The sequence below is a fragment of the Beta vulgaris genome, chromosome 9 (assembly GCF_026745355.1).
Source record: "Beta vulgaris subsp. vulgaris cultivar EL10 chromosome 9, EL10.2, whole genome shotgun sequence".
Classification (NCBI taxonomy): Eukaryota; Viridiplantae; Streptophyta; class Magnoliopsida; order Caryophyllales; family Amaranthaceae; genus Beta; species Beta vulgaris.
In genome coordinates this window covers 1,707,598-1,777,759 of record NC_079210.1, presented here as the reverse complement: position 1 = coordinate 1,777,759, position 70,162 = coordinate 1,707,598, and the positions used below count along the sequence as shown (strand labels likewise).

Here is a 70,162-nt window from a genome sequence, read left to right as displayed (position 1 = left end):
CCGATATATTATTATATGTACCTTTAAAAATCAATATATTTAGTAATCTTAATCTTAATACTATTTACTAGAATTGTTTTGTGGTGACGAAGGGAGAATGAGAGTCACTTGTGGCCTTGTGGGCACCTTGCTATTCACCATAGAACAATTCTCTACATGTATGCAGCAAGTAGGACTCTTAGGCCTTCCCTTGGAGGTTTACATGTATACATCTAAAGAGCTCACTTGTTGAAAGGCTCTAGACTTCTAGTGGCTCTTTGTACATTCTTAGGCTAGACTGCTGGAGTCTAAAATTGTTGCATAGCCAGCACCGACAAACTCCCCAATGCCTAGCGACGCTTGTGGGGACTTCGAGATGAGTCGTGACTCGTAGTGAGTCTTCTTGTCATGAATATATGAAGCCAATGGCTTTGTCCCCTCTTTGCCCACTTGCAAAATGCAACATGCATCAGAAGCCTACAACTTACACCATAGATATTTAGTCATAATGTGACTAGCAATATAAAAGGAAACAGATCTTCCAAAACTTGTAATTTCATACAATTCAGAACACAAAAATGAGATTGTAGGCATTAACCAGACACAGCCTGATGAACATCATCTATCCTCTCATCCATGCTCAGTCCCTACGTCTGCTGAGAAAGGAGTACAAGAAGCCCTTGTGGTCCAACTAAAATCTCATTTAAGAAACTAAGTAATCCAAACCAAACCACAGGTGTTACATCCACTCCCCCAAGAGGTGGAATGACTTTTCGCGTTGGAACAAGAATTGGTTCCGTGGGTGCATAAGCAACAACATACGGGAATTTGCCCACCGGAAGCTTTGGATACCATGACATCACTATCCTAACAATAAAAAGGAAGGAAAAACCCGAAAGGAAAGGTCCGATAAATGCAATGGCAACCTTTGCTGTGGCCGAGTCTAGATCCATCAACACTAGACTCTCATTCAACTCCTTGAAGATATGTGATGATGTTTCAATTATACTGGAACTTGGTTGAAAGTTGGTTAGTCCGTGATGCAGGCTTTCAGTTCCTGTATGAACAGTTACTCCCAAGACACATCGAGGACTACATTGTATCATTCGCGGGCCACGAGCTATGTTTCTTCTCACGGGACTCCAACATCTTTTCTGCAAGGACACAAGTATTTGGGTAATGAACAATTACCAAAAGTACAAGATTGTGGACAAAGAACAAATTCCAAGCAATTCTTCATTTGTTTGAGATTCAAAATTAGTCAAAGCATGGATAGCAGATGATTATCAATTCAACAAGTATTCATGTTAGAGTTTACACAAGTACGTATCCAAGAGTCATATGCAGGTTATTTTCTGCAAATGTTTCATGCTTTTGGTCTATAATGAAGTGTCCACATTCCATATCCATGTCCTGATGTTGAGGATCTAACATGGGTACTTGAGGCAAAGCGAAGAGTTCAAGCAACATAAGTGGACTGACCTACCTAATTTCGAGAAACAATGAAAATACTAGTACTATCTAGCCTTGACAGGCAGCTTCCCAAGATTTTACCAGTCATCTCTAGTGGACTCCTAACAGTCCATCCAGGGGCTACTTCTTTACATCCTGAATTGATCAGTCATCATCTTATAAAGAAAGATAAGTTTCTGAATGTAAGTGAAGTATAGCTAATAACCAAGATGTTCAAATGCAGTTTACAAATATAACTTGAAATTCAGTAGGCCGATCATTATGACTATAGCTTGCGTAGGACAGGAAGCTGAACCAGTTCTATTGCACCAAGTTGCAACGCTACAAGGGGCTTTAACTAAATCTACAAAAACTAAGTGCTGATCTAAATCAAATTGGACCACCAAGAGATATATTAGCCACCCAAAACAAACCAAACCAAACTCTGGACCGGCTTTAAGTAACCTTGCTGCACCAAAAAAAACCGCAATCTTATGTCTAAGCTGCAGGTATTCTTTTAACTTTGTCTCAGGCTATGTTTAGTCGGAAGGAAAATCAATTTTCAAAAGAACTAGTTTTCTCATCTTACTTTGTTCAATTTCTAAAGTAGGTGAAAGTAATTTTATTAGGATTTATAGGAGCTTTACATGTTGCTAGACCACGCCTTCTTCAGTCTCATCTTCAGTTCTAAGGTCTTTAATAAGTGTTCTGTTGACAATGCTACTTGTAATCAGAATAAACCACACAGTTTGTATGAAAGTCTATGGATTAAAGAGCAGCAGCAGCAAAATTATAGGTGGTTAGCATAATGCACACTAATCCAATTGAAACTTGCTAATGATTTCTAGGAAAGTGGAAGCTACTCTAGGAAGATTAGATTTAGAAGATAGCATTAAAGAGTTTGGTGGACATAGCAGTTCAGGACCTGGTGATCATTTTAAAGTACTACTTCCTCCGTCCCCATAATAACTCGACACTTTTCTTTGTCGAATGGCGATCATTTTTTTTTTGTCATCCGACTCAGAATATCCTTCACCCATTTGTCTTTGTCGACGATTCCATCATCATTATAATCCCTCTCTCTAGCTAGTCTCTTCCCTCCTTTGGCTCACCGTCAGGGAAGGCCAAAGTACACAGTGCCCCTAAAATATAAGGTCTCGATTCTATTAGTTGTTCGCCCAAATAAAAATAAATTTAACTATAAGTGTTTATTTCCAATTTATCGAGGGTAATATTGGATGCAGGTTCAAAGAGGTTAATTTCTATATGATGTTTTGCTTCATTCTTCTTATCCTCCAAAAGAAACCCATTAATGACTCTCTGTCTCTTCCTATTCACACAAAATTTTTAATCCTTATCATTAAATTTAGCATAGGGACGCTAAATTGTATGAGACGGTCCTGCTCACCATTAACAATTTATTACCACTCACTTTCCTACAATCATGAAGAATGCCAGGTTAAGACCAAGCTTTCTTAATAGAGCTTCTCCACAAACTATCCATATTACCCTAGTAATTTTTACATTCTTCTTAATACCCCCCTTAGTTTTTCCCTTTGGTCCCCAATAGGGATGGCAAATGGGCGGGGCGGATGCTGATACCCCTAAATCCACACCCACCTCCACCTAAAATTTTCATATCCACCACCTACCCGTCAACCATGGCGGGTACAAGTTTCCATATCCACTTCCGCCCACGTGGGTATAAAGTTATACCCACATCCGCTCCACCACCCAAGTGGATATCCATTACCCACCTATACCCGCCCATCACCTACGTGGATTTTTCACCCGCCCACCTGATTTATTTTCTATATATAACCTATTATATAAATTAATTATTGGAAACACCCATTTCAAAGAAAAAAAAGTACACATTCTTAGTATTCATATTTCTTAATTATTTTTTACAATTTTTTAGATTTATGAACATAATTCTTTATTTTATAAAGGGTAAATTAGTAAATATTATACGGGACGGATGGATATGGGGCGGGGCGGGCGGATATGGGGCGGGGCGGGTGGATTTGGGGCGGATGTGACCTCATATCAACCACCTACCCACCACCCATGGCGGATTTGACTTTTCGTATCCATACCCACCCACTACCCACCAAAGTCATATCCATACCCGCCCCAACTGGGGCGGATGCGGTGCGAAACCCGCCAAATTATACCCACCTGCCATCCCTAGTCCCCAATGGGCAACTATGTAGCATGGGTACGTTTTATAGGTCACATATTCGTACCCGGCTACCTGCACCCGTACCCGATACGATAGGAGCCACAATTTGTTCGAAACTGTTATGAGCTCGACAAAGCTCCTCTTATCATATCTACTTTTTCAATAAAATAAGACGGTAATTACACTAAAACTTATCACCTCAAACTACGTGTTACGGCTCATGTCAAGAGTCAACACTATCTGATAAGTAATTCTAATGATTGCTTATAGATTAATCCTGCCACCACAAAAATAATATTCAGAAAAGATAATGCCACTTACAATTGATAGAGGATAAGGCTTGCAAAGGGTTGCCATCAAACACTGCAATAAACCCAATAAGCTGAAAATCAAAATAAATACTCAGACGATTTTTAATAGTAAGTGTTGCATGAATTATGAGATGAATTTAGTGTTACTATTGTGCTGGAAATATAGACATATAAAAGTTGGTTAAGCAGAAACCAACTACTCTCAAAGTAATAAAAAGCAGATTTTGTGAACCTGAAACTAGAGGAGAGAGAGTGTGTGTTTGGGATAATAATTTGATAGGATCATCATGACCGTTGGAATGTGTGGAAACTTGACAGCCATGGCTTCAACAAGAGAGATAGAGAATGACAACTTGACAAGTGTAATATAAGTAGTTGGGCTAGAAACTAGGAAGTAGGAAGTGGGTGTAAAAGCCTAAAAGGGATAATAAGGTGCTTGGGCTTACAACAACAACATTGAACAACCACAATAAGAGGTTTGGACCCTAAATATAATATAATATATTCGACTCGACTCGACTCGACTCTAAATAATACTATCTCTCTCTACATATATATAATCACAAAATTTTTGGAAAAGTGAAGAGTCGAGAGAAAGAAGCAATATACAGTCATAATCTTTCTGCTGATGAATAGGTATAGTGTGAAATTAAGTTTCTCTTTATTTATCTTTTTTTATCTTAATAAACAATTTTGATAACGAGTTTCGAATTTATACGACAAAAATTAAATAGATTTCTTTTTTTCTTATAAATTAATGTCAAAATACTATCAAGTTTCAGTCAAACCAACAAACCAGATCAAATCAGAAGAATTTACACAAAACTGACTTAAATCTCGATAAATTCAAACTATTCACATAATTTCATTGGACGAGAACATAACCTTTTTCAACCCAAATTTTTTGTTTAAAAAAAAAAAAAGACAAACGAACATGTAAATATATGAAATATTATTCAAATATATTACTCCATTCTATAGGTGGTTTGACTCTGCGTAAGGACTTTGTCTCTTAATTCTCGAGGATGCTTTGTCTCTTAGTAAGTACTTTGTTTCCGTTCGATGGTCTCATATATTCAGGAATGACAACTCTGTAGTCCATCATCTAGTTAGATACATTCCATTTGCGGCTCGTTTGGTAAAAGATCATAGATGGCGGGAATAGTAACGCATTATAGTGTAAATTTATACTAGAAATTCAATGTCATTACATGTGGTAATGCTACTCCATCCCAAAATATCCATTCTCTTCCTAAGATCTCGTTATTATCCACTACCACTTAAAAAGGTAGTATTGGGTGGTAATGGAAATTTATAAAGGAAAACCCATTTTTTATGTAAATTTACATTCCCATGATCATTGATATCAAAATTTCTTTACAAATTTATACTAAATTTCATTACTATTATTACTAATATAACCACTAATTAAACATGCCGTTAGTGTCGAACAACGCTCGGAGTGTCATTATCTTGAGATGTTTGACTTGTAAAATTAGTGAAGACGACCCAATCAATGGTATGATGATTAGTCTAATCAATATAACAATCAATTTGTGATGTTGTTGCTTAAAAACTTCCCTTATTTTAAGGACACCTTGACCTTCGTCGTACAAGCAGTTACATAACAATGGCTGCCGTGGAAATGGTGGTTGTCTTAATCTAAACTTCCTTAATCTCCGCCGCCATGGCCGCCTTTCGTAAGCTCATTTTCTCTCTCCTCCATTTCTTTCTCTCTCTCTTCAAATAAACTTACAATTTTCACTTTTTTTTTTTTTTTTTTTTTTTTTTTTTTTGCAGCGGAGAGTTTACCTCTTCTTGAAGAATCCAGCAATGGCTTCTTACACTCTCAGTCACTTGAAATTTCAGCTCCTTCTTCCTCTTCTCAAACTGCAGTGAGTTTTTTCTTCTTTTGATTGATGTTGATTGATTTGTTTTTTGATTTTGAAGAATTGAATCGAGTTTTTTTGACTTTTGATTCATGAGTTTCTGAGCAAGTTTTTGGATGATGTTATGGTTCTTTTTTTGTTTAAGTTGACCTAATTCAAGTTGAGACTAAACTAAACTAAATCAAGAATGGAATTGAGATTGTTTTTATTTATTATTACTAAGAAGTTTGAAATCTTCCATTGTACTTCATAATTGGTACATATTTGCAATGGTGTGGTTCTTTTGAAATTGGATGTGATGACTATCCTATGAAATTGGATCATTGATGCTATAAAAACTCGAATATCCGGCTGTTCCGGTTTGTTTGATGTTTAGCATGGTGCACTTAGAGCCTTAGAGGTTTAATATGTTTCAGAATGACTTGATCATGTATAATCCTAATAGTTTCTGCATTTGTGTTCAATAGTCGATGTGGCGATGTCCTCTCAGGGTATTAGTACTCTATGTATACTCCTAAATTATTAAGCTTAGGGTACATCCATCTTACTATCAGTATAGAAGTCTGGGGGATTTTGCTACTCCTAATTGTTCATGCATTTGTGTTCAATAGCCGATAATGTTAGTCGTGCATTTCTGAGGACCGGGCTTTAGGATGGTCCTGAATTAGTGCCCTAATCTGTAAAAGAGCAAACAGAAAAAGAAATTTTTTGGTCATGTCTGTAGTTTTTTGTTTTGTTTTTGCTTCATGGGTGTGGGGTTTGTAAATCATGCTAATTATGCCAGAATGAGTAGGATAAGTTACATTAAGAGCTCTTTATATTTTTCTGACCAGAATATTTAAGTAGGCAACACTTGGAAAAACCTAGAAGAGTTGCTACAAGTGCATCCATTGGGTACATTCTGCAATTTATTCGGCCCACATACGCATAGTTCTCTTTCATGATGTCAACTCAATCTCTTTGGACTCATCTGTTCTATAGAAATAACATCATCCTTGTTTTGAGTATGCTTATTTATTAATTAAAAAAAGGAAAGGACGTAGTTTGCAACCTTGCTCTCCAACTAGCGCACACTTCTTGTTTGGTATCTTTTGTAGAACATTTGTTTGAACCCTATGAATAGTCTATCCAATGTCCAAGGTAATTGCACTATGTACTTGGATAGTATTCTTCATTTCCGAAATTCTCTATGAATAGCTTCTACTTTTGGGTGTCTTGTCACAAAACAGAATTGGTTTTCAGGCTCATTTGGAGTTACTCGTTTTCATATTTAAATTATTGGATGACCTTTAGAGTTGATAGTCTAGCTTCATATAGTGTTAGATAAGATGTGTTGAAATTAGTGCTAAGTGAAAGTGAATCTGTGTTGCTACAATGGTATAGCTGGGAGAGTGATTGGAAATGTGCAGGGATCCAGGAAAAAGGTGTTTTATTTAGTGAAATGCTGCTTTAGTAATACTGTAATAGCCCCTTCTTGAATTGACCTGCATCATGTGCAGCACTTGTTCTTCATCTAAGCATATCGGAAAGAATTACTTTTCATACAGACTAAAAATAAATAATTGCTGCTAGATTGTAGTAATAGGGCCTTGTCTTAAATTAATCATCTGCATCATGTGCAGCACATGCTGTTCATGAATGCATATCGGAATGAACTATTTTACATGCAGACTAAAATTGATTATTATTGTACAACAGTTGAACACATTCTACTAGATGAATTCTTCCTCCTGTCTGCTGATCTCTGTAAGCAAAATTAGGAAGCACTATGGCCTTTGTCGATTGTTATCTAAACTTGCAATTGGCTGGTCAATTTCCAAGATATAACATAACATGCTAATTGGCATTGCTTGTTTTATCTCTGTGTCATGTTGTTCATAGGTAATATAACTCAAAATTTGAATTGAGGTCCCTGTTAAATTATCTTGTATTGCCTGAACTTTTCAGGAACATCACCCATCTTCTGTGGAACACGAATTTCAATCAATTTGCTGGGGTTGTGGATTACGACTTATACTTCCATCAAATGCACCAGTTTTTAAGTGCGGTTGGTGTGGGGCGATAACCAAGCAAAATGAACGCAAACATGACAGCAAAAAATTGTGGTGGAGACGTTTAAGAGATCGCTGCTTTGTTTTTGTCCTCCTCGTATTTGTGGTCTTCATTATATGTATGCCTCATACTCCTGTTTTTTCTAAAATCTATTTTCTTCCTTGATAGTTTGATCACTCATGCCCTTTGTAGTGTCATAATCTAGCTTATCAAACCTAAAACAAGAAGGGGGATAATGGTAAGAACTGTTTCCCAGTGGTGAAGTTTGTGTCAAAAGGGATTCACTTGATCACCTCTTAGGAAGGACTGGGTTGCATACATGACTTCTCCAGCTCTCAGTTTGGTATTATGCTATGTAGTACTCTTTCCCTCTGTTTCGAACAGTTTCTTACATATTTTTTTGGCATGGTGACACCATTTTTTAGATTTATCCCTTACCTCTTTCTTTGGATCCACAACCTCAGTTACATTCACCTTTCCATTAAAAGAAATACCCCACTAATTCCTATCACATCTATTTTTTCAATCAAAATAATGATAAACCTCATATCAACTTGTCTTATAAATCTGAGGGAGGACTGAGGGGGAGTATATCCCATGCTATAACCTCATCGTCAAACTGGCAGTTCAGATAAAGAGGCAAAATGGGACTCGCACATATTAAGGCACATATCACAAGAAAAAAAAATGTCAATAGACATAGTCCTCTATGTCCCCCCTTTCTGTATTTATTTATCTTCCTGCAGTGATATTTGCTGCTTTGTGAATGCATATGACCTGTTTGCTATCTCCTTGAGAGTAATTTTTCCCATGCAATGTTATTCTGGTAGCTTGAATATCATTCACCTTAAGTTTCTTGGTTCTTCATCTACTATATTGTTCGCTTATCGGCAGTCCCTGGGTTTATCTTCTACAATTTCAGCTTAATATAATGCCTTCAAACTTTTACCTTTTGGTACTTTTTCATGCAAATGTGTCCTATCAATTGTATTCAAAGGTGACATAGACCAGCTGATGCATTTTATGCTTTCTGATCTATCCTTAACACTGATCATTTTGTTTCATTGTCCTCTATGGATATGCAGGTGGGGGTGTGTGGGCAGTATACCCAGTTGTGTTTTCAGTAGGCTCTCTGTTTGGCGTGTTCCACTGTATAGTCACTTTCCTATTGTCTGTGTCTACGGTTTCTATGTTCAGCTTTGCGGCCTTCAGTGATGCCGGCACACCCCCGCCGGTAGTTTGGGGTAGCTATCCAGCTGTGAGGAAAGATGAATTACAGGACTATACTTTCTGTCAGTACTGTTCCAAGCCAAAATCATCTAGAGCTCATCATTGCAGTTCGTGTGGGACGTGTGTGCTGGACATGGATCATCACTGCCCTTTTGTAAGTTGATAAGGTCTAAATTTTTTTATTAGAAAGTTGGTTCTTATTCTTGAATTGTTCAAATGATTTCTATCATGTCAATGTGTACTACAGTACTACTTGCTAGTTATAGGCTAAGTTAATCGTCTGATTAGAGCTATCATACTCCATTTCAAGGCTAAAATGCTCTATTCTATGCTGTTGGAGCCTTATCAGTTTGATTGCAGCTCTGTAATTTGTTAGTTTATAAATCGTAGATACTACAGTAAGTTTCTTCGACACTGTCTCTTGTATCTCTCAAGGACTGTAGACTAAAGTGCAGGTCATTTACAAGCAATGGCGCAAGTTTGTTGAAATTTCTGTAATGCCTGTAATTCTACAGTCTTGGTAAAACAAATATTATGTGTAATGTGCAGCATGCTTAATTTTTGGCTATTTTTACAAGTATATGTATAAATTCTTTTCTTTCCTTTGGGGGTGGGGGGGGGGGGGGGGGGGAGGGTTTCATAATTAGACCTTCCAGTATGCATGCTCCGGATGACATGATCAATTTCATTTTATTTTGCAGATTGGCAACTGTGTTGGTGCAGCAAACCATCGGTATTTCATTGGCTTCCTAATCGCAGCTGTTACTAGTGTGGCATATGCTGCCATCATGTCTGCATATACAGTCCTTCATATACTACCATCTTTGGGTGAGAGATCTGTTCAGCAAATGCATAGAATTGACAGCAACCGCAACATTGCACTTGTGGGCATCCTGAAGGATGTATTAACCGCATTCGTGACTTCTGCTGTGTTCTTTTCTCCAAGAGGGCTTGTTCTTCTTTATCTCTTTGTTGCTAGTATATCTGTGGGGATAGGGTTAACTGTACTTTTGTGGCAACAACTTTATTTCATCTACGAGGGAAGAACATACCTATCTAGCTTGACCTCACAAGCTGAAACAGAACGTGACTGCAGAAACCTATACCGATTTTTTGGGTTCCCATATATTTGTTACTTGCGTGGTGGTTCTGGTTCTAAGAAAATCCATAGTAAGTAGAGATTTCTCCTCAATTTTATCCCACTGAAGGGTTTCGACGAGTAGATTCGCCACATGATTTTTGAACTGTCAGATAGGAAACAATCTTTGTGCTATTGCTAGGGTAAGGCTGCGTACATCTGACCTCCCCTACGCTGCCTAAGGCAGGAGCTTCTCTGGAGGCATTGGGGTAATACCTTTTGTTAATGATGCTGGAGTGTTGTGGTAATATTACTGTTGATGTTGTAATGTTGTACAATAGCAATTCATATTTTTACATAATTTCACGTCAACGCCAGTGTTATTGTACCTCTACTATTGTACTACTATTCATCTTCTATCAGGTATCAATATGGGGTTATTATAGTGCCTCATGTTGTACCAACACCTTGTATATGGTTGGTCAGCCACACCTCCTCTTGCATTTTCGCACTCCACCGCCTTCTCAGTCTATACTTGAGGCATCCACCTAACATGTCTGTTCATGCTACCACCCCCTCTTCGTGGTTCTCGTGGTTGTGGTTGTAGCACACCATATCGTCCCCAACCACCCAGTGTTGGCCAGTCACCTCCCGGTTTTTTTTTTCCTTTTACGATTCCACGTTCTTGCCATTACTAGACTCAAGTATTGTCGCTGATCAGATGAATGTACCGAGCCTTCATTAGATACTATCAGAGATTGATGAGTCACAACTTGGTTCATTGGTACATCATCAAAAGCAAAAGAAACATAGAGGCTAGATTTTTAATTTTCGTTTTTAAGAGTAGATTATTTTTTTTTTTTTGTAAATTTATGGAGCTTAGACTTGCTAATTTATCTAATTTGTTTCATGAATTACCTATTTTATTGTTGAATAAAATGGATTTTGATTCATTGATTTTTTTTTTTGGGTATATGATTGGGGCTTGGAGCTTCTGTGACGTAGTTGGAGCTTGGAGGAGTTGGATGTTTTTTTCCCCATGTGTAGAGACTGTTGTGGGGTTATTTGCTAATTTTCATGTCAGCAATATTTACAATTTTCTATGAAAAATATAATAGTTAACATAGCGACTTTTAATAAAACCGCTATTTCTTATAGCGACTTTGTTCATATAAATCGCTAATTGAGGTAGTGATTTAATTGTTTTACCCAAATCTATGTGGACGATATGTACGTAAATAAATTTTGGTCCGATCAATTATTATTATTATTAGTAGTACTCTATCCGGCCTTTATTAGTTTACCCGTATTCCTTTTTGGGATGTCCCTTATTAGCTTATCCTTTTTTGTTTTTATTTTTGGAATGGGACCATTAACTTTTTATCACATATACATTCAACTTTAATATAAAATAATAGTTTATCTTCCTTTCTATGACCTACAACATTATTTCTCCTAGAGTTTGTCTTGTAAGAGTTCGCCTACTTTTAAATTAAAATGAGGCAATGGGAAGCCCAATATTAAAAAGAGAATTAGCCCAATAGTGACTAACATAACTTTTTTAGTTCACTAGTTTAATCCATTTAGTGACTAGGTCTACTTTTATATTAAAATTAGACCGTCTCTTTTAATAATTTTTGTTTCTCCTAAAATTCTGTGCAAAAGAGAGGGGATAAACTAATAAAGAACGGAGGGAATATTATGCAAGAACATTGTTGATAAAAAGAGGGCATAAGCCCTTGCACATGAAAAGCACGTGAGAGGATGAGAAAATACATAAGCTAGCAACTTTCTTGGATAAGATAACAAGTGAGAGTGCCTTTGTATCAGCTGTGACCTCAAAATTTTTGGTGGAGGGACACAGAAATGGCAAATGCCACCCATCTAAGCTCATCTAAAAACATAAAACCATTGCAAACCTCAATACACCCACCAAAAACCAAACACACTTTTCCTCAAATCATCAAAATCACAGCTTCAAGAAAAGATGAACTACCACTGGTATAACATGATCACAAGCTAACTTATATTATTTTTCCTAGCTAAAAGTTTTTGAATCTCATCATATATTTTTGCTAAGTGTTTCCATGTTGCATATTAGATCACAAATAATGCTTCAAAGACTCGTCGTCGTGTGATCACAATACCTGCATCCACTGGAAGATGGCATGGGAAATGGAGTTGTGAATACATAATCTCTCTTAAGGATCTTCAGTTGGATGATTTAGCTGAGGATGGTCGAAAACATACCGAGGTTTTTGTAACTCTTTCCCTGCAGAAGGTTATCTCTTCTCTCGTCTCATTTTAAGTGTGTGTAAAGTTTAATACTTCTACTCCCTGTCTGAAGTTAGTTGTTCCATCTGTTTATTGGCTTTTGTCAATTTGAAGACATATGTTTTGACTGTTAATGTAAACAGTTAATATTTGAAATTGTGTAATGAAATGAATATAACAAGATCTTACATGATTATTTTTATCTTATGTACTTTTGGTGGCTGCATTTAAGGATGTTATTGGAAGTTGGGAAACCTTAGAAAAATCATGGGGTGTTTATTGTACGAGCCTTCTTATACTTCATTGCAACTTCAGATAGGAGTGTCTTCTGGTTAATTATCACTAACAGCTGCAGCGTGCAATCGTTTCGTGCACCAGCACACAGGCTTTGGGCTATCTGTAGATGGTAGGGTGGTCACTTCCATTGCTAGGATATGCAGCAGTTGCTCTTCACCTTACTGCAGAAAGGTACAGTCTTTTCTTATACATTAGTGAAACAATTGTGATAAAAGTTAATTAACTTTGAGTGTAGATAGGCAAATGTTAACATGAAAATAAAGAAGTGGAGAGAGTACTACCAGTTACTTGCAAAGTATGATAAAACTAACAATAACAACACTTGTGTGGAATTAATTCTTACAAGCTAACTATAATGTATTTCCAGATTGACACAGGCATATGTGTCTGGGTTCTGCCTGATGGCAGAGATGATGCATCCTCAGATATGCCTGAGATTGGCAGTGATGATCCATCGGTAAGATAGACAATCCTCTCGACTTCCATGCGTTACACAAGATCAGACATAAGATTGCATCAGCACAGAATGATAATAACAACATAGATGTTGAGACCGTGAATATGCATAATGTATGCAGGTTATCTATGTGAAACCAGGGTGTGAAGCAGAGTTGGACTCACTTATAAAAGACACTATAAGACTTCAAACAGCGGTGAAGGTATTGTTGTAGGCAGCATCAGTCGTATATGAATCTAAAAGACCCAAGCTAAATGACTAATTGTTATCCACCCAACACTCAGTGAGAAGATCAATCTATACTTCACATGTTTAGGAACGAAATTTTTGTCATTGTGGCAGTCAGTTAGGCAGCTAACATGTTACTCATTTACGATATGTTGAGTAGTAATATATGAGGGTAATAAAATTTAGTGTAATTTTGTAAGAATAACCCTCTGCCAATGTCAATTGCAATGAAACTCTATACATAAACACATGTTTTTCTTCATAGGTGGTAATTTATTGTAATGAAATTTATGAAGAAGAATGAGATGCTTAAAGGTGGACAAGCATTACAATGGACATTGACATGAGGTTTCGCGTATAAAATTATATTAAAATTGATTACCATTATCACCAGTTATTATTGACTACCAAATAGATCGTTCATTGGATGGATTCAAGTGCCCTTTTAAACTTGGTTCATCAATTTTTTTCTATGATCAGGAGACTTGTTCAGAGTCATGTGAGAAATCTGAACCAAAACTTCACTGTAAGCTTTTTTTACTATCATATCATGTCGCAAACTTAATTATAAGTTTTCATTAATATTTGCCTAGAATTAATCTGATTCTCAAGTATATTTCCAGATATAGGTGATCAAAGGACAGCTTCTTTAGACAGAAGGTGGTCTGGACTCTTACAGCTTAGAAAAAACATTCGTTGATGCGCAAAAATTCGATCATTATGATCATGTCACTCAAGTTGATAATGCCTATAATCTACTTGTGTATAATGGTAGAATGAGTCAAAACTATCTGATTCTCTTTCTTGTTTCCTCTTATTGTAAAAAATATATATTGATTTAGTTGTCATATACTTCATATCTCATGTAATTAGAAGTAATCTGATCTCTATTATAAGTAGTTTCCTACTCCATATAGTACTCTCTTATACCTTATTATGAATATTTGATGAGTGGAGTCGGCAACATGGATATTATGCCTTATGGTTTTGACTATGGAATGAACAAACGACATTTTTGTTATATGTGAAGATTGAGGAGTTATAAGTCTTAAGCAGTCAATACTTTGGATGATTTTTCGGTGATTAGGAGCTTCTATATTGATTCAAAATGGCTACACCAATTTTTTTATGTGTCGCGATGATATGAATAATATGAATCAAATTAAAAGTAGGCGGTCCAACTCATTTTAGAAATAGTGGGAGACATTGAAGAGCCTTCTAAAAAGCATGTGAAATGGGAAGATTGTGGATACTCAACATAGGATCCGAGTTTGTGACTACCCAAAGACTGTATTGGGATATCACAATCTGTGGAGTGGAATGAAAAGGAGATTCACCATAAGGCTGCTGGTATAAAGCTGCACTTGAGGTGCACTAAACCCTAAACAGCATTGTCCTAAATGTTCTGCATCTTAACCTTGCCAACTGAAGGACTAGAACTCTGTTGTCATTCGTTCGTATGATAGGAAAATGTGTTAGTTCTTCCAGTTTTGTAATAGAAGATAATCTATCTTTCTCTTTTTTGGATGTTGTTTAACATGACTGTAATTTATGACATTGTATTGATTGTAACATCCACTGCTGGTGTTATTTGCTTAAGTTGATAATTTATTACAGTGGAACAGTAGTTAGTTCTTCGTTGTTATCATGTTACTTGATAATGTTGATTCTGAGCTTCAAGGCAAGGGTATGTAATTATGTATATGCAACTCATCAGCTTTTAAGGGCATATACCTCTGTTGTGGAGTGTGATGATGCTGAGAGGATCTAAATACTCGTCGAAGATCTTTAAGTGAAACTCGTTCTACTTTTCTGTTGAACTTAATGCCTCAACGATAAGAAGACAGAATTGGAGGAACAAAAGATTTCACTTTGAAGCTTTGTGGTTATAATTGGAGAATGCAGAGAAGTCATTAGAGAGGTGTGGAAAGAAATTGGAAATAGGCCATTCTGCGAGCGAACGAAGGAGCTGCGGAGCATCAACTTTTGGTAAAAATTAAGAAGAAAATTCAAGAGACAGGAGTTACAAAACTGGCAAAAGCATGTACATGATGCTCTTATGTTTGAAAAGTGTAATAAACTTATGGCTTCTTTGGATGATCTGCATAAACAAGAAGAGACCTATTAGCATGCCTGTGCCTGAGGCAATGAACTTTGCGACGGTGACAAAAATACAACATACTTCCATCATAAAGCGAGCGCCAAAGGAAAAGAAGTTCGATTAAGAAATTGAAGGATGACCATGGCTAGTGGCAAGAATGTGTTGAAGCTTTTGGCAAAGTCACTTTTTATTATTTTGACAAACTATTCACATCTTGCGAACCCTCTAGCTTCACTGATGCACTTGCAGATATCAAAAACAAAGTGACTAATACAATAAACCAAGCTCTTGATGTTGTTACATCCGTGGAAGAAGTGTGGTAAGCTCTAATCCAAATGCACCCAAATAAGGCTCCTAGTATTGAAGCTATACACACTTTGTTCTATAAAAAATGATGGGATATTGTTGGCCCAAAAGTGATTAACCAAGTTTAGAAATGATGGAATGGGCTGGCTGATTTGACAGAGGCGAACAAAACTGTTGTCGTCCTTATTCCAAAATGCTATGATCCTATGCACATGGGTGATTTCAGGCCCATAAGAGCACCCACATTGGTGGGAACAATGTTCTCCATTTCGAAAAAAGGCAAAAAGAACCCCCTCAACATTGTTAGATGGCAACTTTATAGCCCATCACTTAGCTAAGCTAGTGCTTTTGGTGTGGAACAAATTTGGGAAAATCACTATCTTCTGGACTGGAAGTGGCTCCCTATGTACTCATGGACGATTTGTCCTTACCTTAATGTTAGCTTTTGCTTTTCCCTTCAAGAAAAAGAAAAAAAAGTGGAGCACCAACAAATAAGGAGGCTTCTGATAGTGGCAACGAACGAAAACGCGGCACGTGGCTAAGTAAATGGCCCCCCCTTCTCTCCTTCTCTCACGCATGCTTCTAATGTCTTGTCCTCACAGCTCAACTATGTTCCTTTCATCTCGGTTTTTATTTTGCTCAATTATAAAGTGGTATACAAGACCCGCCGGAGTTGGTCGTCGTTGAAGTTTAGAGGTGGTTTTTAGTAGTTTGTTGTTATTTTTCTTGGTTTTTTTTTTTTGTTTTTCAATAATTCTCTTCATTAGTTTGATGGCTTTCTTCCCTCATCTTTTGTGGGTCTTTTCTCCCATCGTGTATGGGTTTATTTCTCCCATCTTTGGTGGGTTATCTTCTTCCATTTGTTGTTGGGTTGTCTTCTCTCATTCCAGTGGAAAGTTCAAATGGCTGATTGGATTGAATATCTAGGGCTTGGAAATTATTTTTTCTCCTTCGAGGCTATACACGAGGTGGCTGCAGTTGGGAAAGATGCATGTACAATTAAAAAAATCACGAGTGGTTTTGCAGCCGGGCTTAAGCGATGCAAACATGCAATTAGTGAAGTAGGAGCCAAAATTTTTATTCATGATTTAAATATGATATCTTGTTTATGTAAGTATCGTTTGGCTTATTATCAACGTTAACTCTTGCCTGTTGGCCATAAAAAAAAAAGTGGTATACAATAAAATCTCTAAATTATTTTGCTTTCATCTTGGTTTTTATTGTATTTTGTTCTTTTATTCTTTATTTTAATTTTAGTTTTGTTGTAATGTACATTTTTCCTTCACTGTAATTTAGTTTTGCAAGTTTATTAAATTCCAAAATTTCAATTTCAAAGCTTTGAGTATTTGTACCTTTTAACGTCTTGTCCTCACAACTCAATTATGAAGAAAATTTTAAGTGAATAAAATTTTGTAACTATGTTGTAATTGATTGAACTTTAATTATTTGAATAGTTAGAATTTACGATTTTTTCACCATATATCTCTGATAATTTTTTTTGGCAACATGTACCCTTTCGACTTTTGAAATTCACCATATACTCCCCACTTTTTAAAAAATCCACAACATACCCTGTTTGACTAATTGACGTTAACTCCATTAGTCATTAACCCTAATCCCCCTTCTAATCCTAATTAATTATTCTAAACCCTAACCCCCTCTAGCCCTAACCCCCTCTAGCCCTAACCCCTAATTAACCCTAACCACCCAACCACCATTCCTCCCCACCCCTACCCCTCCCCCCGCATCCTCGCACCCTCCCTCCCCTCCCCCATATCCTCTTCCTCCCAGATTTTCGAACCCCCATATGTTTTCATTTTACGTATGAGATTCTCAACTCATCGAAATCGAAAGAACGAATCGAAGAAACAAAAATCCGACAACGGGGGGGGGGGGGGTTCGAAAATCAAGGTGTAAGAGGAAGAGGATGTGGGGGAGGGAAGGGGGTTCGAAAATTCGACAATTTATTTGGAGAACAAGAACAGAGGGGGGGGGGGTTCGAAAATCAAGGTGTAAGAGGAAGAGGATGTGGGGGAGGGAAGGGGGGTTCGGGGATGGGGTTGCAGGGGAGGAAGGCTTCGAGGGTAGGGCTGTCGGGCTGCAGGGGAGGGCCGGGGGAGGTGGGGGAAGGGGGGTTGTGGGGGTGGTGGGGGGTAGGGGTGGGGTGGGGTGGGGTGGGGCAAGGGGTGGTTCGTGGGTGGTTAGGGTTAGTGATAGAGGGGGTTAGGGTTTAGGGTAGTTAATTAAGGTTAGAGGGGGGATTAGGTGTTAATTAATAACTAACGGACGTTGACAACGTTAGTCATTAAGGACAAGTGAATGAATTTTTTTTAAAAGTGGAGGGTATATGGTGAATTTGGAAACTCGAAAGATTATATGGTGCAAAAAAAATTTGTCACGAGTATATGGTGAAAAAAAATCGTGGAATCGACTTCTAAATTTTGTACGATGTGATTTTGGAATTTGAAGTCATAAATGTCAATTTGGATTCTGATCTCACTGGTTTTTTTCTGTAGCATTTCACAATATGTAATTGATTTCTATATATGCATCAATTGCAGCATTCTAAAAAAAATCATGTTACCAAATACCTAACTTATAAATAATTACAAATTTAGTGTAGTAATAAACTTATAATATAACATGTATAAATAATAGTCACAAAAAGTATAATTGAAATTAAGTTCAATTCTGATCTAGTCATTATCAGTTTTGGTTTAAATCAGTTTAAGTACAGTTCAGTTCAGTTCATCAATCAACTTTTCACTTTATGACCGTTATTTTCAGTGTCAGTTCACTTTCAGTTCAGTTGCATTTCAATTTTGGTTTCTCATTTTTAATTTGTAGTTCAATTTTTTCAGTTGATTTCAATTAAATATCACTTCATTTCAGTTCAATTCAACCAGCACTTCATCAACGAAACTAAGACCACACTCAGCCGTTGCCCTTTCATGTATTTATGAGGAGAGAGGTAGGAAAAGTAATATTATAATAATAGGAGAGAAAAAATTATGGGCTGAAAATACTATGCACAACTCTTCCCCTAATAGAAGGTCTTTTTTTTTTTACCTCCAGTAATTTCTGAATAGTAATTTTCGAATAGTAATTTCTTATATTTGGTGCCTTTTGTTTAGAGGGATAAGGGGAGGGGATAGGGACTATTAAGGACTTATTTGTTTAAAAGCCTTTTAATCCCTACAATAATATATACAGGGGTCAGGGGTTAAACCATTAAATTCTATCTCCCACTTTTATAGCATAATTTTCCTTTCTGCAGTCTCCTAGTCACTGCCCGCAACAACAACTTGTCTTCCTCGTCAAATCACCCTTCTGTGTGAGTTAAATTTTCATTTTCATTCATTACGTTCGTAAAAAAAGAAAAGCTCCATTATACCATTAAATTCTATCTCCCACTTTTATTAGCATTACCTTAATTTCAATTTCTGCAGTCTCCTTTTCGTCATTGCTCGCAACAACAGCTTGTCTTCCCCAGTCAAATATATCCATCCTGTGTGAGTCAATTTTTTTATTTTCCTTAATTACGTTCATTTTAGCCGCCATTTCCGTTCTCACAACAACATCACAAAAGGAAGCACATTTTATAAAGAAACGTAAAAATTTGTGATAAGGAATTAGTTGTCTGCTTATCTCTATTCTATATGGAAAGAGGGGTAGGACACCAAAATATTAGAAACCCCATTTTACCCTCATAATATCTCTATTATAACTACTTCCTTTAATGAAAAAATAAAAAAGAAAACTACCTAATTAATTTTAAAAATAAAAAATATTACAAAAAGAAAACCATCAAGAATTCAAATATTACTAATTTATTCGAAATAATTAATAATTAATTTAATTTTTTTCATCTCCTAAAAAAATTATTTTGTACATATGTTTGCACGCATCGCGTGCATATAAAAACTAGTTTGATAAGTAGAAAGTGGCAATCTTTATCACCGTTTGATCTCCTAGCTTGTGTCCTCTCGTATGGTTTTCTTGTATTCCCTTCCCCATGGTGGCAATGATTTGTTTACTCATATGCATTCTTTTTAAATAGCAAAGTGGGGACTGGGAAATCTTTATCACCGTTTGATCTATTACTTTGTGTCTTCTACTCTTCTTGTGGTTTTCTTGTTAAGTATCTGCAATGTTTGTATTAGGAATATGGAAGATGACGAATTTAGTTCCTGGTTGACGAGAATGGACAATATAATCCAGAATCGAGGTATGCATTTCTTTGGTTAATACTTAATAGTGGGGCATTTTCTTGATGATATTAGAAAGTTCTTTGGTTCTATTTGGAACTGACTTTTTGACCTGATATAATGATTTTTGTAATTTGTTGAGTAGGCAGTAATATATGACGGTAATAAAATTTAGTGTAATTTTGTAAGAATAACCCTATGCCAATGTCAATTGCAATGAAACTCTATACATAAACACATGTTTTTCTTCATAGGTGGTAATGTATTATAATGAATTTTATGAAGAAGAATGTGATGCTTAAAGGTGGACAAGCATTACAATGGACATTGACACGAGGTTTCGCGTATAAAATTATATTAAAATTGATTACCATTATCACCAGTTATTAGTGACTACCAAATAGATCGTTGATTGGATCATTGGATGGATTCAAGTGCCCTTTTAAACTTGGTTCATCAATTTTTTTCTGTGATCAGGAGACTTGTTCAGAGTCATGTGAGAAATCTGAACCAAAACTTCACTATAAGCCTTCTTTTACTATCATACCATGTCACAAACTTAATTATAAGTTTTCATCAATATTTGCCTAGAATTACATCTGATTAGCAAGTATATTTGCAGATATAGATGATCAAAGGACAGCTTCTTTAGACAGAAGGTGGTCTGGACTATTACACCTTAGAAAAACCATTAGTTGACACGCAAAATTAGATCATTATGATCATGTCACTCAAGGTGATAATGCCTATTATCTACTGGCGTATAATTGTAGAATGCGTTGAAACTATCTGGTTCTCTTTCTTTTTCCTTTTATTGTAAAAAATATACATCTATATAGTTGTTATATACTTCATTTCCCATGTAATTAGAAGTAATCTGATATCTTTTGTAATCTGCTCTATATAGTACTCTCTTATACCTTACTATGAATATTTGATGAGTGAAGTCGGCAACATGGATATTATGCCTTATGGTTTTGACTATGGAATGAACAAACGACATTTTTGTTATATGTGAAGATTGAGGAGTTACAAGTCTTTAGCAGTCAATACTTTGGATGATTTTTCGGTGATTAGGAGCTTCCATATTGATTCAAAATGGCTACCACCTCTTGTTTTATGTGTGTCGCGATGTCATGAATAATATGAATCAAATTAAAAGTAGGCGGTCCAACTCATTTTAGAAATAGTGGCAGACATTGAAGAGCCTCTTAAAAAGCATGTGAAATGGGAAGATTGTGGATACTCGACATAGGATCCAATTTTGTCACTGCCCAAAGACTGTATTAGGATATCTGTTAGGAATTATCTTTAGATATTGAAGATAGACTTGAGGGATATCATGTTATTTCTAATAGGCCCCTAGATGCAGGATGTATATATATACTTGATTGATGAATGAGATTATCACACATAACATTAACCTAAACTTAACATGGTATCAAGAGCCTAACCTGAGAGATTCTCTCTCCAACGAACCATACTCGATCAATAAGATCGACGAAGAAAAAAACGAAACCCTAAACCTAAAAAAAAAAACCGAAACACACCAAAAACCGACGAACAAGACGTAATCTTCGACAAATTTTTCGATCACAATGACCGAATCTACCAAACAAATATTCCCAAACCCGATCCCGCCTATTTTCTTGGCTCCAACGATAATCCAGGCAACTTAATCACTCCAATTCAGTTGAAAGATGATAACTTTGATGAATGGGCACGTGCAATTCGCATGTCTCTGAATGCTAAACGTAAATTAGGCTTCTTGCAGGGAACAATTCCCAAGCCTACGACCCCCGAAAAATTGGCTGACTGGAGCACTGTTCACTTTATGCTTGTGTCGTGGCTCCTCAACACGATTTCTCCATCGATTCGTAACTCAGTTTCGTTCTATGAGACGACACATGAATTATGGGCTCATCTGCAGACTGCAGGAACGTTATTGCGTTTCGGATGGCACCCGAATCTGTCACCTAAAATCGCAGATCAGTGATTGTAAGCAGCAAAAGACGGAATCTTTGGCCGACTATTTTGGCCGCTTGACTCACCTGTGGGACGAGTTATCCTCACAGGAAGTGGCGCCACATTGCTCTAGAGGGGGGGCGTCCTGTGAGGTGGTTCGGTTCCTTGAACAACAGCGTGCAGATGATCGTCTGCATCGTTTCTTGATTGGCCTCGATGATTGTTATGGGCCTCTTCGTTCCCATCTTCTAGCGCAGACCCCTTTACCCACGGTCGCTCGCGCCTACCAGATTATAGCCCAGGAGGAGCGTTTGCAGGGACAACACTCTTCTTCCACGCCAGGTGACGCCTTGGCTTTTAAACTTGACGCTCGTTCCAAATCATGTTTACCTACGGATTCGCTGGTTTGTACTCATTGTAATCTTGAAGGCCATGAGAGCAGTGGCTGTTTTGAATTAATTGGATACCCCGAATGGTGGGGGGACCACCCACGAGGCCGGCGAGGTGGCTCGGTGCAGCGGGGTGGCCGGACGGGACGCAGTCGTGGTGGTCGCGGCACACCACCAGCCCGCGCAAATAAGGCGGTGGCCGGCGGCAGTTCAGCCGAGAAGACCGGCGGTGGGGGAGTGGTCGCTCCTCAATCACGCGACGCTGCTGGGGCTGGATTGGCAGGCATCTCGCCTGACCAGTGGTAGAATTTCTTAGACTTGCTGAACATGCCTAAATCGAAAGATCGTATGACTGGTGAGTGTTTGTGGATAATTGATACGGGTGCTACACATCATGTGACAGGACAGTTTTTGCATTTATGTGCTGTACAGAAAATTCCTGGATGTCCAGTTGGTTTGTCAGATGGTAGTTCTGCAGAAGCTACCCATGAGGGAGATGTTATACTTCCATGAAATCTGAAACTATATAATGTTTTATTTGTTCCTAATCTGGATTGTAATTTGATTTTTATTCCGCAGTTAGTAGATTTTGAAAATTGTATAGTTCAGTTTACTAAGACATTGTGTGTATTACAGGACCGCAGGACGAGGACGCTGATTGGAGCGGGTGAGCGGGAAGATGGACTTTTCTTTTTCCGGGGCGTTCCAAAGGGGAAGATTAATTTTGTGGAAGGCATGGCATCTATTGATATTTGGCATAAGCGTTTGGGTCACCCTTCGGAGAAAGTTTTGAGGCATTTACCGTGTGTGAGTCCCTCTGATGTTAGTAGTTGCAATAAAGATGGGTGTGATGCGTGTTTTCGTGCTCATTACCCTAGAACTAGTTTTCCTAGGAGTAATAGTAGAGCTAGTCGGATGTTTGAATTAGGTCATTGTGATTTATGGGGTCCTTATAGAACAAAGTCTACTTGTGGTGCATCTTATTTTTTGATTTTAGTTGATGATTATTCTCGTTCTATATGGACTTATTTGCTATATAATAAATTGGAGGTTGAAACAATGTTCTTGCATTTTGTGGCTTTGATTGATCGCCAATTTGACCAGAAGATTAAATATGTGCGCAGTGATAATGACACAGAATTTAATTGCCTCAAACCATACTTTTTGCACCAAGGGATTATCTTTGAAACATCATGTGTTAATACCCCCAACAGAATGGTAGAGTGGAGCGGAAACATGGCCATATTTTAAATGTTTCTCGGGCATTGCGATTTCAGGCTAATCTTCCTTTAAAATTTTGGGGGGATTGTGTGCAGGCAGCGTGTTATTTGATAAATCGAACCGCTTCTGTCGTCCTTAATTATAAAACCCCCTATGAGTGCTTGTTTGATAAGCCCCGTCCAATGACTGATATCAAAATCTTTGGGTGGTTGTGTTATGCCTATAATATTTCCCATGGGGGTGATAAATTTGCCAGTAGGAGCCGAAGGTGTGTGTTTCTGGGATATTCTTATACTCAAAAGGGATGGAAATTATATGATTTAGACACCCAGAAATATTTTGTTTCCCGTGATGTGACATTCATTGAACATAAATTCCCCTTTAGTGACCCTGCACCTGACTTGTTGCTGCCTGTTCCTAATACTGTGGTGTATTGTGAGGAGGAGATGAGTATGCCCCTTATGGAAACACCAGGACCGGATGTTGGTCCGCTTGGAGATCAGGAGGGTGAGGCGACGCGCCTCCGACTGACGGTGGGCGGCCGGAGGTGGCGCCTCCCGTGAGAAATGACCCGGCCCTGGTCCAGGGAGGGTGTAGAATAGGAGATGTGGAGGATTTGGGAAGAGGTAAACGAACCAAAATACCGAATAAAAAGTTACAGGATTTTGTTACTCATACGGTAGTGACAAAAAAAAAGTTCATCAACTCAGGCACCTGCTTCGACAACGTCCTCAGGTACCCCATATCCTATTACACATTATGTTAGCTGTGAAAAGTTTTCTGCTAACCATCGCAGGTTTCTAGCTGCTATAACTACAGGGCGCCCTCCAAAATCATTTAAAGAAGCCATGAAACATGAAGGGTGGCGTGAGGCCATGGGGTTGAGATACAAGCTCTGGAGAATCAGGGCACATGGGAATTACAGCCACTTCCTCCAGGCAAGAAGGCCTTGGGGAGTAAGTGGGTGTATACAGAAAAGTATGATGAGAAAGGAAACCTTCAAAGACTGAAGGCAAGATTGGTTATCTTTGGCCATCATTAGGTGAAAGGGATTGATTATAACGAAACATTTGCCCCGGTAGCAAAAATGACTAATGTTCGTACTTTCCTGGCCGTTGCAGCAGTCAAGAAATGGGACATTCATCAGATGGATGTCCATAATGCCTTCTTACATGGAGATTTGGAGGAAGAAGTTTACATGAAAATTCCACCTGGTTTTCAGGGAAATAAGTCTAATCTAGTGTGCAGGATGAAGAAATCATTGTATGACTTGAAGCAGGCACCTAGATGTTGGTTTGCAAAATTGGCTTCTGCTTTGAAAGCATATGGGTTTAAGCAGTCCTATTCTGATTATTCCTTGTTTATGTTTACTAGGAATAATATTCAGTTGAATGTTCTCATCTATGTGGATGACATGATTATTGTAGGAAATGATCAGAAAACTTTACTGAACTTCAAAGCTTACCTTGGGAAATGTTTCAAAATGAAGGATTTGGGAGCTTTGAAATATTTCCTTGGTCTTGAGATTGCCAGGGGGCCACAGGGAATTTTTATGAGTCAAAGGAAGTATGCATGGCCGTCCCTAAACATTATTGGGCCCGGGGCAATATATGAAAAAGGGCCCCTAATGTATATGTAAGAATAGTGACTTGAATGGTGCCTTGAAGGTGTTTGGTAGAATGCGTGAAGAAGGAATGACATAAGGCTAACTTTGAATGGACATATCTCTCAATCTATAAATTATTTTGAGGTGATTCAAAGTGGAGGTGATAGCTTGTTTCGAGAGCTTTCCAACGATAGGTCATATGCCCGATTCCGATAAGAAACGCAGAAGTTATAGCTGTTTTAAGTCTCGCCCGATCGGGTTGGGCGAGGGAGCCCGATCGGGCCCGCAACGATTTGCTGGGCAGCGTGTGTTTGTGGCTCGCCCGATCGGGCGGCAGGCCGAATTACGACACGGGCGTTCGTTGCCCGATCGGGCCCGGGAGCAAAATTCTTCGAGCGTTAAGTGCCCGATCGGGCGGGTCTCGCCCGATCGGGCGGCTGGCCGGGTAACGCGGGAACGCGTTTTCTGAACGGGGGTATAAATATGTATTTATATCTTAGGGTTTTGGACTACGAATTAGCCTCTTTTCTCTCTGTAATCTGGTTTTCCTCACATAATAAAATATTCTCTCTCTCTCTGCCGTGGATGTAGCCAAATTGGTGAACCACGTAAATCTGTTGTCTGATTTTATTGTTTTTGCATTCATATTTTGTTTCTTCCTCACGTCCGTTATAACAAACTGGTAATAAGAGCTTTGGTGTTCGATTTGTGTGAGAAAGATGTCTGGGGTGAATGTCAAAATCGATAAATTTTCTGGGAGGAATAATTTTAGTCTGTGGCAGATCAAGATGCGGGCTTCACTGAAGCAACAGGGGTCGTGGGCACCGTTGGCAAAGAAAGCAACGGATTCAGTCACCGCTGAGATGGCCGTTCTGGAGGAGAAGGCTCATTCAACGATTATGCTGTGTCTGGAAGATGACATAATCACTGAAGTCGCGGAGGAGGAAACCGCATCTGGTCTGTGGTTGAAATTAGAGAGTTTGTACATGTCAAAATCTCTAACCAACAAGTTGATGATGAAACAACGTCTGTTCAGCCTGCGTATGCAGGAAGGTACGTCTCTAAGGGATCATCTAGATAAACTGAATACTATCTTGCTAGATCTGAGAAATATTGATGTTAAAGTAGATCATGAGGATGCTGCTTTAATATTGTTGGTATCTTTGCCTATATCATATGAGAATTTTGTGGATTCCTTTATTGTTGGTAAAGATAGTCTGTCGTTAGAAGAAGTAAGATCTGCTCTGCATACTAGAGAGATTCGTCATAAGGCGTCTGGTACAGGTACAGGCGATCAGGCTGCTGGATTAGTAGCCAGTAGTAATGACAGGAGAATTCGGGGAAAAAATCCAGGAAACCGTTTTCTAGAGGTCCTAAATCTAGTGATGTCTGTGATTACTGTAAGGGAACGGGGCATTGGAAAAGGGAGTGTCCTAAGAAAAAGAAGCAGGAGGACAAGAATGAAGGTTCTGCTGCTTTGGCAGAAACTGGAGGTGATTCTGAGGAAGATCTGGCCCTAGTAGCTAATAGCCAGTCACATTGTCAGGGTGTGTGGGTTCTTGATTCTGGGGCATCTTGTCATATGTGTTCGCGCAGGGAGTGGTTTATGAACTATAAACAGGATGATGGAAGTGTTACTATGGCCAACAGTGAGGTCTGTAAGACAGTTGGTATAGGGTCCATCAGAATTAGGACATGTGATGGCAAAGTTTGTACTTTGAATGATGTTAGACATGTTCCACAGGTCACAAAGAATCTGATTTCACTTAGTATGTTAGACAAGAAAGGGTTCAGTTTCAAAGGTGAAGGTGGAGGGTTGTATGTCTACAGGGGTTCGAAGATGATTCTGAAAGGGGTTAAACGGGAGACATTGTATGTGTTGCAAGGGTCTACGTTATCTGAGTCTGGGGTTGCTACATTGGCTGTTTGTGATAGTGTTGAGAAACACGTGGAGCACAGAGGCACTCTAGGTTGGAGTGGTGGTTCACGTTAGGGAGAAATCTGTCAACACTCACAATCTGAATCTGAAATTCCGTGTTCTTCGTCATCAAAGTTGGGTCAGTCAAACTTGACTCCTGGTCAGCATGAAATCTTTGGGAACTCTCCCCAAAGGGACGGTTGTGAAGACATGGTGGGTTTTGCACTGTATGTCGGAGAGGTGAATATTTTTGGGCCGTCCAAGGAAGGTGTTACTTGTGCTAGGAAAGAGTATAAGAAACACATCTGTTCGAATCTGATTCCACAGGGTAAGTTCCAAGGTTGCTTGGACTTACAAGCTGTTCGTGATTGTTAGTTGCCCTCTTGGGGCAATTCTGGGGTCCTTAGGGACTAATCTGGTCTGGTTGTCTGTTGGGACAAATCTGGTGTAGGGAGATTCTGGCGTTGTGATCAATGCATCTGGTTTTCTGGCTTATTGTGAGAGGATTCAAGTTAAGGTGGAGATTTGTAAGAATAGTGACTTGAATGGTGCGTTGAAGGTGTTTGGTAGAATGCGTGAAGAAGGAATGACATAAGGCTAACTTTGAATGGAAATATCTCTCAATCTATAAATGATTTTGAGGTGATTCAAAGTGGAGGTGATAGCTTGTTCCGAGAGCTTTCCAACGATAGGTCATATGCCCGATTCCGATAAGAAACACAGAAGTTATATCTGTTTTAAGTCTCGCCCGATCAGGTTGGGCGAGGGAGCCCGATCGGGCCCGCAACGATTTGCTGGGCAGCGTATGTTTGTGGCTCGCCTGATGGCATCGAGCCATCTTGCCCGATCGGGCCCGGGAGCAAAATTCTTCGAGCGTTAAGCGCCCGATCGGGCGGGTCTCTCCTGATCGGGCGGCTGGCCGGGTAACGCGGAAACGCGTTTTCTGAAAGGGGGTATAAATATGTATTTATATCTTAGGGTTTTAGACTACGAATTAGCCTCTTTTCTCTCTGTAATCTGGTTTTCCTCACATAATAAAATATTCTCTCTCTCTCTGCCGTGGATGTAGCCAAATTGGTGAACCACGTAAATCTGTTGTCTGATTTTATTGTTTTTGCATTCATATTTTGTTTCTTCCTCACGTCCGTTATAACAGTATAATATATTTAACAAAATATACATGTTTATAGGATAAAAACTATTTGAAAATCGACTAATTCATGTTTATCAAAAACTATTTCTTCAAAAAAATGAAAAACTTTTTCATTTTTATATGATTAATATATATCTCATATTCACGGGAATCTTTATAGTAAACCTGGGTGTACCATGCTCATGGTACACCCAATGCTATTTTCGCCAAGTAAGCAAAATGGGAAAATGAACAAATGAGCAAATGAGCAATTGAGTAAAATAAGCACATGACCAAATGAGCAAATGAGTAAAATGAACAAAGGAGCAAGTATTTTTACTCATTTAAGAAAATGAGCAAACACTTTTACCCAAATTAAATGAGCAATCTTTGTCATTTGCTCATCATCATCTTCCTCACTTTCAGATCTGGAAATTTCTTTTTTTTTTTTTTTTGCGAATTTAAAATCTCCATTGTTGGAAGATTTGGAAGGAGGAGAAAGAAGAATTGAAACAACAACAACAACAACAATAACAGAACAATTGAACAAATGAGCAACGATTAAAACAACAACAACTGAACAAATGTGCAACAATGGCGTCAAAAAACCCTAAACCCCCAACCATCATGAGAAATTTCTTAAAATTAAGAAAAATGACGAAAAAAATTGGGGAAAAATCATGAGAGAGAAAACGAAGAAGAAGCAGGAGAAGAAGTGGAGGTACTAGAATGAAAATGAAAAGTCGAGAAAACTCGCTTTGCCATTAATGAATAGTACTGGAAGTGGAGAGCAGATGAAATGGAGGAGAGAGAAAGAGATTGATGCGTTGATGATGATGATTAATACGAATTGCAGTGATAATCAGCGTCATGTTTCGAGGTTTCATGGAGATTCAGATGAAGAAATGGAGGAAGAAGATGATGAAGGTGGTGAAAGTTGCCGGAAAGAACAAATTAGGAAATTCAAGTTTTAATTAATTACGAAAATGCCCCTGGGTGTACCATGAGTGGACTCAATATTCACTCTGTCCTAGAAATATACTTTGTAATCCCCCATATTTTTAAGATATTAAATTAAATAGTTTTAATCATTTTAATTATTAAAGCTATTTAATTTCAGTATTTAAGAGCAGAAGGGTATTTTGGTCATTTTACCAAAAGAGTATTTGAGTATTTCCACAAAGAAGTATTTAGTATTTTCAAGAAAGTATTTTATTAATATTAGTAGGAAGATTATTTTGGAAATTGATCATCAAATGTATTTTGGCAATTTGATGAGTAAGGGCATTTTGTCTTTTACCCAAATTGACTACTACTATAAAAAGGGGAAAACCTAAAGTTCCCCATCTTTTTTCACTAGCCACTTTCTTCAAAAAGGAGTAAGAAGTTCCTTTTTCTCTCAAACCTTTGTTCTTCCTCAAGTAAGTTTTCTTCAAGTAATTTCTTCAAAGATTCAAGTTCTAATCTAGTTTTGTTTTTAAAATTGTAGGAAGATCTTGCAAATATCAAAGGGAAGCAAAAGGTAATTATTTTTCTGAAATTTTGGGGTTTTTCTTCCTTATTTTCTCTCTCCTCTTTGTTCACGATTTCCGGCCACCACAAGGTGGTTCGCCGGCGAGATCGACGAGTCCGACGGACCACTGTCGCGAGACAGTGGTGACAACGACTGGCCGACAGCACCCCTGCCACTGCCGCGTCGGTGGTGGTGTGGCGTGCGTGGTGGCGCCGGTGGTTGTGTGTTTTCAGATTTGTGGTTTTTCGAACCACTTGTAAAAAAAAAAAAAAAAATTCTGTTATTATTTTATTAAATTTACAGCAGTAATTAATTAATAAATAATTATTTTAAAGAGTTTTAAGTATTAGTTTGTAGTGGGTTTTGCCTACTAGTAAAGGTTTTCAAGTTATGACTTTAAAATAGTTTTTAAACATTTGTAAGGAAAAATCAGCTTTATTATTTATTTAAAATGCTGATTTTTATTTATTAGTAGCTTTGAATTGTTGTTGGAAGTACTAATTGATAGTACTTTATTGTTGGTAGGTTTCAAGAATAATTAAAGCCAGTCAAACTTTTGACTGTTGATTTTTGTGTAATCAAGGTACATACACTTTGACCTTGACTTTAGTAGTTTCAAAGGATATATATATATTTTATTGAGCATGAGGAGTAAGGAGAGGCTTATGCCTTGAAATTGTTTGAGTATATGTTGAGAACTTAGAAAGGGATTAGGAATGGAACTTTTGAGTTATTCCTATATTTGAAAAGCATGTTATTGATGTTAATTGCTTTTGAGCATGATTAAAGTTATTAAAGTTATTCTTGAAGCTAGGCTTGCCTGAGAATATTTTATTGAGCATGGTCTCAATTGAGGTTATATATTTATTGAGCATGGTCTCATTGAGTTATATATTTTATTGAGCATGGTCTCATTAGAAGTTATATATTTATTGAGCAGGTCTCATAGAAGTATATATATTATTGAGCAAGGTCTCACAAGTTTATCAAGTTATTGAGCAAGGTCTCATAAGTTAAAGTTATTGAGCAAGGTCCACAAGTAGTTTAATCATTGAGCAAGGACTCAATTGATTGGATCATGGATCCTTAAGAAAGTAAGAAAAAGGACTCATGGAGTCATTAAAGTAATAAGATGAGCAAGGTCTCAAAGAATTTAGAATTGAGTTAATTATGGTGTTGTTGCATTCACTTGTTAAAGAAAGATAAGAAATTAATTTATTTGCTAGATGTATTATTGTGATGTGTCTCACATAATGGGCTTTGGCAATAAAACTCTTGGGATGGATCCCCCATGAGTATTGAACATAAGGGGGGAGTTAGTGTGAAACTATACTCCTGCATATAGCTTAGCATGACGATGTTAATGCTTTTATTTTATCAAGCAAGTTTATGGAATTCCAATTATCAAGATCTTTGAGTGGACTAGGTGTCACTCGTATTCTTTATCTCTGAGATGTTGAGTCTAGAGGCTCACTCTCACCCTCGTTCATTACTAACAAGCTTAAATTTCTCGAGTCAAGTTATTTAAAGTTCATGGAACTTTAGTAAGAGGTGTGGGATCTCTTACACAAGTAATAGTAGCCCGTATGACTCCAAGAGGAGGACGGTGCCCGTTCATTGCCAAATAATAATAAAAGAAAGTATTTAGTAAGTTCAGTTATTGCTTGTCGCATGTAGAGTCGTAAGAAGAGCAAGCCGAAGTGATTGAGGATTGCATGCATTATTATTCGCATTAGTTAGTTGTGTTATGTACTCAGCGTTGCTGATGTATGTGTTTCTTTGTTTCTTTTGGTTGTTGTTTTTCCTCAACAACCCTGTGATGATCCATTTGGTGAGCAGAGTTTAGAGAAGAAGTTGCAGGTACAAGTTCTTGATGTGCATGGAAATCATAAGCATCCGGATGGGAGTTTTCAATCACGAGTACTATTATTTAAGTTATCTTGAATTTTATATTTGACTTTACTTGACCAATGGGGTCAAGGTTTGACTTTTGAATGGGACTAGTATGGGATAGTCTCGGAGTTTGTAATTCATTTACATACTTTCTTATTTCCGTTGTATTAAAGTATTTTCAGTTTATTTTAAAAGACTTCCGCTGTATTATCTGATTAGCCTTACGTATTATCATGCGTGGCATAACAACTCCCGCAATTTCTCCTAGTTTATAAAAGGAGGAGTCGTGGGGGTGTTACAAAGTGGTATCAGAGCTCCAAGGTTTATATTACCTTATTTTACAAAAGTTTTCGAACTTAAAAGTATTTCAAAGTCGAATTGCAAAAAGGGAAGGGAATTGCATATGCATATGTACATTGCGTCGCATTAGCCACTAAGTCTTTATGTGTCTTAGATTAGTAAGTGCTCTTAGTTCTAGTAGCACTTTTGATGTGTTTTATGTGACTAAGTGTTTGATTGCAACGTGGTTAGCATTTTCTACTTGCATGGAGTCCAGTTTGGACTGAAAGGTGTAGTATGACTACAAAGTAGTGCTAGTTCTGCTTTAATCTACTACTCTAGTAAGAGAGTTAGTATAAAAGTTCCTTAGAAAGGAGATTGCGAATTAAATGTCAGCGTGGCATTTGCTTAGTATTTTTGACCTATATTGAGGGTCAATAAGCGATTTTTGAGTCAATTTTTTTTTTGGCAGATCAATGGCCGATAGAAACGCTAGAATTGATGCTCAGCTGAGGAATTTAGTCCGAGTGACTACGAATTTAGCTAGAAGAGGTCCTTCGAAGAAGAAGTCTGTTGATTGGTTTAAGAGGGTTAGTGATAGTAAACCGCCTTCTTATGATGGGAAGGGTGATCCTGTTAAGCTTGAGAACTGGGTTAGGGATTTCGAGAAGCTATTCGATGCTATCCAATGTCCAGATAATAGGAAAGTAGCTATAGCTGCATATTACCTTAAGGAGGAAGCTGACTTTTGGTGGTCGCAGCATAAGGAGACGTTAATGGCAAGGCCTGACTTTGATTGGAAGGCTTTCGGAGTAGCTATGAAGGAGAAATTTTATCCCAATTTCTTGAGGAGGCAAAAGGCCACTGAGTTTGATGAGTTGAAGCAAGGTGACATGACTGTGGAGCAGTACTATGAGAAGTTTGTAGGATTGATGAAGTTTGCTCCGAGTTAGTACCTACTGAGGAAAGAAAGGCAATTAGGTTCGAGACTGGACTTAGTCTTGAGGTGAAGCTTGGGCTAGGAGGTTCAACTTTCAGGACCTTAGAGGAAGTGTATGATAGAGCTGCTCATTTAGGTTCCTATTTGAAACAAGCTGGAGTTGAGAGCTCAACAATAAGAGGAAGGAGAATCCTAGTCAGAATTTCCAGAGGAACGACAAGAAGTTCAAGCCTCAAAATAACTTTCACCAAGGAGGACAATCTAATGGCCAAAGGAATGGAGGCCATATCAACCACAGAAGGGTGGAAATGGTTCTAATAAGGGAAAGAAAGGAGACGAACGCGTGTATTTCTGCAAGAGGTGCCCTACAATCATCCTGGAAAGGATTGTGAAGGAAAGCTGGTGGAGTGTAACTACTGCCACAAATTGGGTCACCGAGAGTATGAGTGCTTCTCCAAGAACCCTGAGTTGAAGACCGACAAGGGCAAGAGCGGAAACCAGTTTGGTCAGGGTAATCGAAACCAGTCAGGAGGCAACAACTATCAAGGTGGGAACAAGCAAAATGGGAACAACAAGACCGTTTCGAGTGGAGCTGGTCCTAGTGTGCCTGCAGTGGCAAGGTTGAATGTCATAAGTGCTAGAGAAGCTGAGACGTCTAAGGACGTAGTTATGGGTAATGTTTCTATTAATTCCACTTTTGTTAAAGCTTTATTTGATTCAGGAGCCGAACGTTCTTTGTTTCAAAGTTAGTTGTTTCAAAATATGGCTTAGAAAACCCTAGGAATGTTGAGATTCCTATTATGTTACCATCTGGGGAAGTAGTAATTTGCCCAAGAGTTTATGAGAACGTCCTTGTGAGAATTGGGGATGTAGACTTTGAAACCAACCTCATAGATTTCCATTGGAAGACTTGGAGTATTTTAGGGATGGATTGGCTTAAGGAGTATAAAGCCGAGATTCTTTGTGGAGAACAAAAAGTGAGATTGAGGAATAAGAATGGGAAAAAGGTGACTTTCAAGACTAAACCACAAGAAGGTAGAATTAAGATCATTTCAGCCTAAGTTTGGTAAAGCAAGTGCAGAAGGGAGCTCCGTTATTCTTGTGTAATGTGCAGAGGTTGGAAGAAGAGAAGCTTAAGATAGAGCATGTGAAAGTGGTGAATGAGTTTCCAGACGTATTTCCGGAAGATATACCGGGAATGCCACCTCGAGGGAGTTAGAATTCACCATAGACTTAGTTCCTGGAACTGCCCCTATATCAAAAGCACCCTATAGAATGGCTCCAGCAGAGATGAAGGAGCTCAACAAGCAACTAGAGGAATTACTCGAGAAAGGGTACATTAGACCTAGTTATTCCCCATGGGGAGCGCCTGTTTTGTTCGTGAAGAAGAAGGATGGAGCTTGAGGCTATGTATGATTATAGAGATCTAACAAGGTGACTATTAAGAATAAGTATCCGTTACCGAGGATTGACGACCTATTCGATCAATTAAGAGGAGCTGGAATATTTTCAAAGATAGACTTGAGGTCAGGGTATCACCAATGCAGATTGGGAGAAGGACATACCAAAGACTGCCTTTAGGACGAGGTAGGTCACTATGAGTTCACCGTGATGCCATTTGGTTTAACCAATGCACCAGCGATGTTTATGGACCTCATGAATAGAGTGTTTCGAGAGTATTTGGACAAATTTGTAGTCGTATTCATCGATGATATCCTTATCTATCGAAGAACAAGGAGGAGCATGAAGAGCACTTGAGATGGTGTTATCTACACTTAGGGAGAATCAGCTTTACGCAAAGTTCTCGAAGTGTGAATTTTGGATGGAAGAAGTGGCTTTCTTGGCCACATTGTGTCAAAGAAGGGAATTTCCGTAGATCCGTCGAAGATAACCGCAGTGAGCGAATGGCCTAACCTAGGAATGTTACTGATATAAGGAGTTTCTTGGGTCTAGCTGGCTACTATAGACGTTTTGTGAAGGATTTTCGAGGGTAGCTAAACCAATGACTAGTCTTATGAAGAAGGATACGAAGTTCATATGGACCGAGGAGTGTAGAAAGCCTTTAAGAAGCTTAAGGAGTTGTTGACTACAGCTCCGATTTTGACGTTGCCAGAGGAAAATGCTGAGTTGGAGGTATATAGTGACGCTTCGAAAAATGGTTTAGGGTGTGTGTTGATGCAAAATCGAAAGGTTATAGCCTACGCTTCTAGGCAATTGAAACCGTACGAAGTGAATTACCCAACCCATGATCTAGAATTAGCCGCAATAGTGTTTGCTTTGAAGATTTGGCGACACTACTTATATGGAGTGAAGGTGAAGTTGTATACAGATCACAAGAGTCTGAAGTATTTGTATACTCAAAAGGATTTGAATATGAGACAGAGAAGATGGTTAGAGTTGGTGAATGACTATGACTTGAGATCTTATACCATGAAGGAAAGGCAAACGTCGTTGCCGACGCGTTAAGTCGTAAGTCTAGCCATAGTTTAAGTACTTTGGTACTTCCAGAGAAGTTGTGTGACGATTTAGGAAGCTCAACATTGAAGTTGTTGGAAGTAGTGGAGTGGAAGCATGCTTAAATGCCATTTCAATCCAGTCAGAATTGAATGAAGAAATTTTAAAGGCTCAAGAAGGGAATGAGGAAATGGAGAAGATAAAGAAGCTGCATCGAGGAGAAAAAGACAAAGGATTTAGTATCCATGATGATGGAAGTGTCCGATTCAATGGAAGATGGTGCATACCGTCAAGTTGCACCGAGTTGAAAGAAAAGTGATGAAAGAAGGGCACAACACGACTTATTCTATCCACCCTGGAGGGGATAAATTATATAAGGACTTGAAGCTAATGTTCTGGTGGAACAATATGAAAAGAGAAGTAGCTGAATTTGTTGCTAGGTGTTTGACTTGTCAGAAGGTGAAGAGCGAACACAAGAGACCTCAAGGGACGATTCAACCGTTACCAGTGCCTGAGTGGAAATGGGATGACATAGCAATGGATTTCGTTGTAGGTCTCCCTAAGACAGCAAAAGGATTTACCAAAGTGTGGGTGATAGTAGATAGACTAACTAAGGTAGCAAAATTTGTTCCGATGAAGGACAATTGGTCGATGGAATAGTGTGGTAAAGTATATGTGACCAAGTGGTGAGGCATCATGGAGTTCCTTCCACTATTGTGTCTGATAGAGATTCAAGATTCTTATCTCATTTTTGGGAGGCATTACAGAAAGCTTTTGGGACCGATGTGCTTAAGAGTACAGCTTTTCATCCAGCAACTGATGGTCAATCGGAAAGAACCATTCAGACTCTCGAGGATATGTTGAGGGCGTGTGCCTTAGATTACCCTAAGACTTGGGATGAGATGTTGGCTTTAATAGAATTCTCATATAACAATAGCTACCATTCTAGCATTAAGATGGCTCCTTTTGAAGCTCTATATGGTCGGAAATGTCGTAGTCCATTGTGCTGGAACGATATTAGCGAGACGGTTACTTTGGGACCGCAAATGATTGAAGATACCGTAAATCAAGTGAGATATATTCGTGAGAAGATGAGGGCGGCCCAGGATCGTCAAAAGGCCTATGCAGATCAGAATAGAAGAGATAGCGAATATCAAGTAGGCGAGAAAGTCTTACTGAAGGTGTCACCTATGAAAGGGGTGATGCGTTTTGGGCAAAAAGGAAAGCTTAGCCCGAAGTTTATAGGTCCGTATGACATCATTGAAAGAATTGGAAGATTGGCTTATCGTTTAGATTTGCCAAATAACTTGGGAAAGGTGCATAATGTGTTCCATGTATCCCAACTAAAGAGATATGTGCCCGATAAGTCTCACGTATTAGACCCGAGATTATAGAAGTGGATGAGACGCTTTCTTTGAAGAGAGACCAGTAAAGATCTTGGACTCTAAGGTGAGGAGTACAAGAAATAAAGATATAAAGATACTCAAGGTTTTGTGGTCTAACCAGCGTACCGAAGAGGCTACCTGGGAGGCTGAAGACGAGATGAGAAAGAAGTATCCTGAGTTCTCGACTAGGTGAGTTGAGTTCCGGGACGTAACTCCTTTAAGGGGGTAGAGTGCGTGCGCGCATTTTGCTAGAAATTAGTAAGAATTTGTTGCATTTGTGCACTATTTTTAGAGTTTTCAAGGAAAAACTTTTCAAGCAAAGTAAGCATTTCATAGTTTGAACAATTCAAGGCAAAAGTTTTATTCAGTAGCGTATTATTTGGCTACTTGTTTTATTCAGTAGCGTATTATTGGCTACTTGTTTTACTCAGTAGCGTATTATTTGGCTACTTGTTTTACTTAGTAGCGTATTATTTGGCTACTTCTTAAGAAAGAACTATATTATGGCGTAATGCTAATAAAATTTCAAAGTTGAAAGTTTAATAAGAGAGGAGGTTTTGTTTAAGTTTCGGGACGAAACTTCTTTTAAGGAGGGTAGACTGTAATCCCCCATATTTTTAAGATATTAAATTAAATAGTTTTAATCATGTTTAATTATTAAAGCTATTTAATTTCAGTATTCAAGAGCAGAAGGGTATTTTGGTCATTTTACCAAAAGAGTATTTGAGTATTTCCACAAAGAAGTATTTAAGTATTTTCAAGAAAGTATTTTATTAATATTAGTAGGAAGATTATTTTGGAAATTGATCATCAAATGTATTTTGGCAATTTGATGAGTAAGGGCATTTTCGTCTTTTACCCAAATTGACTACTACTATAAAAAGGGGAAAAACCTAAAGTTCCCCATCTTTTTTTCACTAGCCACTTTCTTCAAAAAGGAGTAAGAAGTTCCTTTTTCTCTCAAACCTTTGTTCTTCCTCAAGTAAGTTTTCTTCAAGTAATTTCTTCAAAGATTCAAGTTCTAATCTAGTTTTTGTTTTTAAAAATTGTAGGAAGATCTTGCAAATATCAAAGGGAAGCAAAAAGGTAATTATTTTTCTGAAATTTTGGGGTTTTTCTTCCTTATTTTCTCTCTCCTCTTTGTTCACGATTTCCGGCCACCACAATGGTGGTTCGCCGGCGAGATCGACGAGTTCCGACGGGACCACTGTCGCGATGACAGTGGTGACAACGACTGAGCCGACAAGCACCACCCTGCCCACTGCCGCGTCGGTGGTGGTGCAGGCGGTGCGTGGTGGCGCCGGTGGTTGTGCTGTTTTCAGATTTGTGGTTTTCGAACCACTTGAAAAAAAAAAAAAAAAAAAAATCTGTTATTATTTTAGTTAAATTTACAGCAGTAATTAAATTAATAAATAATTAATTTTAAGAGGTTTTAAGTATTAGTTTGTAGTGGGTTTTGCCTACTAGTAAAAGTTTTCAAGTTATGACTTTAAAATAGTTTTTAAAACATTTGTAAGGAAAAATCAGCTTTATTATTATATTTAAAATGCTGATTTTTATTTATTAGTAGCTTTGAATTGTTGTTGGAAGTACTACTCCCTCCGTCCCATAATATAGTGCCTATTTCATTTTTGGTGGTCAAACTTTAAAATCTTTGACCGAATATTCTCATTTGTATATATAAAAAAACATATTCATGTAGGATCTTGTTAGATTCGTCTCAATGTGTAGTTTCATAATATCAACTTTTTATATTTTTTATCAATAAGGAATTGAAGATATTAAAGGTCAAAGTTACGTTTTGGAGACCGTGAAAAAAGAAACAAGCACTATATTATGGGACGGAGGGAGTAATTGATTGTACTTTATTGTTGGTAGGTTTCAAGAATAATTAAAGCCAGTCAAACTTTTGACTGTTGATTTTTGTGTAATCAAGGTACATACACTTTGACCTTGACTTTAGTAGTTTCCAAGGATATATATATATTTTATTGAGCATGAGGAGTAAGGAGAGGCTTATGCCTTGAAATTGTTTGAGTATATGTTGAGAACTTAGAAAGGGGATTAGGAATGGAACTTTTGAGTTATTCCTATATTTGAAAAGCATGTTATTGATGTTAATTGCTTTTGAGCATGATTAAAGTTATTAAAGTTATTCTTGAAGCTAGGGCTTGCCTGAGAATATTTTATTGAGCATGGTCTCAATTGAGGTTATATATATTATTGAGCATGGTCTCAATTGAGGTTATATATTTTATTGAGCATGGTCTCATTAGAAGTTATATATTTTATTGAGCATGGTCTCATTAGAAGTTATATATATTATTGAGCAAGGTCTCACAAGTTATCAAGTTATTGAGCAAGGTCTCATAAGTTAAAGTTATTGAGCAAGGTCTCACAAGTAGTTTAATCATTGAGCAAGGACTCAATTGATTGGATCATGGATCCTTAAGAAAGTAAGAAAAAGGACTCATGGAGTCATTAAAGTAATAAGATGAGCAAGGTCTCAAAGAATTTAGAATTGAGTTAATTATGGTGTTTATTGCATTCACTTGTTAAAGAAAGATAAAAAAATTAATTTATTTGCTAGATGTATTATTGTGAATGTGTCTCACATAATGGGCTTTGGCAATAAAACTCTTGGGATGGATCCCCCATGAGTATTGAACATAAGGGGGGAGTTAGTGTGAAACTATACTCCTGCATATAGCTTAGCATGACGATGTTAATGCTTTTATTTTATCAAGCAAGTTTATGGAATTCCAATTATCAAGATCTTTGAGTGGACTAGGTGTCACTCGTATTCTTTATCTCTGAAATGTTGAGTCTAGAGGCTCACTCTCACCCTCGTTCATTACTAACAAGCTTAAATTTCTCGAGTCAAGTTATTTAAAGTTCATGGAACTTTAGTAAGAGGTGTGGGATCTCTTACACAAGTAATAGTAGCCCGTATGACTCCAAGAGGAGGACGGTGCCCGTTCATTGCCAATTAATAATAAAAGAAAGTATTTAGTAAGTTCAGTTATGTGCTTGTCGCATGTAGAGTCGTAAGAAGAGCAAGCCAAAGTGATTGAGGATTGCATGCATTATTATCCGCATTAGTTAGTTGTGTTATGTACTCAGCGTTGCTGATGTATGTGTTTCTTTGTTTCTTTTGGTTGTTGTTTTTCCTCAACAACCCTGTGATGATCCATTTGGTGAGCAGAGTTTAGAGAAGAAGTTGCAGGTACAAGTTCTTGATGTGCATGGAAATCATAAGCATCCGGATGGGAGTTTTCAATGCACGAGTACTTTATTATTTAAGTTATCTTGAATTTTATATTTGACTTTACTTGACCAATGGGGTCAAGGTTTGACTTTTGAAATGGGACTAGTATGGGATAGTCTCAGAGTTTGTAATTCAATTACATACTTTCTTATTTCCGTTGTATTAAAGTATTTTCAGTTTATTTTAAAAGACTTCCGCTGTATTATCTGATTAGCCTTACGTATTATCATGTGTGGCATAACAACTCCCGCAATTTCTCCTAGTTTATAAAAGGAGGAGTCGTGGGGGTGTTACATACTTATTAGGTCACGTAATGTAAAAAATAAATTATAGTATGATTATCAAATGTATTTTAATTTTAAAAAATAGATGTATGTAATAGGAGTTGGTGGGTACTTTTACTGAAAATGAGAGAAATCACATAATAATAGTGGGATCATGCCAGAAATAAAAGTGTGTAAAAGTGAAATAGAACAAACAAAAAATAAAGTGTTCAAACTATTGTAGTAAGGATAAAGTAGCCTTTAATAAATTATACTCCCTCCGTTTCCTAAAGATCTTCCCACTTACTGTTCCTACAGATACCAAGGAAAATCAAGTTGTGTGGGGCATGGTGTGAGTAAAGTAGGAGAGAGAAAGGGGTTAAGATAAATAAACAAATAAAAGGGGTTAAAGTAGGAGAGAGAAAGGGAGTAAAATTGAATTAATAATGTAATGGTGGACCATATGATAGTGACATGAGAGGGTAAATAGGGAAATTTGTTTTGCCAAATAAGGAATAAAGCAAAAGAGGGAAAATCTTTTGGAAACACCCTTAAACGGAAAGAGGGAAGATCTTTAGGAAACGGATGGAGTATAAACTAATAACTAGACGAATATAATCGATAATATAAAATATATTTTATCACCCAACACCTATAAAGAATATTAATAATCTAAGTATTGGCTTTAGGTTATATACATTATTTTTTATTAATTTACAATTTCAAGGTATATAAGATATAAAATCATATTGACTAATAAAATTAAATAATGTAATAGGATGGTAGAAAGGAAATGAAGAAGTAAGTTGGAAATATTATAAGAAGAAAATATAAAAGAACATCTTTGCCAATTCTAAAAAGAAAAAGAAAAACAAAACAAAACAAAAAGAAAAACAAAACAAAACAAAACAAAAAAAAAACAAAACACAAAAAGAAAAACAAAACAAAACAAAAAGAAAAACAATTGCAATGACAGGATTCGAACGCTGAACTCCTACTGTCTCAACATTCCTGTTGAAGCAAACCACCACCATGTTTCCAATACAAGATTATACGTTATTGACGCGGGATATATTACTTAACCAACTATAGATTTCTGGGCCCTGGGCGGGGGCCCCGCCCCATGGCCGGGCCTGGAAGTATGCATGGGATATCATTGCGGAGGCAGGGTTACTTGGGGCGAAACTTGCTGAGTTTCCTATGGAGCAGCATCATCAGCTGGTTGTATATCTTGCTGTTACGAGACCTGATCTGGCATATTCTGTTCACATTTTATCACAGTTTATGCAGGTGCCTAAGGTGGTTCATTGGGAGGCCGCGTTATGCGTGGTTCGATATTTGAAGAAAAATTCAGGCTAGGGCATATTATTTAGTTCTGACAGTGATCTCCGCTTGGAGGGCTGGTGTGATTCGGATTGGACTAGTTGTCCTCTTACTAGGAGATCTGTGAGTGGGTGGTTCATGTTGTTGGGATATTCTCCTATTTCCTGGAAGACTAAGAAACAGCCTACAGTTTCTCGATCATCTGCAGAGGTAGAATATCGTTCGATGGCTACTATTTTGTGTGAATTAAAGTGGTTGAAGCAGTTATTGGGTGATCTCGTAATTCAACATGTTGCATGCATGCGATTATATTGTGATAGCCAATCTGCCTTATATATTGCCTAGAATCCGGTGTTTCATGAACGTACAAAACACATTGAGGCAGATTGTCATTTCGTTCGTGATGCCGTGACTAAAGGTCTTGTGAGTCCGTCCTATGTTCCTACTAAGTTTCAGCTGGCCGATATTTAATTTTTACCAAAGTACTTGGTAGGACTCAGTTTGAATTTTTGTTGTCCAAGTTGGGCATTCGTGATTTGCATGCTCCCACTTGAGGGAGGGTGTTAGGAATTATCTTTAGATATTTAAGATAGACGTGAGAGATAGCATGTTATTCCTAATGGGCCCCTAGATGCAGGATGTATATATATACTTGATTGATGAATGAGATAATCACACATAACATTAACCTAAACTTAACAATATCACAATCTGTGGAGTGGAATGAAGAGGAGATTCACCATAAGGCTGCTGATATAAAGCTGCACTTGAGGTGCACTAAACCGTAAACAGCATTGTCTTGAATGTTCTTCATCTTAACCTTGCCAACTGAAGGACTAGAACTCTGTTGTCATTTGTTTGTATGATAGGAACAGGTGTTAGTTCTTCCAGTTTTGTAATAGAAGTAATCTTTCTTTCTCTTTTTTGGATGTTGTTTTAACATGACTGGAATTTCACAAATTATTATAATAGACGGTCTAATTTTATTATAAAATTAGACAATCCAAGCCAACATTCTCCTAATAAGCCCATTCAATTTCTCTCTAACCTAACACTATTTTTAGGTATCTTGCACCATCATAGTCGTCAATTTCTTCTCTTTCCTTTATTTCCCTTTGAATTTCGAATTAGAACAAACACTTTTTAAAAATATTCCGACAGTCTTACAGAATGGATTAAACTAGTCACTAAATGGATTAAATCAGTCACTAAATGAATTAAAGAATGTTATTAATGTAGATTAAACTGGTCACTAAATAGATTAAAATGGTCACTAAATAGATTAAACTAGTCACTATATTGAAAAAAATGATTTATTCTCTTCTTAATATTGGGCTTGGGCCGCGCCTACTTTTAAATTAAAAGTAGACGGTCTCTTACAAGACTAACTGCTGTAATTTATGACATTGTAACATGCACTGCTGGTGTTATTTACTTAAGTTGATAATTTATGACAGTGGAACATTAGTTCTTCGTTGTTTTTCTTGTTACTTGATAATGTTGATTCTGAGCTGCAAGTCAAGGGTATGTAATTATGTGGAGTGTAATGATGCTGAGAGGATCTAAATACTCGTCGAAGATCTTTAACGGCCCGTTTGGTAGTCGTTAATAAATTGCGGTAATGGGAATGAATTTTAAGTATAGTTTTATTAGGGAAGCACCCTTAAAATCTCCATGGGGAGGCATATTTTCTCCATGGACAAGCAATCTCACCCCTAAACTTGTGTTTTTGTCTCCAAGGGGAAGTAATTTTCATTACCACTCATTACCACCTAACAAGGTGGTATTGAATGGGAATGAAAATTCAAGAAGGAAAGTGGACTTTAGGATAAATTAGCATTACCATGGGAATGGACAAGGATATTTTTCACAAATTTACACACAAATTCATTCCCATTACCACCATTTATAACCAACTACCAAACGGGCCGTAAGTGAAACTCGTTCTACTTTTCTGTAGAACTTCATTCGGACTCCATGACTGTGTTTATAAATTAAAATGACTGAGCTGCCTATAAACAAGCATAACTGGAATAAGTTGAAAACAACCTATAAAGGGACCAAATGAGGAAATGATGAGGAACTTATATGAATAAAACATATAGTCATATCAGCTAGATGCATCAAGAAGTTCGAATGATGATTGTGGCTTATTAGACTTGGGTTTTCGTGGTAGTAATTTTACATGGCAATGCAGAAACGATCTAGACAGTATTGTAAAGGAAATGCTTGACCACTTCCTAGCCTCAGAGGAGCATATTTCCATATTCTTGAACTATGATGTGAGACACTTTCCTATTTATGAGTCAGATCATGCCCCGATCTTACTTAATGTCTCGATGTGGTTATAATTGGACAATGCTGAGATGTCATTAGAGTATGTACAATGGGGCTCTCCAACTAGCTCTTTAAGGAGAGAGAAAATGGAGAGCCACCTCTTACCCAACAATGGGGCTCTTGATAGTGTCTTCCATGTCTCTCCATGGAGACACTTTATAAAGTGGCTCTTGAGGGAGATACCTTTGGAGTTGAAGGAGAGATAACTCTCCAATGTTTGGGCCCACATGCTATTGCAATTACTTAACTTTTCTTTTCTTCTTACAACCATTTAATGATTTTTTTTATAAAAATAAAAAAATGGTAATAATTACTATCCCAACAACAGTAATTTTTCCTTATTTATAAAATGAGCCTAATATTGGATATATTTCATACACAAAATCTACTATCTTTATTTAATTTATATAATAAGATATTAGCATTCAAAATTATTATTTTTTTTTAAAAAAAATTCCACATTACACAAATTATGAAAAAGATATTTTTTTTGTAATTATATTTAATTTACATGAATAATTTTATTTATATAACTTTAATCATAGTATAAAATGAGGTTCATTTATTGATATGAAGACCACAAAACAATGAAAAGTTGAATGGAGAGCTCTTTAAAAAGTTTTATTGTTGGGTGTTTTTAGACATAATTCTTGAGAGTAGCTTGATTAGAGAGAATAGATGTGAGAGAGTGGAGAGCCATTTGGAGAGCCATGTATCATTGTACATGCTCTTAGAGAGGTATGGAAAAGAAAGCATTGCTGAACCTATCCAATGTGCAAACAGGCCACTCTGCGAGCAAACTAAGCATTGCTAAACCCGATTTTGACCCGAAAGGTCCGCTCATTTTGGCCCCGAAATAGCGGGCTTTGGGCACAATGTTTTGGCCCGGCCCGATCAATGGACATTTTTCTAAGGTGCGGCCCGATCCGAACCCGACCCACGATCAACTCTAGCCCGGACCATGCATCGAGTAATTATAACTTTTATTTATCAATATCTTTCTTAATTGGTCTAGTGGTTGAAATCTTAATATCATGAGATCAAATTTTATACCACGTGACGCAATTTCTTGTTTAGAAACGTCTTTTAATATATCAATATAGATATAGAATATATTACTTCACTTCAATTTTATTCAGTTCAATTTTCGGTTGATTTCAATTTTTGGTGGGAAGAACAAACTTCAAGCACAATTGTTTTTGGCAAGAAGGGAGCGGTTAATGTGATAATACTTCATCCGTTTCAAAATAGTTGGATCATTTTCTTTTTCACCTTTGTCGAGACGCTTTTTTGAATGTTAATATTTTTAATTGCATATAAGTAAAAATTATAAAAAATTGATATTTGAAATCCTCCTATTGAGACGAATTTAACAAGATTTCACCTGAGTATGTTTTTTATATAAATTGTGGCCAAATGTCAAATGGTGCTAACTATTTTGAAACTACAATTTGCACTATCCGTTGGTGAAAGTTACCATCTTTAATTGGGTTGTTTCCTGCTTTTCTTCTTCAAAGGTCTGTCTTCTTTTCTCCTCTTAAATACAATTTGATATGATCACTCCTCTTTTTTTAAGTATTTCTCATTTGACTTGTGTGTTTAATTTTTGTGGGTTGGTTTGTAATACTAACTATATTATTTTTCTTGCTTAATCTTGTCAAAATTGTGTATTTTTCTGATACAATTTGACCCAATTAAACTCTTTCTACATGTTAGGGATTTCTTTTAGAATTACATTAAAATCAATTTTTTTTTTCTTTTTATTATTAAATTAGGTGTCTTGCTGTCATCAAATTTATCTGGGTCCTTTTTTCTGTGTAATGGGTTTGTTAATGGATGAGGATTCCAGGAAAGTGACTTTCTTATTAATATGTTGATGATATCAGGAGTGACGATTTATGCTTAAAAAATTCTGACAGAAAAGCTAGTTGATACTACTATAATCTAAATTATACTATATGTAATGGTAGCATAGTTATTCTCATGATTTACCCAGATATCATATGTTATTGAAATTTGTAGAGAGAGAGATGGCTAATGTGGAAGAGATAGATATAGTGATTGTTGGTGGAGGAATTTGTGGCTTAGCTACAGCTCTTGCTCTCCATAGGTTCTTTTTACTTCTCCTGTGTTTTTTCATTTCCTCATAAACTTCATTCACTAGTTTACTTGTGGCCCAGTTGAGCCCATTGCGCGCCTTACAATGGGCGCGCAATGGGCTGCTAGGAACAAGTACTTGATTCTTGTTAAGTCATATCATTGATTAGAAGTGTGCAGCCAAATTTATCTAGTTTAGCTTGGTACTTTTATTCAAATGAATGTTGTGATTCAATGATATCTACTAGCTTTTAGTTTGGTTGATTACGAAAAAGCAACATAAATTTTCATGCTGTATAAAAGAGAGTGGAGGATTGTTGAAATATTGAATGGTTTAAATGTGAAGTTGGCTACTGAAACAGAATGTTTATTTTGTTTGTATGCAGGAAAGGTATTAAGAGTGTGGTGTTGGAGAGGTCTGATACACTGCGAGCGACAGGAGCTGCTATTGGTGTTTTCCCTAATGGCTGGCGTGCCCTTCACCAGCTTGGTCTTGACTCCATTCTTCAATCAACTGCTATTCCATTCCAAAGGTGATGAATGATTGTATAACTGAAATGCAATTAACTTGTATTCAAATCCCTTATTTCTTTAACTTGAGTGTTTTTGTCTAACACCCTTATGTGTCCTACAGGGCAGTTGATGTTTTGGCTGACAAGGGTGTTGTACGAGAAACACTCTTAAGGTAATATTCACAATTTGTGTAATTGTGTCTCATTAATAGCACGGGGAGGGAAGGATACTAACAACTGTTTGTGGCTCCGTGAAAACTGAACTGTGCACTCTAGGACATCTCTGTTTCATAAATACTTTCTCTTTTGTGATATTTGACACAACAGTTTGAGTTCATACTTGTTAACTCTTTTTCCATGCTTCTCGTTATGCTCGCATTACCAAGATTTGCATCTATCAGATAATCATAATTCAGACCACTAGAATCATCCATTTTAGTATAGGACGGCAACATACATGGACACTATTTATTTCTCTGGATAGAGGGAATCCTATATCTCTAACAAAGCACACTATGTTTTTAGCACAACTAACCTTTATAATGAATTAGGTCAAGCTACTGTGAAATCTTCTAAACCTTTGGATAGCGTCAAATATCCTCTAACTCGTATGCCAGCTTTACATAGGCGTTGTTGGTAGTGAGTTTTTGCTAAGCTTTTAGTGGTTTGGAGGCAGATTAGAGGTTGGAGCAACCAATTTCGCTATTGGTTTGTAGTAAGGATTGTGCAACTAATATTGAAAAAGCCCTTCAGCCTAAAATTTTGGGATAATGATGAAGGATAGGAAATCAGTTTGTAAACATACTAGCTTACCCCCAAATTCTGTAATATAGAAGCATATTTATGCTCTTCTATGTAATCTTATATCCATCATATTCTAACTAGCTTACTCTGCCGAACACTTTTTAAGCAAACCACCAATTCAGTAAGCTGGTCAGATAAGATAATACAATAAGCTAGTCAGATCAATCAATAGATCCCTTCCAACTAATTACTAACTGCTAATTGCCAAGCAGGAGTATAATGCCATTGTTTGGAATTTTTGTTGCTCAAATTGGAAGATCTTTAATTATTTCTAAGATTCAGATGTATTTGGTATTTATACAATCTATGTTATGCTATTGTATGAGTTTCATGATGGATAACTCTACAAGTGAAGTCATGGCACTCAGCTCAAAGGAAGGAAAACAAGCTACTAATGGAGATTTTGGATCTGGTGCTACTAAATGGGATTACAATACAGCAAAGTTCGTATATGCTTTGCATAACAGAAAGATAAAGAAGAATGCTGAAATTAATTTTTTATTTTTACAGTGAAGGCGGGGAAGCTCGTTGCTTAAGGAGAAGTGATCTTGTTGATGCCCTAGCCAATGCACTACCATCAGAGACAATACGTTTTGGCTGCCAACTTGTATCTGTGAACATCGAAGGATCAAGTTCATATGCAGCTCTTCAACTCCATGATGGGAGCTTAATCAAGGCTAAGGTATTTCAGTTGCTGCTATAGACTCCCATGTGCATTAGAGATATTTAATTGTATTATATGGTTTAAAGTTGCAATTGTGGTAATCACTGCGGTAACTGTCAGTCTATCATGAACTCTGTGATGTCGTAATTATTGCAGCATTTTTTTATATTGCTCATATCAATTTTATATGCCTTTTATCAGCCTGTATAGCTCTTATAGAGCGCTTTATTGGTTTTGTACTGGCCCAGTCCCTTTTATAATTCGGCAAGTTTTAGTTCAAAAAGCTGAAGAATTTATTCGTGATTAGCCAATATTGAGAACCATATTATATGCATTTCTCGTTATTGCACAGTAGACCTTGCGAAGTTGAGAACCATATTGTATGCATTTCTCGTTATTGCACAGTAGACCTTGCATAGTTGCATTGGGATCAAAGGTATCTAGTTATTCCATTTTGTAAAGGTCTTTTTATGTATTTGGCTCCAAAAGAAACTGTCACATGCATGTATGTATGCTGGAAAATTGGAATGTCTATTAACCAATAGGGATGCTCTTAAGTTAAATGAGGAGTTAACATTACTTCAGATTTCTCCGAGATCTGAGTTTCATTGTCTTGCTTTCATCATTGATTTGGATAATATTTCGTGTTTTGCATTGTGGCATTGCTTTTGGCTCCATTTTTCCTGCCTACTTCTTATTCACCCCTGATGTGGAGTAAATTATTTCTTTTCGATATGAATGTGCACTCAGCTAACTTATATTTACCAAAATGGACTTCTAGGTATTAATTGGCTGTGATGGAGCAAACTCAGTCATTGCAAGTTACATTGGCTTGAAGCCTACACGGCCATTTTCTACATGTGCAGTCAGAGGTCTGACTACTTATCCCAATGGTCATGGATTTGCTCCTGAGTTTTTGAGAATGAGGAAAGATAAGCATTTAGTTGGAAGAATCCCGATTGATGAAAAGACAGTTTACTGGTTTGTCGTTTTACAATGGATTCAAAAAGGTAAAAGAATCTAAGGTCCTTTAGGAAATCTATATAATTGCAAAAGATGCGATGATGATTCTCTCATGAAAGCTATTTTCCGCGGTCATTCACTCTGATTATGCATTCTACAACCTTTTCTCATCTCATTCATTCTCTTCTTTCTTTCCCTTGAAATCATATCCATGCTTGGAGAGTGTTCATTTTCATATCTTTGCTATCAAATTAGAATAACAACTCGTAATTTGTTTTTGAGCAGATGCAGAGATGCCAAAAGACTCTACGTCCATCAGACAAATGACATTAGACATGACAGCTGGTTTCCCTAACGATATTGTGGATATGATAGAAAACAGTGACTTAAGCTCTTTGTCACTCACAAGATTGAGATACCGTGCTCCATGGAATCTGCTTTCTGGAAACTTCCGTAGAGAAACTGTAACAGTAGCCGGGGATGCTTGGCATGTTATGGGTCCTTTCCTTGGGCAGGGTGGGTCTGCAGCTTTAGAAGATGCAGTTGTTCTTGCTAGATGTTTAGCAAAGAAGCTAAGTAATGCTGATCTCAACGGGCATTTGTCAACACGGTTGGCTAAGGAAGCTTTGGATGAATATTTGAACGAAAGAAGGCGGCGAGTAGTGCTCTTATCAACCCTTACTTACCTTAGAGGTTTATTGTTGGTAGAAGATCCCTCGTTGCTGTTGCGATTCCTGTGCATCATAATCATAACTGTTCTTTTTCGAGATCCATTGAATCACATAAGATATGATTGTGGTGAACTCTGAGGCCATTTCTTTAAGCAGCATAACTGGCTTCAGTCAGAAAACTCTGTAGAGACTTTTCTTTAGCCTCTTTGATGTTAACTGTAAATGGTTTATGCATTTGTCGTGTTAGATTGAAACGAGTTTCCGTCTAAAGAATGTTATACTTTCTCCGTAATAGAAAGAATGTAGCAGTTGAGTATTATTTGTAAGGTATAAAATATTCAATTATTGCTTTCTTTTTGTTATTGAGGAAGTATATATATATTCCTAGCTATTATGCATTCTAAGTTACTCCTACAATACTTAGCTATAACATCCGCTAAATTGTTGTCTTTACATCGTGAGAATGTCACATGCACTTTGGAATGTCGTATTTGTTTGTTATTTCACTAGGTTTCGACTTCAAGTTGGATATGATCCACTTGATTTGGGTAAAAACTAGTTATTATGCCCGGGCTATGTCCCGGGTAAGACAAAATTTATTTATTAATATAATAATTTATGATAATAGCACTTAATACAACTTAGCCTAGTGGTTAAAACTTTAGTATATGTATTAGAGGTCTCGGGATCAAACCCCTATACCATGCAATTTCTTAATTTTTTTATTGTACATGGATTAGATGAACTAAAACTCCCTAAGGAGAGCGCCACACGACACAATTCCTTGTTCTCGCACGCCTTTTAATATATTTGTATAGATATGATCATGTAAGTTTTGGTCATTTGGAGTGTGGTTTGAGTTCGTGTCGTGTAAACTGGATTGTGTAATTGGGCAAGGGTTATTTTTTGCTTGGACTATCAATCTATCATCAACTTTAGGTTAATATTCGCATTGTACATCTGGATATAATTGTACAAAGATGATAAACTAGGTATGCTCCTAATACCTCAATTTTCCTCACCTTTGATGGGCTATTACCAATCAATTTATGTTGGGGCTGATTTATTCGATGAAAATTTAAGGGGCAACTTGCACAATTGGTAGAAGTTTAGAGGGTGATTTGCCACTTTCACAACATATGATAAAAGTTTAAAAAAAAGGGGGGCAAATTTCAGGATTTTGAATCCCATTTTCAAATTCTAATTACATTATACATGTGTCAATTACAAAAACTGTTTTTTTAATAGGTATACGTTCTCTTTGTGGTATTCCACCTCTTGTTTGTTTTTGGTCCAAAGATGAATAAGTAACAATGGTTCTAATCGATAAGTGTCATATCAATAAATATCATACAAATCTAGAAATACACCATTTTTGATTTTTTTCGCTTAATTTTTATTAATTATTTCAATTCTTTTTTTTTGTTTATCCTAAATGGGTAATTGTATCAACGTACATAAACTATATTCTTTATTTCTAATTCGATAAAAGGTATACATAAGTTTTCTAGATATAAAAATGGATAAGCTAAAAGTGAATTACAGTTAATTTAAAAGTGGCCCCTTTTAACTTGTGTAACTAGTTTTTAGGTTCGATTGTGCTCCGGATAATTATAATTATAATTTATTAATATTTAGTTTAAAATTATAATACCAAACAGTACTGGTTTAGTGGTTCATATATCGACTTGAAGTCATGAAATCAAATCTTAATATAGTAATAAAGACGTTATTTAGGAACTTTTTTAAATATATTACTATTGGTTGAGTTATTTTGACTTAAAAGTCAACTGGTCAGATAATGAATTTATTGTGCACCCTATGCACAAAATACTTATTGCATAATTATTAGAGGAATAGACAACTCGACATAACATAACATCTCTAATTTCAGTCAAAAATCAAAAGACACCAATCTCATCTTCCTTAAAAAAATTCTTGTATGAGACAGGTGTACAATAGTTTATCGTATAACCGGGTAACTTTTAGCCCTAAACAGACCACTTATATAAAAGTGGCCCCTTTAAAGTAAAAAGTTATACGTCAAGCAGGGTAACTATTTATCTTAAATGAATTACTTATATTAATATAGAATTGACCCATTTGAAATTAAAAGATATCTTTTACTTTAAAAGTGATCTCTCTCGACTTGAAAGAAACGTAAAATTGACTTAAAATGAATTGATTTCACAATAAATTCAATAAAGACCTACTTCACGCAACATTAATCGCAAAAAAAAAAAAAAAAAAAAAAAAAACTCCTTCAATAAATGAAGCCTTTCCTTCTTCTATATAATACTCCCTCCGTCCCAAAATATAGTTCCCATTTCCCTTTTTTCACGGTAATTTATGCAAGTAGAATCTAAGAGGAGTATTAAAGATTTTTTGTTTATTTAAATAAATGTTGTATGGGAAAAGATGATTTTGAGAGAGAGAGTGGAGAATAATTGGTGAAAGAGCATTAATTGTAACATTTTGGTTGAATAAACAAAGGAAAAAAAAAATTTCAAGAAGCAAATAAATGATGGGACACGGTTTTTCTAGACAAATTACGGAAAAATGTGAAACTAAATATGGAAATGGAAACTATATTTTGGGACACCCAAAATGGAAATGAGAACTATATTTTGGGACGGAGGGAGTAGCTTCTTGGGAGAAGCATTTCAATTATTGCGGGAGGAAGTGAAAAAAGACATCGTCTCACCTAAATGACATGTTTGTTATTCGTTATGTTTCAAATTATAAGTCATTTTAGCTAAAAAAAATTGTTTCAAAATATAAGGCATTTTACAATATCAAAGTAAAATTAAATGCAACTTCACACTATCAAAATAAAATTATAGGTTATTTTATATGATCAATATAATATTAATATCAATTTTTATTACCTATGTAAAATTACAAATCTAACTAAAACTAACTAAATTTTTGATATGTTTACGTACTTGTAATTTGAAACGTTGGGAGTACTTTTTTTACGGTTGATAAAGAGTGAATTTTGGAGGGAAGGATAAAGCATAAGCCATGAACGTAATTCCATTTGCATTATCTTCTTAAAAAAGATGATATATTTTGCTTTTGGTCACTTATACACCCTTCACTATATTTCATACACCTCATCAATGGTGATTGGTGAGTGAAAAAGAAACAAAAACAAGGGTTTGACTTGCACTCTTTGGAGGAGAAAATTACTCAGTATCATCTTAATTGATTACAATCTCATCTTCAAAGGTTCATCTTCCCTTTTCTTATCTTAAATGATCTATTTTTAATGGTTTATCATTTCAGTTGTATGCTTATCTTTTATGGGTTTGTTTCTGTTGTTTTTTTTCTTTATGTTTTTGTCCATAATTCTGTTACAAATTGATCTGGTTAACTTCTTACATGGAGGGTTGTACCACTATCAAAATGTTGTGAAGAAAAATTATAACTTTGATTGAGTACTCCTTAATTATATGTTATGAACTCATGGTTAATTATTCTGATGATTTACCCAGATTTCGTAGATTTGGACAAAAGTTGGCTTACTACCTGTTCTTTTGGACTTATTTTCAATTCAGTTAATTTCAGTTCAGTTAATTTCAGTTTAGTTCAATTTCTATTTGCAATTCAGTTTCTCTCGGTTCAGTTAATTTCAGTTCAGTTCAGTTTCTCTCAGTCTAAAAGAACGGGGCCTACGTATCATTGTTAGCATAAAATCTTAAAAAAAAGAAGAGTAATAGGTATGTATACAATCTCAATGCAGGGAGCTTCTACGCTTCTTACAGGGAATTTTGCTCAATTTTGCAGGGAGAAAGATAATTTAGTTGCTGATGCTCTAGCTAAATGTGCAAAAATTTCATTTTTATAGGAAATTTTGGATTGTTATCAATTTGGGATGACTCTTAATTTGTATTATGTGAAGAATTTGAGCTCCAGGAAGGAAAGAAAGGAGGGCTGATGGCGGCTGCGGAAGAGCTAGATATAGTGATTGTTGGTGGAGGAATTTGCGGCTTAGCTACAGCTCTAGGTCTACACAGGTCCCCTCTAGTTCTCCTGTGCTCTTGCATGTATACCATTAGTGATTAGCTTAAGAAAAAGATGGGTTGTTTAATTATCGACTATTCAGCTTGTTGCAAGAGGTAAAGCTGGCGATTCGTGTCTGATGGGTTGGATTTGCTCAAAACATATCATTGTCTAGGATATAGGAATGTTCATCTAGATTTTGGTTGGTTAGTTTAATGTATAAATGTTGTTTTTGGTGACAACTAGTAGCTATAAGTTTAGATCAGTAGTGTAGTAGTGAAGAGAAGATCCGTTTGCAACTCCTTTGGAAATATTACCTGGATGGTATTTTTTTCCTGTATTTCAAATACTTCGTACAGTACCAAATAAGTTATTAGGCGTTCTTTTGATGGTTTCAGTCCCTGCGGGAAGGGGCCTCGGGTGTGTAACTGCTATGATCTTGCCACCTTATGTAGAAATAGTTGACAATACACAACATATAGCTAGCTTGACGGAAGCAAACAAAGAATTTGATGCTTTAAGGAAGAGGTATGGTATAAAAAGAAAAGTTGCCACTGAATCAGATTATCTAATGCAGGAAAGGTATTCAGAGTGTTGTGCTGGAGAGGTCCGATACACTTCGAGCAACAGGAGCTGCTATCACTGTATTCCCTAATGGCTGGCGTGCCCTCCACCAGCTTGGTCTCGACTCCACTCTTCTATCAACTGCTATTCCATGGCAAAGGTGATGCAAGGATTCCACTAATGAATGTACACTCAGCTGTATTTCAGCTCATCCGTAATAATCCCATATTCCCATGTTTCTTTTCTTCTTTTGTATCATGTTTGTATAGTAGGCGTTAATAGTGACTGCTTTGTTAATGAAGGTATATCTAATTTCATGATTAGTTTCTTTCCTAATGTTCATTGTAATGTAGCGTCATCCCCAAACATATGCGTTCTTCAAAATTCTCATTATCACGCTTCATACCACCCTTTAAAAGGGGTAAGGGATTGTAATAGAATTTTTTGAACAAAAAGAGATACTTAAAGGTGAAAAAATATCAGCATGGACTTTCCTTACAAATTACATTATAATTCATTTCCTTTACTGCCACTTATTGTTTTCATTTGTGTTTGACATCCTTACTGTTACAGGGCAGTTGATATTTCGCCTGAGGGTGTGGCACATGAAATTCGTCTAAGGTAATTTTTGCAATCTGAGTGATTGTGTCTGCGTTAGGAGATTGGGAGGAAAGGATACTAATTATTCTTGTTTGTTAGGCTGACAACTATCTTTTTTCTTCTACAAAAAGTCAAAAATTAAACATGCACGAGAGAGTCTAGAAGACTAGGATTTCTTTGTTTCATACTTGAGGATCCGACACGGGTACTTGAGGTGAAATGAAAAGTCCGAGCAACACAGTTCATACATACTTGGGGCTTTTGTTTCTGGTGTTGTCTTTATGATTTTTGACTTGATTGAATAAGCTTTTTTGTACTCTTTCTCTACCTTTGACTATACAAGCACGACCATAATCTGTGTCCATCGAAATATTTGTAGATTTCATCTTTTCCAAATTCAGCTTGCTCTGAATACATAACATCCTATAGCCTTGATAAAAGAATATTCTAGCTTTAATGAAACACATTAAAATTGGTTAGGTCAATGACAAATCTTCTAATCCTTTCGATTGAGAGGGTTAGCTTAGTTCTGAGGAAATGGCCAACCAGTTCATCTTTGACTGAATGCACAGTACCGACTGTACTCATTTGCCAGCTTTACATAGTATCATGGTTTGGAATCAACAATTGTTTGGAGTGGATGATCCCCTTTCAACATCCCTTAAATTCAAATTTGTTTACTCTATCTATGCTATGCTATTTTATGAGTGCATGTACATGATACATAACTTGAAGGAAAAATAAACTGCTAATTAACATGTTCGATGTAATTCCTGTATGGTATTAAATGGATTACATCAAAGCAAAGTTTGAATATGTTTAGTATACCCTAGAAAACAAAGAGAAGCCTAAAATCTAGGTATTTTTCAGTGAAGAGGATACTCGTTGCTTGAGGAGAGGTGATCTCGTTGAAGCATTAGCCAATGCGCTACCGCTGCAGACAATACGTTTTGGCTGTCAAGTTGTATCTGTGAATGTGGAAAAATCAAGTTCATGTGCAGTTCTTCAACTTCATGATGGGAGCTTAATCAAGGCTAAGGTATTTCAAGTTTTCAACTGCTGCTATGTACTCCTATGTGTGCTTGACATCCCAGAAACGTTTCTTTTCCCAATGGAGTCTAACAGTCGACTATTCTTTGACTTTGGCATCTAATGGGATCAAACTAAAATGATTCATTTAAATACTCAATTAAGGTTGTAAATTTGCGGTTGCAGATATGCAATCATCATGCCAAAGGTCTAGTTAGTAACAGACAAATTGTTTTTTGATCAAAGGTCTAATGGGAACCTGTTAGGCTGTTATCACTGTCATAAGGTTCCACATATCCAACCGGACTGACCTCCCAGCAAGATTTTGAGTTTAATTGTCTTGCTTTCGCTTTGCACCATTTATAGTATGATAGCTTTTTTTTCCCTTCTCGAATTCATATTTTAGCATTAAAGTGGTGAATTTGCACTTAGAACCAGATATAACTATATATACATAATGAACTTACAGGTTTTGATTGGCTGTGATGGATTGAACTCAGTCATTGCAAATTACATTGGCTTAAAGCCTACTCGGTTTCTTTCCACATGTTCAGTCAGAGGCCTGACTCTATATCCAAATGGTCATGGATATGCTCCTAAGTCCTTGAGAGTAAGAAAAGATAAGCATTATGTTGGCAGAATCCCGATTGATGAAAAGACAGTTTACTGGTTTGTCGCTCTAGAGTGGATTCAAAAAGGTAAAGTGTACAGAAATTTATCATAAACATACTAAGAAATGATGGAGTTAGTGCTTCCAAAATTAGCGGGATCTTTTTTACTACTCTCTTCCCTCTCTGTCACATATTATAACTTCAACAAGAAATTCCAAGTGTTTTTAGTTTCTTTATGAAGATTATGCACACAACAAATACTCTGCTCTCCTGACAAAACTACTTTGCCTTGGTTTTCCTGAGAACTTTTGGCTTACAGAGATGCCTGTAATATTTGTTTCTTGGAAAATTATGATAAACTGGAGAGTTCCTATCTACAAGGTAAATATATACTGAATTTAGGCTGCAAGAGCTGTTGGAGTTATCAAACTTGAATAGTATAGTTCAGCTATGTTGCTTAGACACGGATTGAGTGTCTACTTGGATACAGGTGTCCAAGTGTCCTACTCGGCTATTTTGTAGAAAGAAGACAAGTTTTTAGTTTAAAATGAAGTATTCAAGTGAAGTGTCGTGTCGGACACGACACCCGGCTTTTGAGGTAAATGAAGGTGTCAGAGTAACATAGTAGTTCAGAATAAAGAACTTTGTTGAGTATAAAGGTCTGGATCTGATGATGTGGATCTGCGGAAATATCAACTCTGCAAATTTACCATTCTATGATCATGATTCATGAGTTTGTTTGTTTCTATGTCCTTTTTGTTGTGGGCTTACACAATATTCTTTTTTTGTGTTCAGCAAACATTCAATAGAATTTAACTTTATACAATAATGACATATTTCATTGTCATGTTTGGCAACTTCTCTAAGGAATCATTACATGGAATTTCATGTGAAGTCCATAAGAACATCGGATCATAGAATTGCAAGAGATGCTATGATGATGTTCTCATGAAACCGTGCAATTCCTCTTGGTCATTCTTTCACCATGATCTGTTCTTATTTACCGGATTGTAATAAAACTAGTTTTCTTTTTTCTAGTAGATGCTAAGATGCCAAAAGATCCTGCGTCCATCAGGCAGCTGGCCTTAGACAGAACAGCTGGTTTCTCGAAGGATATTGTGGAGATGATAGAGAACAGCGATTTAAGCTCTTTATCACTCACACGATTGAGATATCGTGCCCCATGGAATTTACTATCTAGAAGCTTGCGCAGAGAAACTATAACAGTAGCCGGGGATGCTTGGCATGCTATGGGTCCTTTTCTTGGGCAGGGCGGGTCTGTTGCACTAGAAGATGCAGTTGTTCTTGCTAGATGCTTATCAAAGAAGATATGTAATGCTAATATGAACAGGAGTAGAATGCATTTGTCAACACAGATGGCTAAGGATGCTCTGGATGAATATTTGAAGGAAAGGAGGCGGCGAGTGGTGCTCTTATCAACCTTAACTTACCTAACAGGTTTATTGACAATTGAAGATCTTTCTCTGCTGTTAAGACTCCTGTGTATCATAATCTTTGCTGTTGTTTTTCGAGATCGACTGAATCACACTCGATATGATTGTGGTGAACTCTAAGCTCATTTTCTTGAAGACTAGCTTTGTGCTTTTAGTATTGCTACTGTACTTGTATAATTTCTGTATTCTTTGTATTGGATGCAATGCACTTCTTTGTAAATGCTGTATATTTGTGATTTTAATTAGTAATTGTTATGTTGTCATTTCAGTTTTTCTTCTTCCCAGCTGCCTTCTGGGTTTTTATGTTGCAAATTGGTCTATTCTGTGAGAATTTTGTTGGAACATTTATAGTTAAATGTGTTCGTATGTTATATTTATTATACTTGGTGTTGTGGAGTACAAGTATAATTAATAATATGAGTTAGAGGATATGTTTTCAATGTGTCTTTTGGTGTGAAGTGACACTTTGTTTCGAATATTCTCTCTAACTATCTCCTATACTATAAACAGGGATGTGTCATATGTATTTTGGGTGAGAAATCATTCCTATCATCCTATGGTACTTGCTTGGATAGTGAAATTCTCTTGTGTGTTTTATCTAAACAAAATCAAACTATAAACTCTTGTTGGGATTGTTTCTGTTAGCAACCAAGATTTAATGGTTTCTTCTTCGTATATCATAAGTATTATCGTGATATTCGTTGTTCTTAGTGAGTCGGTAAATAACTTATAGGAGAAAGTGTATCTAATACTGTGGATGTGGCGACGGCCGGCTGGAGTGGCCGAGCCACGCATCGAGGTCGCGGAGCCTCGCGTGTTAGGGGATAGCGCGGCAGGCCCTGCTGGCGTGGCCATGGAGGTCAGTGTTTAGTGAGGGAGTAGGGAGGATGGTGGAGATAATTTGGGACGAGGGAGACGAACCAAAATCCCAAATAAAAAGATGCAGGATTATGTGACTCATACTGTAGTGAAAAAGAAAAGTTCATCAACTCAGGCACATTATGTTAGTTGTGTAAAGTTTTGTGATAAACATCACATATTTCTAGCAGTTATAGCTGCAAGGAAACCCCCCCCCCCAAAGTCATTTAAAGAAGCTATGAAGCATGAAGAGTGGCGTGAAGCCATGGGAGCTGAGATAAAAGCTCTGGAGGATCAAGGCACATGAAAATTGCAACCTCTTCCTCTCGGTAAAAAGGTCTTGGGGAGTAAGTGGGTCTATACAGAAATATATGATGAGCATGGAAAATTGCAGCAGTTGAAGGTCATATTGGTTATATTTGGTCATCATCAGGTGGAAGGAATTGACTATAATGAAACTTTTGCCCCTTTAGTAACAATGACAACAGTTCGGACTTTCCTGGCGATTGCAGCTGTGAAAAAATAGGATATTCATCAGATGGATGTGCATAATGCATTTTTGCATGGTGATTTGGAGGAGAATGTGTATATGAAAATTCCTCCTGGTTTTCAGAAAGGAAATACTAATCTAGTGTGTGGAATGAAAAAATCATTGCATGGCTTAAAGCATGCGCCTCGGTGTTGGTTTGCAAAATTGGCCACTCCTTTGAAAGCCTACGGCTTTAAGCAGTCTTATTCTGATTATTCCTTGTTTACCTTGACTAAGAGAAACATTCGGCTGAATGTACTCATCTATGTGGATGATATGATTATTGCAAGGAATGATCAAGAAGCTTTACTAAACGTCAAAGCTTACCCTTGGAAAGTGTTAAAATAAAGTATTTAGGTGCTTTGAAATATTTTTCTAGGCCTGAAAAAATTGCAAGGGGGGCGCAGGGAATAATTTTTATGAGTCAACAAAAATATGCCTTGGATATAATTTCTGAGGCTAGTTTACTGGGCACCAAACCTGTTGAGTTTCCTATGGAGCAGCACTTGGCGGTGGCAGATGGTCCTTTGGCTGATGATGCGGAGAAATATCGCAGATTGATGGGCAAATTGATTTACCTGGTTGTTACTAGACCTGATCTGGCGTATTCAGTTTTTGTCACATTTTATGCATGCACCTAAAATGCTGCATTGGAAGGTCGCTCTGCGAGTGGTTAGATATTTGAAGAAAAATCCAGGACAAGGATCGTTGTTTCGTTCTGGTAGTGATCTCCGCCTTGAGGGGTGGTGTGATTCTGATTGGGCCAGTTGTCCCATTACCCGGAGATCCCTGAGTGGATAGTTTGTATTATTATGATATTCTCCTATTTCCTGGAAAACAAAGAAGCAACCTACAGTTTCTCGCTCGTCTGCAGAGGCAGAGTATCGTTTTATGGCTGCTATTGTTTGTGAATTAAAGTGGCTAGAACAATTGTTGGGTGATCTTGGAGTTCAGCATCCTGCGGGGATGAGATTATATATTGCCAGGAATCCAGTCTTTCATGAACGTACTAAACATATTGAAGCGAATTGTCACTTTGTTCGTGATGCAGTGATATAAGGTCTTGTGAGTATGTCCTATGTTCCTACTAAGTTTTAGTTGACGGACATTTTTATTACCTAAGCACTTGGTAGGACTCACTTTGAATTTTTGTTGTCCAAATTGGGTGTTCGCAATTTGCACGCTCTAACTTGAGGGAGGGTGTTAGGACTCTAGATTGGATATGTATTAGGAATATATAGGATTGTTATTCCAAATCTATGATGAAGTAGGACTCTACTTTAGGTTGTATAAATATATTCTATGGATGGATGAGAAGGACGACGGAAATTGATCTTAATCTAACAAACATATGCATGGAAGATCACTTAGATTATCCAGTTATTATTTACTGTTATGTCCATACTCATCTCTAACATGTAATGAGCTTCACTTTTGCCTGATTTCAAAAATGAAAGGCTTGCACATTAGAATAAGGGTTTTATTATTTTCCGCCCTATATTTTCTTATTAACGCCTGTGTTTTTGTAGATTTTCGCATCATTACTCGTAAGGTTTCCCCCTAATGACACTGGTAATAAAGCTATAAAAATAAGCTCGATGCATCATTATATTGCTTAGCGTACTAATAATGATATTCAGATTGATCCAAAGGCTAGAAATTTTACAAGTTCAAGCAAACAAGTAGATGTGCTAGTGGAGAAGGTTACCAGATAAGTATGTCGAAACAGTTGTACGTTTTGCTAGGGTGTTAAGGCTCTATTCTTTATGACTTATTTTTTCTATTTTTTCACTTGAATTTAGTTCAATTCCATAATTATAATTATTATTATTAATAATGTACCAACAAAATAACAATAAATTTAATAATTCTTAGTGTAGTAATCATTTAAATCATTGTTGTTATAATTATGATCATATTCATTATGATGATAATTATCATAATTTTTATTTTTATTATGATTATTATTTTTATTATTAATAATAAAACAGTAATTATTATAACAATTACTAGCTAGCTCTCATAGAGGCAAAAATTCAATGAATTTACGCTTATGGAACTCCTCAAATTAAGGTGATTCTCAGACAAGTTTCAACCAGCCTCCTTAAAACCCCAAATTATGGTCATAATTTACACTTTTCTATACTTTGTGTTCTCAGATAACAAAAGATTTTAGAAAATATTAAGAGTATGTAATCACACAATAAAAAATCTCGACATAATATTAATGGTAAAGGATGATATATGAGGGTTGAGGCTACCTGGAGCATCATTTGAGGATACTATTAGGACACAATTGGGGGAGGCACCAGAACCTTTATAAAGACTCTTACTTGGAGAATAAGGATACGGTACAAGACATACAAGGACCATTCAAGAGTGACCCTAGGACTCTTTCATGGAATTGAAATGGGGTCGAATTATAGATGCTTCCTAATCAATTTTCTTAGAGGCTGATATTGTATACACTTTCAAGATATTTTGGAACCTGGCATAAAACATTATTATGAAAAGTTTTCAACACATCAATTGGACTTGATCCCACTTCTTGCATGAACACCGGATGATGAGTATCATCGCCCTGGATCTACAAGAAATTGTTCCATTAACGATGGTAAATCCCGTCTCTAAAGGCCAATAGTGACGGGATTTTCGTCGCTAACCCGTCATAAAAAGGGGCCGTTAATGATGGAAAATCTCATTGTTAGCCCCGTCGCAAAAGACCTTTATGACGGTTGTTGTTTTCGTCTTAGGTTATTAGTCCCATCACAAAAGGCTTTTGTGATGGGATTTTTCGTCCGTCATTATTGGGTTGTCATTAATGGCCCAAGTCCTAGTAGTGTCTATTGTTTAATTGATAGTTAGGACTTAAAAAAATGATTGGCTATAGTTGGGAGTAGGAATGCTGACATCAATATTTCTTTAATTAGATCATGTCTTTTTATCTTAATCAATCCACGCGTCACTCTTTTAAATAGAGAATGTATGCCATATGTTTATAGATATATATTGATTTGGTCTTGCTTTTCTAGAAAATTACTATGTTGTTTAGACAAAGCAAAAGAGAAACACTTGTAAAGAAGTAATCCTACTCCTTCTCTATCGATCTTTATTGTTTTAGTAACTTTATCGATTTATTTTTAGGAAGACATATCTAATACCTTTTCGATTCATTTTTACTTGCAACATGGTACAAAAACTAAGGAGAGGAGAGAGGATGAGAAATAAAAAAGTAGGATGCATGTAATGAAAAGAGAGATTGAGAAAACTAAAAGCAAAAAGTAGTAATGTTACAAGTAATTTAAAATATTATCGTGAACAGAAAATGTTGCAAATTTGCAAGTAAAAGTGAACACCAGAAGACTTTAACTCCAAATAAAAGCACCACCTCAGTAGTCATCATTGACAAATTAACAAGAATCTAAATGACTACAACTCGATCAAAGACAAGGAGGAGGAGAAGGTCGTAGGCAGTACAAAATGTAAAGAGGGGGGATTCGAATATGTGACCTATCATTCACAGCACCTTAATAATGTTAACCACTAGATCAAGACATCCTTGATAAATAAATGAATATATAAGTATATAAAAACATTCACACAATTTCAATCCAAGTTAATCAATACACATTATCCTAATTAATGATGATGCAACATGAATCAATTGTCTACATGCAACAAACAATTAATGTATATAGTATATGCAAACAAATTGAATTTTGTGCATGGGGATTCATTAAACTTTACATCACATTTTCACATATATAATCTAATTGATTAAAAATCATAATAAACCCAAAACAAAAATCAATGATATATCACTTAGCATAACCCCAGAAATCCATTTCACCACGTAAAGAAAGTTGTTGTTGTTGGTTAATTTCATGTACCGTAGAAGACAAGTTATTACCCTGTTGATCACCATTAGGGTCATCTTGTTGGTGTCCGACAACGCGATCAAGCATCGTCCACTCATTAATTCCTTGATGATGAGGATCAGACGGCTCACACGCGCCCATCTCTAGGGCGGTGGGCACCGCCTCGCACGCGGCGGTGGCTGCTTGGTAGAGGTGGTGGGGATGTGTAGGGTAATCATGAGGAGGAAGAGCTGTTATTTGGTGAGGGTGAGAATAGTTGTGAAGCCCTAAATCAGGTTTCATGCTATAAAGATCAAAGGTTGAGGTTGGTTGAGGATCATTATTACGTAGTAAGAGATGATGTTGGTAATGAGGGTTATTAGTATGATCTCTAGGAATAAATGGACGTGATTGGTTGGTGTTGCTTGATCCACTAGGGTTGCATAGTAGTTGATCTGATGTTGCACTTGTAGTAGTTCCTCCTCCTTGATCACCTCCAATTTTGAATAAGTTCTTCTTTTTGAATACTCTACATATCACCCACCCATCTTCCTGAACATCAAATCAAAACTAAAACAATCAGATAAATTTTTTAGGTATTGATGAATTAGGGCCGGTTCGTTATCGTTTTCTGATTTCAGTTTTTTTTAAAACCAAAAACCATAATTATGAAAACCGAAAAAAGTAGTTTTTAGTTTTTAGTTGTCAGTTTTCGAAATCAACATGATTACTATCAATATGACCGGGTTTAGGTCTATAATACTGCTTATATCATATGATTCTAAAATCATAAAAATCAGAAACCGAAAACTGACAGTGATACTGAACGGACACTTAAGTATAGTGTTTGTTATATATATACACCAAATTTTCATAAATGGCATTTTAACATGATAGACTAATAGTACGCTACATGAGTAGGTATATATATATATATATATATTATATTATATTATATATTAATATAATTATTTTAATTTATATTATATATATATATATATATATATACGTGGTTTACTTTGAAAGTGCTTTAGTATGACTTTCAAAGTGTTTTATTTTGATGTGCATGAGAAAATTTCAGACTGTGATTTTGCAAAAACTATTAAAGGGAGGATAATTGTAACCGAAAATAGTTACATTTTTACTAATTCATCAATGCCTAGTTTTTTTCAAATATTATTAGTTTGTTAAATGATTGCGTTACCTGACCCTGAAAACAAACCTAATGGCTAATAGTATACAATCTAACATCTTGCAACAACTTTACAAGTACCAAATATGCCAACTTATATCTAGTATTACTTCTATACCAATTTATTTTACTGAAAATGTTCGTAATTTGTCAGCAAACCAATTATATATACTACTTACTAAGCACATGATTAGATATCAACTCCGGGCTTTTTTTTTAAAAAAAAACAAGGCATGTACAATATCAGATGTTGAACTTTGACTTTTAATTATTCTTAATTTAAAATAATTAAACATTTACTAAAATAATATGAAAGTTTAATTTTTGAAGATGAATCAATATATATCAATTTTTTACAATCTTTATCCAACATACTATTAGAGATATTAGTGGTAATAAAATTAAAATTTTGAAAAACCATTCAAACCTAGCTAAGAATTAATGGACTATCGATAGGCCTAGATATTAGCAAATTAGAATATTGATCATGGTATTTGCATCTTAATTAATTAAGTAATTAATATATATAGACAAAAATATTATTCATATGAGAGAAAGTACATATTTCCTCAAATCTGAAATAATTGAAACAATTAGTCTTTCATGCAAAAGCTTTTTGACAGAAATGTTTCACTTATTTCAAATCGGATGAAATATATACGCACACTTACACTAAGGTTAGCTTGAGGGTCGTCGTCAGTATCTTCTAAGCGATACTCGTGCATGATCCAATCAGTCTTCTGACCATGAGGAGCTCTTCCTCGATAGAAAACAAGTGTTTTGCGCATACCAATCTTTTTAAAGCTGTTTCTGATGCATTTATCTCTTCCTGTGGCTTTCCAAAATCCAGCATTTGTAGCTCTATTAGTTCTTGATCCTGTTGGATATTTCCTATCTTTGTGGCTAAAGAAATACCATTCATTTTGTGGTGTTGAACCTATCCTACACCTCTCTGTCAATAACAATAATATATGTACATGTTTCTATTAGTATATATATGTACACAACAAGACTTATAGAAAAGAGTTAAAGATGTAAATATTTTTATAAATATAAATAAGAAACACATCTATGGGAGACTTTACATAATAACATTTGTATACTTCCTTCGCTTCTTTTTAATTGCAGCACTTTGACTTTTATTTGCATTATTCACACACCTCACTTTTACCGTATTTTTTAATGTTGTTGGATTTTTTTCAATGAATATTTTCATAATATTAACTTTTTATAACTTTTACAAATACATAACTAGAGATATTAATGATCAAAGTTGTGTGTTAACAAACATAAAAAGTCATACTATTGCATTTATTAAATAAACAGGCCAGGAGGTTAGTATATAAGGAAAAGAAATATATAAGTAAAAGAAAAAAATAAGAAATAATAGTAGTATAAATAAGTATAATAGAAAAATGTGTATTGATCGATTTGAACAATATATCTGATTGTTGATTAGTAATCATCACAAAATTGTAATAGTATGAATTCGTTTTAGTATGTAAGATTATTATTAACTCGTATTTAGTTTATATTATTAAGTCAATGATTTCATTTTGTTTTTCAGTATACATCGTATTTAGTTTATGTTATTACTTATTAGGTCAATGCTTTCATTTTGCTTTTCAGTATTAGTTTTTGTTATGCTTCTCTTGTTTCAATGAGTAGAAGATTGTTAGCAAAACTTACATTAGTTTCAACTTTTCAAAATACTCTCTACTCTCTAGGGTTTCAGTTGAGGATAACGTAGTTATCCTAGTTGATAGATTATCATATATGATGTTATTATTATAATAAAAATGTAGTAATATATATAGGATATATGATTAAAATTAATAGGATAAATTAGGAGATATAAATCATCTATTAGACAACTAACCTTCATGACCAGTGTGAATGATCAGTAGTTGACTTGACATAATGATGTTGTTAGCTTGGTACTAGAATTGAGAATATTATGTTTATGTCAAATATTATCTAGTACGTACATCTTTGCAAGGGGGAAAAACTAAACTTATTACAAGGTTTAGACCTAAGCTAGTACAATTTTGCTTTTATGTCTTTAGGGGATATATATTGACTTATTGAGTTAAGGGCATATATGTATGTACTTTGATTCGTATTGAGTGTTGTTTAAGGATCAAGCACAAAATGCTAGAAAGCTATTTAATGCTAATAAATAAGTTAATTCATATATATTTTGTATCATTTGTTGGAAATTAAAACTAGATCTATTACAAGGGTTTTGATATTTAGATCTGTTTTTATTAGTAAGAATTTTGAATGTATAGATGTCATAATACTCTAATTAGATTAACCTTTTTTTTACGTTATAAGAAGAAGGATATATAAATTATGAAAAGCACACATATATATAATATATTACATACATTTTTAAAAAAAATTATCTGTTGGATAAAAAGAGATTCAGTAAAAGATACTCATACTGAATTTAAGAAGTATATGAATAAAGAGTTTGTCTTGTAAAAGACCGCCTACTTTTACATTAAAATTAGGTAATAGTAAGCCCAATATTAAAAATAGAATTAGCCGAATAATGACTAGGTTAATTTCTTTTGGTGACTAGTTTAATCCATTTAGTGAGTATGTCTAATTTTATATTAAAATTAGACCGTCTCTTTTAATATTTTTTTATGAATAAAAAGATAACAAGCTTAACCACCACACAATTAATATGTGCAATAATAATTATTACTTTGATGACCAGTAGATTTAAAATATAGGAATTTCAAGATCTCCATGAAATTTATGTTCTAATTGGTAATAGATCTACTTGTTGAAAATCCATTTTGATATCTTCATTACATGATTTTAGTTAATTACATTTTAGATTACCTTAATTTATGAAGTGACCCAGAGAATGCATTTAAGTTCTTCAACATTGAACTTTGATTGTTAATATCTCTCAAAATCTTTCAAACAAAAAAAATGTAATTGTTATATTCTTATAATTATTATAAATTGTACTAAATTTATTGTATATATAGTTGAGAGAAATTCCGGATTACAGCCTACCTTAGAAAATATGATATATCATGTACATGTTATAAGTTGATAAACTAGAACAGCTTAGCTTTGTTAAGGTAAATTGTTCAAATTATATAAGCTTTCATAAATATGATAGTATTCTCTTTGTGATCCAAAAAAAGTATCATTTAGACAGTCCATTTAATTAGTATGTAATATTATTTTTTTGAGAAGGTTTATTATTGCAAAAACTTGGATCAACTTCCTTTATTTCTCAAACCCTATGATTAAAACAAAATGAATGTTGCTCTCTTTTTCATTATATTATATATATATATATATATATAATTGAGGGATAATATATTGAATTCGTCAAATGAATTCCAAAACATTTAATCGCTAGATCTCAAGGATAAAAGATGGGAAGCGATACCATCACGTACTCCACCACCTCAACATGCATGAATTTTCCATAAATACTTGAAAAGTAGTAGAATATGAAACCTCACACTTATTTTTGAAAATGAAATAAGATTTAACTCTAGAAAAATAAATCAAACAATATTAATAGGAAGTTAATAATACTAATAATTGTAGTAATAATTGTACTAAATAATAAAAAGCTAGCTAGTCAAAGGGTAGTAAGTTTATATACCTTGGAGTTCCCAAGGCTCCATCTTGTTCAAATCAACCTCTCTAACAACCTCCATATCAAACTTCTGAAAAGTAATCTTCTTCTTAAGGTAATAATGTAAGAGCTCTTCATCCGTAGGGTGAAACCTAAACCCCGGCGGGACGCCGCCGTTACTCGACGATCCCATATATTCTCTCTCTTCAAGCTACTCAAGAATACTCCAACCAAACAACATGCAAATATTGTTGCACCAATGATTTTATGGTGCTTGAAAATGCAGTTACATCTTACATGAGAAAGCTTGTTATAAATTGAAGGAAAGAAAGAATAAAATAGAATTAATTAAAGACAGATAGAGAAGAAAGAGAAAAATGAATGAAGTTCGTTGATGTCAACGGGATAACGTGAAGAGGAAAAAGTTGACGGGCGGTCACGACGGCGTCGGCTAGGGGAAGCTCAGCTAGCCTATATTACTAGTATTACAAAGTCACATACTCACATATTCTTAACCTGTATACTACTTTTTCGTTCCATAATATAGTACTTGTTTCTTTTATACACGATTTTCAAGATAAAGATTTGACTGATAATATCTTCAATTCTTTATCAACAAAAAAATCTAAAAAGTTGATATTATGAAACTACACATTGACGCGATTCTAACAAGCTAGATCCCATATAAATATGTTTTTTTATATATATATAAATAAGAATATTTAGTCAAAGATTTTAAAGTTTGACTCGAGAGAGAAATAAGCACTATATTATGAAACGGAGAATATATATAAATATGATATATGTAGTATATTTTTTTTTAGGGGTGATACATATAGTATATAACTATGTATTAGTACGTTGAAATAATAGTTTTGTTTACTTTGTGCATAAAAGCTTACGTAAATACTACAACACCTAAAAATTTTGCATCGATTACGAGACAACTCACCTGGATTTTTTCTCATTCTTTTTTTGGGTTTTTCGTATTAAAATTGATCTTTCCGACTTTCCCTCCTTTTTGCCTACGTTTTGTTCACGTCCCTTTTGTAGCGTGTGGTTTTGCTTTGACCTTTTATACATTCTCATGCTCCATGCATCAATTCTCTATCCCTAGATCTCTACCATTGGCTACCATTCGAAGTCTAGAGAGGGCCACTGAGCTGGGTTGACTTGACCGGTTAGATTCATTCTAACCTTCTAGCTTAGGAACTGGATAACTTGGGTTAGGGTCCATCACTATCTCGATTCGAGCAGGTTAACTTGGGTTTGGGTTGGAATTATGTCAAAGGATCAACTCAACTAGAAGTTTAAGTTAATGGTTGGAGTAACATGAATAGTGTTTTATACTCTATCACGCTCCCTCACGCGAGAGCCGGCCTATCGGACTTGAAGTGTGGATGCAGTACAAACCTTCCTCATACTTGTCGCTAAATATTCCACTTAGATTTGATCATGTGACTTTTATATCACACTGCTCTGGTACCATGTTAATGTATCAACTCAACTAAAAGTTTAAGTTAATGGTTGAAGTTTCAGGAATAGTTTTATATTCTACCACGCTCATTCATGCGAGAGCCTATTGAACTTGAAGTGTGGATGCAACACAGACTTCCCTCATACATGGCGCTAGATATTCCACTTAGAAATGAGGGGTGGATGAGATTTGAATCCGTGACTATGTCACGATGGGTTTAGTACCATGTCAAAGGACCAACTCAGCCAAAAGGTTAAGCTAATGGTTAGAGTCCCAGGAATAGTTTTATACTTTATCAAATTGGGTCATGAAACTACTAATCTACCAACCCGTTTCATCCTTGCACAACTTAATACAGACTTAATTATTAAATCTGTAATTTTAATACTAGTACTTTAGAAAGTAAAAAAGTATAAAAAGCGAATTTTATGAACTTGTAAAAAATCAATTTGCATCACGGCCTAACTGTAATACCCTCATGATTTAGCAGAATACCCATTCTAACAAGATGCATCTTTCTTTTACGGAGCTCATTTCCTAAGTTACTCCAAAGTTAAGCGTGCTTGGTTAGGTGTATTCCGGAGATGAGTGACAAAATTAAGAGCAGTCCCAGCACGGCAAGCACAATAAAGAAGATTCGACTTTAGAGAGGGGAGCTACCCACGTGAGCTCACCATCTTCCGTCTGAAGCTTAAGAAGGCCTTTGGGCACGTCGGAACCACATAC

At 36.2% G+C, this 70,162-nt stretch overlaps 6 protein-coding genes and 1 long non-coding RNA gene across 14 annotated transcripts; 5 read left to right on the top strand and 2 right to left on the bottom strand.

The window, feature by feature from the left end:
- Positions 1–502: 502 nt before the first annotated feature.
- On the bottom strand, positions 503–4,311 carry LOC104902606 (hypothetical protein). Of its 2 annotated transcripts, none has more exons than XM_010690436.3 (3): positions 4,160–4,311; positions 3,938–3,979; positions 503–1,133 (listed from the first exon to the last, which is right to left on the bottom strand). In XM_010690436.3, the coding sequence occupies exons 2-3, from the start codon at positions 3,971–3,973 to the stop codon at positions 627–629; spliced, it is 543 nt and encodes a 180-aa protein (XP_010688738.2). In that variant the 5' UTR covers positions 3,974–3,979; positions 4,160–4,311; the 3' UTR covers positions 503–626. The 2 variants fall into 2 exon arrangements, with proteins under 2 accessions (XP_010688738.2, XP_010688737.2); XM_010690435.4 differs by having other exon boundaries at positions 3,938–3,998; positions 4,160–4,296.
- Positions 4,312–5,469: 1,158 nt separating this feature from the next.
- LOC104902604 (protein S-acyltransferase 11) lies at positions 5,470–10,548 on the top strand. Its single transcript, XM_010690433.2, has 5 exons — positions 5,470–5,627; positions 5,728–5,822; positions 7,764–7,986; positions 8,954–9,252; positions 9,800–10,548. Exons 1-5 carry the CDS (start codon positions 5,615–5,617, stop codon positions 10,274–10,276), a joined length of 1,107 nt encoding a protein of 368 aa, XP_010688735.2. The 5' UTR covers positions 5,470–5,614; the 3' UTR covers positions 10,277–10,548.
- A 1,424-nt stretch (positions 10,549–11,972) lies between these two features.
- On the top strand, positions 11,973–20,653 carry LOC104902603 (hypothetical protein). 3 transcript variants are annotated; one of them, XM_010690431.4, is made up of 7 exons: positions 11,975–12,177; positions 12,278–12,457; positions 12,829–12,918; positions 13,115–13,204; positions 13,326–13,406; positions 13,913–13,958; positions 14,056–14,344. In XM_010690431.4, exons 1-7 carry the CDS (start codon positions 12,043–12,045, stop codon positions 14,130–14,132), a joined length of 699 nt encoding a protein of 232 aa, XP_010688733.2. In that variant the 5' UTR covers positions 11,975–12,042; the 3' UTR covers positions 14,133–14,344. The 3 variants fall into 3 exon arrangements, with proteins under 3 accessions (XP_048492589.1, XP_019107382.2, XP_010688733.2); XM_048636632.2 differs by lacking the exons at positions 13,913–13,958; positions 14,056–14,344 and adding an exon at positions 20,525–20,653 and having other exon boundaries at positions 11,973–12,177; XM_019251837.3 differs by lacking the exon at positions 13,326–13,406 and having other exon boundaries at positions 11,974–12,177.
- Positions 20,654–37,607: 16,954 nt separating this feature from the next.
- On the top strand, positions 37,608–40,191 carry LOC130590120 (uncharacterized). Its single transcript, XR_008967784.1, has 3 exons — positions 37,608–37,828; positions 38,621–38,678; positions 39,948–40,191. It is a non-coding gene; the product is annotated as an uncharacterized LOC130590120 (long non-coding RNA).
- Positions 40,192–45,478: 5,287 nt separating this feature from the next.
- LOC104902601 (monooxygenase 1) lies at positions 45,479–50,052 on the top strand. 2 transcript variants are annotated; one of them, XM_010690429.4, is made up of 6 exons: positions 45,479–46,043; positions 46,417–46,563; positions 46,665–46,715; positions 47,857–48,028; positions 48,792–49,020; positions 49,259–50,052. In XM_010690429.4, the coding sequence occupies exons 1-6, from the start codon at positions 45,937–45,939 to the stop codon at positions 49,780–49,782; spliced, it is 1,230 nt and encodes a 409-aa protein (XP_010688731.2). In that variant the 5' UTR covers positions 45,479–45,936; the 3' UTR covers positions 49,783–50,052. The 2 variants fall into 2 exon arrangements, with proteins under 2 accessions (XP_010688731.2, XP_048492446.1); XM_048636489.2 differs by lacking the exons at positions 45,479–46,043; positions 46,417–46,563; positions 46,665–46,715 and adding an exon at positions 46,731–47,789.
- Positions 50,053–52,671: 2,619 nt separating this feature from the next.
- LOC104902600 (monooxygenase 1) lies at positions 52,672–58,175 on the top strand. Of its 4 annotated transcripts, none has more exons than XM_048636176.2 (7): positions 52,672–52,875; positions 53,495–53,663; positions 54,227–54,373; positions 54,787–54,834; positions 55,684–55,852; positions 56,312–56,540; positions 57,492–58,175. In XM_048636176.2, exons 2-7 carry the CDS (start codon positions 53,584–53,586, stop codon positions 58,025–58,027), a joined length of 1,209 nt encoding a protein of 402 aa, XP_048492133.1. In that variant the 5' UTR covers positions 52,672–52,875; positions 53,495–53,583; the 3' UTR covers positions 58,028–58,175. The 4 variants fall into 4 exon arrangements, with proteins under 4 accessions (XP_048492133.1, XP_048492134.1, XP_010688728.2 ...); XM_048636177.2 differs by having other exon boundaries at positions 52,673–52,875; positions 53,549–53,663; positions 57,495–58,175; XM_010690426.3 differs by having other exon boundaries at positions 52,673–52,875; positions 53,549–53,663.
- A 4,765-nt stretch (positions 58,176–62,940) lies between these two features.
- On the bottom strand, positions 62,941–68,262 carry LOC104902599 (protein BEARSKIN2). The gene is made up of 3 exons (XM_010690424.3): positions 67,987–68,262; positions 65,015–65,295; positions 62,941–63,703 (listed from the first exon to the last, which is right to left on the bottom strand). Exons 1-3 carry the CDS (start codon positions 68,150–68,152, stop codon positions 63,113–63,115), a joined length of 1,038 nt encoding a protein of 345 aa, XP_010688726.2. The 5' UTR covers positions 68,153–68,262; the 3' UTR covers positions 62,941–63,112.
- Between the last annotated feature and the right edge of the window lie 1,900 nt (positions 68,263–70,162).

Excerpts from the sequence above, each read along its gene's own strand:
- LOC104902606 (XM_010690436.3), bottom strand. The coding sequence starts at position 3,973 with ATGGCAACCCTTTGCAAGCCTTATCCTCTATCAATT. Across the intron at positions 1,134-3,937 it reads AGCCTTATCCTCTATCAATT|AAAAGATGTTGGAGTCCCGT; the intron begins GTAAGTGGCATT and ends GTGTCCTTGCAG.
- LOC104902604 (XM_010690433.2), top strand. Across the intron at positions 7,987-8,953 it reads ATTTGTGGTCTTCATTATAT|GTGGGGGTGTGTGGGCAGTA; the intron begins GTATGCCTCATA and ends ATGGATATGCAG. Across the intron at positions 9,253-9,799 it reads TGGATCATCACTGCCCTTTT|ATTGGCAACTGTGTTGGTGC; the intron begins GTAAGTTGATAA and ends TTTATTTTGCAG.
- LOC104902603 (XM_010690431.4), top strand. The coding sequence starts at position 12,043 with ATGGCAAATGCCACCCATCTAAGCTCATCTAAAAACATAAAACCATTG. Across the intron at positions 12,178-12,277 it reads GAAAAGATGAACTACCACTG|ATCACAAATAATGCTTCAAA; the intron begins GTATAACATGAT and ends GTTGCATATTAG. Across the intron at positions 13,205-13,325 it reads TTGGCAGTGATGATCCATCG|GTTATCTATGTGAAACCAGG; the intron begins GTAAGATAGACA and ends TAATGTATGCAG.
- LOC104902601 (XM_010690429.4), top strand. The coding sequence starts at position 45,937 with ATGTTATTGAAATTTGTAGAGAGAGAGATGGCTAATGTGGAAGAGATA. Across the intron at positions 46,564-46,664 it reads ACTGCTATTCCATTCCAAAG|GGCAGTTGATGTTTTGGCTG; the intron begins GTGATGAATGAT and ends TGTGTCCTACAG. Across the intron at positions 46,716-47,856 it reads GTACGAGAAACACTCTTAAG|TGAAGGCGGGGAAGCTCGTT; the intron begins GTAATATTCACA and ends TTATTTTTACAG.
- LOC104902600 (XM_048636176.2), top strand. The coding sequence starts at position 53,584 with ATGGCGGCTGCGGAAGAGCTAGATATAGTGATTGTTGGTGGAGGAATT. Across the intron at positions 54,835-55,683 it reads GCACATGAAATTCGTCTAAG|TGAAGAGGATACTCGTTGCT; the intron begins GTAATTTTTGCA and ends GGTATTTTTCAG. Across the intron at positions 55,853-56,311 it reads GGAGCTTAATCAAGGCTAAG|GTTTTGATTGGCTGTGATGG; the intron begins GTATTTCAAGTT and ends ATGAACTTACAG.
- LOC104902599 (XM_010690424.3), bottom strand. The coding sequence starts at position 68,152 with ATGGGATCGTCGAGTAACGGCGGCGTCCCGCCGGGGTTTAGGTTTCAC. Across the intron at positions 65,296-67,986 it reads GGAGCCTTGGGAACTCCAAG|AGAGGTGTAGGATAGGTTCA; the intron begins GTATATAAACTT and ends TGTTATTGACAG. Across the intron at positions 63,704-65,014 it reads ACCCTCAAGCTAACCTTAGT|GAAGATGGGTGGGTGATATG; the intron begins GTAAGTGTGCGT and ends TTTGATGTTCAG.